A 53,537-nucleotide genomic window follows, 5' to 3' on the forward strand; every position below is an offset into this window, starting at 1 on the left:
TACAAAGCAGTTATTAACAAGAAGCATAAAATGACAATGAGTCTGCAAATTCCTCTTAAGATTATCTGCATTGATCTGCAGAATGTCTTGTATTGCGCACAGCCGTGTCACCAGCACTTCAAAATTCAGTGTTAAAAAGACACAAACACATCCAATTTTGTTTTTAATGTACTGGGAATTAAAAATGTAAAACTATTTATACACCCAATGTGTTGTTTGCAAAGTTTTCACAAATATTACTATGAAATGTTCTCCCTCGTCTTGTCATTGAGAAAACAATGCAACAATTATAAAAATAAGCCAGTTAATTTTTAAAGGACAATATGTGAGATTTCTAAACATTGGGCCATCAAATAGATTTATTAGTACCTTTGACACAGTAATGAGAGGTTAAATTGCAACCTGAATTTTAATATACATTCAGTCTCCAAGGATGAAACAATATATCATTTTAAAATTAATTCATCAAAAAAATATGCTTTTTCTTGAATTGTTACTTTAAAGTGAATAAAACATCTATGTCATTTCTATCTTGGTAAAATTAAGATGTAATATATCTTAGAGATAATAATATTTAAAGATTGTAAAGTATGAAGCCAAAGATATGATTTTAATAACATTGATACAAAAATATTTTGAAGTGAAAAAAATCACAAAACAGTGAAATTATTTGGAAAAACTTCTAAGAGGATATAAGGGATTATATATTATGATTAAAAGAGTTTGCAATAAAAAAGAAAAAGGCAAGAACCACTGCTTGGTAAGATCTGCACCAAATGCTCCCTCCTTGAATGTCCTTGTGCCACCCTTCCAGGTCTTGCCTTTGGGTCTGAAGATCTCTGAGGACGGCCTGCATGCCACGGCTGGTCGATTGATGCCGGTGATTCACAGCTGCTCCTTGGAGCTGGCCTTCTGGCCTTCTCAATGGCTGAGCAGACAACCCGTCCTCCTCAGAGATCCGGGAAGGATGTAGGGTGCACGTGGGGGCTGGGAGGTTCTGCTCGGCTTTGCGGGGAGTGTGCTTTGTGCCCTGATAAGCCGAAAGGTCAAGCAGGGCCATCAAGCTGCAAAATGGAATCAAGAAGGACTTTCTCTGCTGGTTAAAAACACCTCCCCAAATGAGTAGGGGTGACATACCTCTTTCAAAATGAATAAAGTGACACTAGTGAAAAAACTGGGGCAATCTGAATGAAGTCTATAGTTTAGTTACCAGGACCGTACTAACTTTAATGTCTTAGTTTTGAGAAATATGTCATAGTAATGTGAGATGTTAACATTCAGGGAGGGGACGGCCGGTGGCGCAGTGGTTAAGTTCACATGTTCCGCTTTGGCATCCTGGGGTTCGCCAGTTCAGATCCCAGGTGTGGACATGGCACCTCTTGGCAAGCCACACTGTGGTAGGCGTCCCACATATAAAGTGGAGGAAGATGGGCTCGGATGTTAGCTCAGCACCAGTCTTCCTCAGCAAAAAAAGGGGAGGAATGGCAGCAGATGTTAGCTCAGGGCTAATCTTCCTCAAAAAAAAACCAAAAAACACCATTCAGGGAAGGCAGGTGAAGGGTATACAGGGCTCTCTGTAGGACCTTTCTGTAAATTTAAAATTATTTTAAATTAAAAGGTTAATGAATTAAAGTGCTGCAAAGATCCCTTTTACAAGGAGGGCTAGAGAAGTTTGGCGAAGAGGTTCAATGCCGCATGAGAATGCCTGTTTGCCCAGCTCAAATACAGCGCCTAGCCTGATGAATATTTTGTAAAGAAGGGCCTTGAAAAACGCATTTCAGATGCTGAGCGAACACAGTTTACTCTTCCGGAACGTTCTCTGTCCTGTGGTCAGTCCGTGTGTCCTATTGGAGCCTGTTTGCACCCGGACCTGCGGAGGCCCAGCCCTGCCCCATCTCCTTTATATCCTAATAATGCCCCCTTTCTGGCCACCCATTGAATCAGGTCCCTCTGCATTTCACACTTGGATTAACTCAATCATGCAAATTATGTCAACCTGAAAAGAAATCAGGCTGTGGGCAAATAAGAAATGCTAATAAAACTGAAAATACGGCTCACAGCCACGATGCTCCCTTATGACGCTGTGCCCGAAGTCCTTAGATTTGCATGCTCTGGCCGAGTGAGAAAGGGAGAGTTAAGCAGGTTTGAGTTATAACATAAACACAAACCACAGGGTTAATTAGATTCCCAAATCTTGATTCACCTCTTTCGGTGGAATGAACTCGTTCCAACAAGATTAGCAGGATAAAGTTTCCCAAGCAAAGCATTCCTTGAAATACGCTTGTTTGTCTTTATCAAGCGGAGATTTCCGCAGATACTTTGCAGGTTTCCTAATATTCCTTCCTGTGTAAACACCATGCCATCTTGGCCCCAGGCCTCTGTGCTGCTGGTCCCTCTACTTGCAGGCCCTCTCATAGACACGTCTGTCGCACTTGCCAGATCCTAACTGTTGGCTTCCAGGGCCCAGTGAAAATAAAACCTCTTAACCCAGAAGGGTTTCCTGATGGCTGTCAATGGAGGGGCTCCCTCTCTGTTCTGAACTCTGTCCTGTTTGGCTGGCTCTTAGCGTGTGTCACGAACATCTATTTTACATCATACTCTTTTGTGTACAAGAAGCTCCTTTCTGCCTGGAATGGAGGTTCCCTGATGGAGAAGCCATGTCATCTGTGTATCTCCGGTCAGATCTGGCATCATGCTTTACACCTACCATTGCGGGTGTTCGGTAACTCTCTTCGGAAGAATTTACTTGGAGTTAGGTGGCAGATGAAGAAAGGACCACAATGGTAGATGTTGTCAGAGCTTCTAACTTCTATCTCAGACCTGCTCCATGCTCAGACAATTTGGTTTCAATTCTCCATTGGCAGAGAATATTCGGCAAAGAAAGGGACCCACCGTGTATGTTTCTAAACAAAACCCAAATTTAAAAAGAACCAGGAATTCACAAGGAGGCGCTGGGCCCTCCTGGAAAGCCTCGAGGGTGTGACTCCAGCTAATCCTTACCTCCTAGGGAGTGAACCCAAATGTGTAGCAGGTGCTGGGTTTGCTCGCCCGCTCCCTCCTGAATTCTCACTCTGCTCGGCACTGGTCTCCCTTCAGGGGCTTCGCTTACTTTGCTTTAAAGCTATTGCCTTAAGATTGCCTACACAGAAAACTTCCTGTATCCGCGAACATGGATTGGATTTAAGTTTATTGAATGCAGAAACTACATTTAAAACTTCTCTGTATCATTCACAGCGCCGAGCCCAGAATAGAGTTCAAAATTATTAGTTTAATAATCGCCCCCAACCAGCAGAGTGAGTTGACCTAGCAGGACCTGTCTCCCACCTCACTCTTCATCCTCCTCACACACTCCTGATGTGTGGCTTGAGGACGCAGCGTGGGGGGAGCACAGCTTAGAGCGAACAGTGCTGTCCGTAATAACGATGATGATGGGGCCGATAATAATACTTTCCAGAACAACTTGTACTGAGTGCTTCCTATGGGCCAGGTGCTGTGTTTACGTGATTTACACTCATTATCTCATTTAACCCTTCGGCCATCCTCCGGGGTAGATGCTAAATCATTGTCCTTACACGCCTTTTACACACAAGGAATCAGGGGCCTTGGGAGATTCGTGAATGTGACCTCAGAGCCCAAGCTCCAAGTCAGCAGGAGAAGCAGCATTTCTCCCAGCTCTGTGGTTTTTCTCAGCCCAAGGGTGCAGCAGGCACAGGGTGAAGGCTTGGAAAAACCATTGTCTTATAAATGCCCATTGTTCCCTACAGAGGGACTGGAATACTGCTGGTCCTTTCTCATGGCTTGGTGTAAACAGCCTGAGTTGACCAGAGTCTGGTCTCCATCTCCAGGGAGGAGGCCTGGGCATTATTGAACAGAGGCCTACACTTCAGTTAGCGTACACAGATATGAGGCGCCCGCACAGTTCCCCAGAGGATCTGTCTCCGAGAGCTGGGCTTATCATAAAAGAGCCATAATATTAGACTTTATTCCACATTCATCTTTACCTTTCTGCTTCTCCTGGAGAAAGCTCTATGACAAATATTGGTAATAAAATTCTTCACCATAGTCACTTTTATCTTAAACCAACTCACTTACATTTAATGTCCAAAGTAGGTGGGTTAAGAATAACCTACTCTTCTCTCCCCTTCAAGGTGATTGGCATCTCTTTTTCCATTCAAAATTAGAGAAAGCACCGAGGCTCGGCTGTGCTCGACTTCCAGGGGCTTGTTGGAACTCCACGCACATCCCCCTGACAGATACAACAGGGATTAATGAGCCATGACCAGAAGTTTGATTTTTCTGTCAAGTGCTCCCAGCCGTTTTTAATAAACAGAAGAACAACATAAACTCCATTGCCTGCTCTCTACAGCTGAAACCGAGCCCGTTGCTCCTGGTACCACGAGTGTGGAGCTGAGTTATGATTCTAAACGACTGACAAATGCTTTTACGAGCCCCTTTGGTCGGCTACTCTGGCGACTGGCTTTGCTCTCCCGGTTCCATCTCTTTGGCTCCATTCAATCTGGGCCGCTCAGCGCTTTGCCAGGGGAAACCGTCAAGTGTAATATCACATTTACAACTAAATGGCTTCAATTTACTGTCACTGGTGTAAAAATGCCAAAATACCCACTGTTTTCCCTTTAAGCCACGCTGTGTGCCCTTTTGCAGAAGCCTGTCTCCTGCAAGGAGTAGACGTGAAGCCAAGGTACAGAGGACGTACCAAGCAGATGGTGAGAACCAGGTACCATCGCAGAGCAAGGCCCGACATCATGGCACCCGTCCTCTGCTTTGATGAAGCTGTAGCTCGCTTCCATGAACTATCTCTCCTTACCAAAATACTCACTACCAGAATGTGCTTTGTCCGCATTCACCGAAAAATTGCGTTGCTCCAAAAGGGAGCTGTTCATATTGTAAAAATGATGAGAAATAAGAATGTACTTCTTTTTTTTTTGGTTTGGCAAAACCAAGTAGGATTGATGTGGGGCATTTACTTCTTTATTCCCTGAGATAGCTGCTGAGAAGGCCGGCTGCCTTAAACCCAACTGACCACAGGATGTCACCAGTGTTCCATGAGAAGTCCCCGGAAAGGGCATTTACCTGGTAATGCAAAACTTGCTTCTTAAAGAAAGGTCAGCTCACAGATATGTGGTCACACCTAGAATTTCAAATGAAATCTGGTTTTGCAGAGGCAGCCTCAGCTTCATCATGTCAAATCAAAGCAGATCTGAGCCCAAGTTGTCCTTGAAGAAGATGTGCCACCTACGAGTAAAGCCACTAAACTTAACAGCGCAGAGCTGCTATTTAATTGCCCCTGAAGAGAAGTCACCCTGAGGTGGAGTTAATAACCAATACCAGATCTTATTTTTTTCACTGTAATTTTCTTTGAAAGCTTCATGCTCAAGCAATGTGGTGACCAATAGCTGACGAAATTGTGTGCTCTTCAAATGGACTGGGATAGTTAGCAAAGCCCAAGGTGAGAGTCTAAAAGAGCCCAGAAGAGAAAAGTGTGAAAGGGACCCGAATAGACATCTACCCATACTGAGGGAGGACATTTAACAATAGAAATTAAACCCGGAGCCCAATCTCTCGCACTGTGGCAGGGTGACACGGCCGTCGTGCCAAAGGTGATCAGGGTAAGGTGTTCAAGGGGCCCAGGTGTCAGTTTTCTGACAAAATATTTTAAGCTCGTGTGGGTAAGTTTTGAATAGAAAGCACTAGGAAATACGTTGGTTACCAGAGACTCAAGCTTGATGTCCTCTCTTCTAATCAGGGGGTAACATTTTTTCCTTTTCTAGGGCACATTTATATCCACAGGTGGTACCTTGCAAGCCTAACACCACCGATCCCCCGGGTTTCCATAAAGCCCAGGCCGAGCCAACATTTAGTGAGCGGGGTCGGTGCCTGGACCGCTAACCAGAGGTCGGGCCTCCATGATCCCGGGGAGTCAGAGGTCTGCGAGCTGCGTGGGCCTCGGCGTCCTCTGGTCTGTTTCACTCGTGGCTCTGAGACAGCACTCACCACAGTCCAGACCCATCTAGCACGGGCTCTGGGTGTCGATGTGGGCCCCGGCCCCTCAGAGACCGGCTTTCGGGGCGAACTGTACACAGCGAACACTTGGTTTGCTGAGAGGGGTTGCGGGGGCCTCGTCTGCTGCGGTGGGAACCGGTGCGCGCGCTGCGCCTGAGTGCCACTCGGCCGGTTTACAGCTAGTGGGTGGACCAGCCCCGGGGCTGGCTTGTCTCGTAGTCCAGTGTTCTTTCCGCTAACACACCCTGCCTCCTGTAAATGTCTGGATTTGTTAAACAAACAAACAAACAAAAAAAGACAAGCTGATAGATAATTACTCTCACCACAAAGGAATTTGCTACTCTAAGAAAGGATCCGCTGTGAGGGTCCTTTAAATGGGAAGCGCCCTTGTGTCTCAGAAATAAGATTGGCCTCACGGAAATTGAATTTACAAATGGTTAAAACTCACCTATTTTGTAAAGTAAAAGGGAGCACACGAGGATTCAGAACATCCCAAGCGGGTTAAATACTCGCAACCCAGGAGGGCAAGGAAGGTGTGCCTGGCAAGGAAGTGCAGAAGGGCCACCATTCTGGGATCTGACGTGAGCTTTGTGCTCAGCTAGCATCGTGCTGAGGGCCCCACACGCACGATGCCTCTAAATCCTCATCTCAACTTCGTGAGGGAACAAAGACGATTATCCCCATTTCCCAGGTCAGGACACTGAGGCACGGCAAGGTTAGGTAAATTGGTTGAGGTCATATCCCTCACTGATCCCAACCACTATGAGCTTCACAAGAAAACAGGGACATTAGCTTGAATCCGAACTTGAAATCAAAAAATAAAAACGACAGGGTCCAGCCTGTGTTCGGTTCCCAGGTGCAGACCTACACCACTTGTCGGTGGCCATGCTGTGGCAGCAACCAATATACAAAATAGAGGAAGATTGGCACAAACGTTAGCTTGGGGCAAATCTTTCTCAGCAAAAAAATAAAGAAAAATAAAAAATAACAGCTAGATGTTCACTGACTCAAAAATAGAGAAAACATATTGACCTTCTGGTTTTGAAACTGTTTAATAACTGGAAACTAGTTTCAGACTTGCATTTGGCAGTTTTGTGGACTCAGTCGAGAAGAATACAAAGCTTATTTTTGAAAGACGGCTGCTGCATTTTCAAGGCAATGCCATCAGTCTGACATGGGAGAAAAAGATATGAAGGAGGTGTGATTTAAACGTTTATAACTAATTTATGTATTAAGTGACATATAAAGAAAATCCATATAGTTTTGACAATCATAGAGTGTTAAAAACATCTCTTTTTAGGGATTGGGAAAAGTATTCAGGTCATTATTTGTTCAACTCAACCATTTAATTACTTGAATGTCTTTTTCGAAATACCCTACGATGGTCTCAGAGGATGTATGTGAGTGTTCCATGCCATGCCTCCTCTATAATAATAATAAGCGAAAAGTAAATACATTTGATGTTTAAATAGCTTTCCTCTTTACTCCGGCCGCCCGGGCCTTCATTTCGTGTAATTAATCCATTTGTTGCTGGTCCGCACCATCTCTTTGCCAGGCTTTGGGGTGCTTAGGTTTCCTGGAATACAACAACACACTCCGTGCAGTTTGATACTGGATTGTGTGGTTGCAGGTGGGTCTGCTTGTGGTCATTCTGGAAAAGTTCTTCCTCATACCTGGGTGTGATAAGAGATTTGATAAGGTGTTAGTGGCTTCTGTCTCTTTTAAGCGTCCACAGTGTATTACTTTCTGCACTGGGTTCACCAGCTTAGAGAAAGTAAACGAATTAGAAAAATCACAAAGCACAGTGCAAGGCACCCCACCAGACATTTGGCTCCTTTCTGCAGTGACCTGCCACCGTGTTGGGTGGCACCTTCTGTAACTGAATCTGTAAGTCTGGTGACTTGCTTGGCTTCCATGTTGTTGTTAGTGCACAGAGCGGCTACCACTCGGTAGGTCCTTCCCTTCTGCCTTCAGCTGTGTGTGTGTGTGTGTGTGTGTGTGTGCGCGCGCGCGTGTCCACATTTCCTCCAGGGCCACCCTCCCCTCAGAGCGTTCCCTGACTGTCCCTGGTAGAACTGTGAGTCTGGGGCTTGGGTGGAGGATGAGGGGAGCGAAGGCAGGGGCGACTGCCTGCCTTTGATGCCTTTTCCAGTGCGATGCTCTGACTAATGAGCAGAGGCCACTAATGAAGAGGGAGCTGGGTCTCTCCTTTTCCAGAGACTGAGCCTATTACCCTCTTGGTCCCACTAGCCTCTGGGCACCCAGCCTGCTTCCCGAATGGATGACTTCTGGCTCACTGTGCCCTCCCAGTCCTGGTGCCAGTGGCCGTGAATAACCTTGCTTTTGTGTGTATTTATTTTATTTTGAGTTTCTCCACCCTGGTTCTTTCCACCTCCAAACCCCACCCCCGCTCACCGGCCCCATGTGGTGATGTTTCTTGAAATGTTAGATTCTTTCTTCCTCCGTCCCCCCTCCGGTTCTGGAAGCATTTTGTTTCTGTACTGCTTTGTGAAGCTGGTGCCGAGTCCAGATCCTTGGGGCTTTAAAGTTGAATTAATTATTAAACAGGAAGGGAGCAGTGCTTTCAGCAGGCGCCAAGTAACTATACTTAAACTGCAACCTGGCACTGTTTTTCCCACCCTTGTGCTGTGGTTTGCTGAAGGCAACTGGAGATTTTTATTCTAGTTTTAATCAAGCATTTCTGTAAGTTTTCAGAAAGTTAAGATTTGGCAGTGAAGGGCTGGGAAGTCAGTCTTCATCACCTCCTGACCATTTTAGGCAAAAAAAAAAAAATTAAAAAAAAAAAACAGAAGGATTTTCTCAGTTCATAAATCAGTCTGAAATTGCCCACTCTCGGCTGTTCACTTTTCCTAAGAAGGCGGTGGGCTTTCTCTCAAATAATGTATGTGTAATATATTTATATCGATTAGTTCCCACTTGTAGAGAACAGTACATTTCAAATAAAACTATCATAACATTGACTTTATTGCATTGTGACTGTTATATTCATTGCTTTAATTTAGGGGCTAAGTTGATGATATCAAACCCTGCACTGAAAAATACTAATGAAGACACATGGCAGAATTTCTTAATTTCCTGAGTCTAGGCGTTGGTACTTTTCAGAAATTCACAACTCATCGGAGTTGCCTAGGCCCCGTGGCCCAGACAAGGGGCATGGATGTTCTCTCAGAGCTACATGGAGGAGGCAGCGCCAGAGTCTTCTAGAGAAACCCAAGCCCGTATCAAAAGTATCAAAGCAATAGCCTGAAAGGGCCACTGCCCCCGTGCCCGGCTCCCCGTTTGATTTCCAGGGACTTCGAGCGTGTGGCGGCCTTTCTCAGTCTCAGCTGACTGGCTTTCCACAGGAAGCTTGATAGGAAGTGTGCTCAGCTCCATTAAGTCTGACCCTGTGGCTGAACGGTGGTGCCGGCTGGTGAGGTGGGAGGGAGGAAGATGTCTCTGGGTGCAGCTGGGTGCGTAGGCAGGAGCTTGAAGCATCCTCAAGAGGAAAGAGAAGAAAGATTTGGTTAAAAATTTAGATTCATGCGTATAAATTTGGAACAGGGCAAAAAACAGTAAGCCCAGCGCACAGGGCCCTCCTGCACGCCTCCCAGCCAGCTGGGATGAGGGGTGCGAACACTTGAGGACCAAGTCCTTTACCGGCCTTCTCGCCCCTTGAAACGCATTCAGAAACCTTCACCGTACACATCCTTTATATTCTTAGAACTTTGGAAAATGAGGGATGTTCTGTGAGCCTTGCTATCCAAATATTATTTTTAAACGCCTATTTTCCCTTTAGAGATAAAAAATATATGTATTTGGGCTGACAGTTTTTATTTTCAAAAATATTTTTAAAAAATATGTCTATATGTATATTATCTACATCTTGACTGTATGATTTCCGTCAGCCAATACATTTAATTAAAATAAGCAAAAAAGGGCAGTCCAATGGCTTATTTTAAAAGATTAGAAGCTAGATCAATTTACACTTCTAAGAATTTAACTAAATTTAAGATTTCAACAACCTCTCCTGTATTGTCCCTGAACTGCCACTTTTTCCAGGGACTGAGTATTTCTCCCCCTGTCCCCTCCGACCTCCGTCCGTGCTGAGGTCGTCGTGGGGCTCTCTCTCTCAAGGTGTCGCGTCCGGTCATATTAATTAGGATTCTGTAGTGGCCACACTGTAGTAGTTATGCTGTTAACTAGAGTAAACAATTTAAAACTCAGATTAAAAATGACATATTCCTCACCAACCCATATTTGGAAAATATGTTTATTAAATGGACAACTCGTGTACCATTTCGATCTGTTCTTGGTGTCCCATTTTCTTTCCAGAATATATATTATGAGCTGGTTTTAAAATTAAGTGATCAGATTTCTGGTCATTGTCTAAGCAAAGACCCTGGTCCTTTTTGTTTGAAACTCAGTTGATAGCCTCATCCCTCAGCCATGGAGAGTCTGCAAATAGAAAAATTTCAAAAATGCTTTATTTAAAATAAGCTCCCAGGAGCTGCCTCCGTATTCTGTGTTTAGATATTAGAGCACACTGGAGAAGGGCTTTCACTTAGCTGGAAAATAAACTGAGCCAATAAGAATAACAACACTGTAAACAAAAAAATGAGAAGAGGACAGAGAATCTCAAAACACGCATGCATGGCTTTTCCAACACCTTTTATTTTCTAGCTTTAAGGATAACTCGGAAAATATCGTGTACACCCACCTATAGTTTCCTGAAGACTTTCTCCCCTGACCGCTAAAAAGAAATAGTTAGGAAATGTGTGTTTCTGTCTGGTTTGTGTCAGATATGTTCCCAAAGAATAACGATGGCTTCCTGTCGTGATGAGGAATATTTACTTAATAAGTTGTCGCCTGAACAGTTGTCACCCTTCCTTACTTGACATTCCGAACCGCCAGTGCCAGGCCGTGCGGGCTCTCTGCTGGGTGAGAGGCTCCGCTCCTGGGGGGAGTCCAGCCGCCTGCCCAGACGACGGCGTCTCTGCAGGTGGATGGGCTGCAGCCCTAGGCAAGCCTGTCCCTGCCTTGCCCAAAGGTCTCGGAGCCCTTCTGCAGCCCAGATGGTTCCAATTTGAGGCCTACACTCAGCGCTGGAGCTGTATTGAGTTTCTTCCCTGAAACCAACAAAACCTGCTTCAGCATTTTGCTTGGATTAAAATATTTGTCCCTTTTTTCACAGGGCAGAAGGAGGACTCCCGAAGCCTCCGAAGGAAGGAAATCATTACAGGGCCGGCAGAAGTGGGGCATGTGCTGCAGCTGCTCGTGGTTTAAGAGGAAGAAACACGGGACCTCAAACCTGGAACACAACTCTTTCAAAATGCTTGTGAGCCGCCCAAGAAAAACATCCTCCGAGGCTTATCTAATAACCGTGGTCTCTAATCGTCTCAATGTGTGCTCAGCTTCCCTTCGGAGTTTGCACCTACTTCCCAGAGCTAACGAGATGCTGAGACTGAACACAGAGAAATTTAATGAAGGGGATTTAATAGTTTGTGTTAAAGCTAATATGGTCCATTAGGAGCTGTCTTTTTTATAAACAATGAAGATATGTTACCTTCTCCTTTGGTGTAAAGTCACCCCACGCAGGACCTGTAAACATTCAGTAATGATCTGTGGAACATGCATGACAGACAATTAAGGCGCCACTTCAAAAGTCTGTTTTCCTCACATATTTGGTTTCTCGCTGAATAAACTCACAAAGATCATACATGTGTAAGCATATGCTTACATTATAAAAAATAACATGCGTGTGCATGTCATTAAAAAAATCAAAGGCCGGGTTTCTATAAGCCTAGGAGATATCAGAAGTGATTAAATTAGGAGCACAGTTTCTATAGTAAAGCCTATATTATTTTAGACTATAATTTCAGACTGTAATAATAGAACAAGCACTATTTTGTGGTAGTTTAGAGAACATAAATTTGATAGTTCACAATGCCATTAAACGCGCAATAACAAACTTTAAAAGCTATTAATTAAAAAGTTTCTATAAAATCTATTTATTATAAAAATAGCATGTTCTGCTATGATTTGGGTATTTTTTGGACTTTAGTTTTTAATTGCAGCGGGCACCAGGCAGACAAGCCTTGAAGAGCTGGACACTTTCTGACACAAACTGAACGTACTTGAGAACATGAAATCCACTTGACTCTCTCTGACTTTGTAAATAGAATTTTCTCCCTTGCTCTCCCTTTTCTTTTAAAGACAAGTAACTCCTTTTTATAGGTTTTACATTTGGCAGAATTTGATGAACAATTCTGACACCCCCCCCCCCCAACAATTCCTTCTGCGTATAGAGAGAAAGGAGGGGAGAGAGGTCCGGATTAAAATTATTCTTGTTATTCACAGACTTGAAAGCTCCAGTGACGAGTTTTGAGAAGTAGCCTCAGGCAGAACTTGCTATCAATGAAGGCCAGGAACAAAAACATTTAAAAGCACATTACAAATCCCTCCTAACAAAGCAAAATCAAATCACTGATCGATCAGTGCAGCTGGCTTTAAATTGTTTCCGTAAAAAGGCTTTAAAAACTTTTTTTGAATCATCGGCTGGAGGCTGAACCTTTTATGCTTTGGAGCAAGCTCCTTCTGGAAAAGTCTTTCGCATCTCTTCCAGGGAGGCCTCTCTTGGGACCAGCCGGAATTGCTCTCTTCTTGCTTGCACGGGCCCCGTGGCTGGAAAAGGCTGGCAACGTGGTTTCCAAGAAAGGGCGAGTTCTTTGATGTATGTCAAGAGTGCTAAGATAGTTTAGCTGCTAGTCCCAAAAGCACAGTTGGATTCCCCACGGTCATCTATGAGCTATTTGTGAAATGCCCAAACTGGGGTGGCTATTATTGCTATAAGATCAACTGGGAAGCTAAAGAAAATCTTCACCAAAAAAAGACCCCAGACTCTAGGTCACTTAAGCCAAAAAATGTGCTGAGTAGAGTGTGGCTTGCCGCCTAGATGGGAGCCATGTGGAGGACTCGGAGGCGCACCTCCCGGCATCATACTTGACTCAGATACCCGGCTCTTTCGGTGACTGAATTCAAATGGGGATTTTAAGAACAAGGGGAGAGAGAACAGAAAGAAAACCAACGAGCAAGTGGTGTTCAATTTATGCACATATGTTCCAAATGGCACAGAGATAAGCAAAAGGGGTTCTGGTACATTTTTTAATGATTTCATTATCACCAGACAAGAATTGAAAGATTGTCCAGATGCTATTGGAAAGATTGAAAAATCTGATTAAATTAAAAAAAGAAGTAACAGCATGAATGATTCCCTGACCCTGTAAACAACCCGGCCCAGCCCAGCGAGACCTCTGAAGTTGGGCCTATTTACAAACCAGCTAATAAAAAAGAAAAGTTGATGGGCCGGCCCAGTGGTGCAGCGATTATGTTTGCTCCCTCTGCTTCGGTGGCCAGGGATTCGCTGGTTTGGATCCTGGGTGTGGACACGGCACCACTTGTCAAGCCATGCTGTGGCAGGCGTCCCACATATAAAGTAGAGGAAGATGGGCATGGATATTAGCTGAGGGCCAATCTTCCTTAGCAAAAAGAGGAGGATTGGCAGCGGATGTTAGCTCAGGGCTAAGCTTCCTCAAAAAAAAAAAAAAAAAGAAAGAAAGAAAAGTTGAGATTAGGTAGAAAAATTTGCTCTTGGCCGGCTCTCTGTTGCTCTCTGTGAGCATCATTTGACTGGGGCGGATTGTAATTTTAGCACAAGGATAAGTGGGGCAAGAAGGCTTTGCTCACAGGACCCCTCCAGGCTGAGCAGTGGGTGGACGGCTGCCCGGCTAGAGTCCCTCAGACAGCCCGTCACAGACACAAGCATGTGTGGAGGACGGGAAGCAGCCATCCCAAGACCCAGTGCTTGGTCACAGACCTGCTCCTTGCCTCCTCCCGCATTGAAGCCACCGTGCTGCAGCGTATCCTACACTACTGCCAAGTGTCCTGGCCACTCTCCTCTGAAGATTGCTGTCTTTCCTGAGGGCTCCTCTATGCGCACGTGGAGATGATGTGCTGCCTAGAAGAGGGAATTATTGTCTCTTTACGGATGTATGTGTCGTCTAAGTAAGCTTCCTGAAGGGGAAGGCTATAAAGTCTTTATATTCCTGCTCGGGGCTGTGATGTCCCTCAGAAAAAATTGGTCTACTGCTGGATGTTTGATAACAGAGCTGAAAATAGATGCCAAGTTGCCATGCCCAGGAAAGGCACACGAAGGTTACAGTCTTATCTAAGGACTCAAAGCCTGCTTAGTGATATGACTTTTGCAAGCATCACTCGAAGCAGCCTCTACTTAGGGGATAAAAGCAGCAAAACGCCTCTTCAGAAAAGACAGCATCACTTTCACAGCACCGCAGTTCCCCTCATGCCTTCCTCCAGAAATCCACTGGGTGTGAGAACTTCAACGACTCCATCCACTGAGCCAGGCAAGGCTGGCTGCCAGCCGCCCTTGTACTCCGTTGGTGAAGACCTTCCATTATCTGGCAAAAGTAGTAACCCTTTCATTTTGCTGAGAGTATTTGAGTTGCGCATGCTGAATGGAGCATTCGCATCTGCTCTTGGTATGACAGTTACTTTCAGCTGCTCAGCCTTTATTTTCTCTGCATGACAAGTGCTAAAGGACACACTTCTTTCATGGCCAAAGTGTTAACTAACCTACCTTGCAACCTCAAGAAAATTTCTCCAGCAATGGCATTGTTTCCTAACGTTGTAAATAATCTCTCGCCACAAAATTTTGCATCAACACAATAAAAGTCAATATGGATATCTCAGTTTTACAGTTGAAAATTTTTATTGGATACTTGTAAATTAGATTCCAAATTTCTAACAACATCCATTTATGTTTTTGCTTATAAATCTTTAATTTTTACGAAAGGGACCTATTGCTCATCTGTTTAGTCACTGCAGAATTACTCCTTTAAATGGAAATGGAAACAAACACAATAGATAGAGGTGTGTTTAAGCTAAGGGATGATCACTCGGCTGCCCTGCAACTCAAAACTTTTGCCTTTGCTCTTGATATGACTTGAAGGGGGAGTCTCGCGTCCATTAACTATCTGGGTTCATTGATGTGTCGCTGAGGTTCTTTTTGCACGTAGGACGAGTCGCATTGTAAAGAGGCAAATTAGTCTCTTTAGTTCACAAACTACTTACTGAGTCCCTAATAAGTGCAAATACAAGTGACAGAAAAGCTACACATAAAGCACATTCGTTGGGTACGTAGTCATGTTCAGCTTTTCTTGGTCACGTAAATAATTGGAAACAGAGTCCATGCTGGGTTCACTGTTCCCCTCAATGGTTTGCTGTGTGATTGATTGATGGGTTGATTGATTTACTTACTTATTTTTTAAAGATTGGCACCTGAGCTAACAACTGTTGCCAATCTTATTTTTTACTTTTCTTCTTTTCTTCTCCCCAAAGACCCCCAGGACATAGTTGTGTATTCTAGCTGTGAGTGCCTCTGGCTGTGCTGGGTGGGATGCCGCCTCAGCATGGCTTGATGAGTGGGGCCCTGTCCGCGCCCAGGATCCGAACCGGTGAAACCCTGGGCCGCTGGAAGTGGAGCATGGAAACCCAAGCACTCGGCCACAGGGCCTGCCTCTGCTGTGTGTTTAAAGGCAGAGTCGCCCTCAGATTACTGAAGTCTTAGACAATGCACTGACACTCACTAATAGGAGAATGAAAATTTAAAATGTAAATTAGTGCTTGGGTTTTTTTTCCTATATTATGTTATATAACTGCTTATTTTCTGCTAGATTGACGTGCTTTGAGATCCTGTAGGCAGAGGGTGAACACATAATATTACAGTACATGTTATTCTTATAAATCTTCGGTTTAGGTGACTGGTTTAAATTGATTTAAGCAAGAAATATGTAAAGTGAGAGTAATCACGATGTGAACACAGGCGAGAGCCATAATTCCCTACGGCCCGTTGGAGAAATTCTACCTGACTTTAAAAGTCCCTCCTTCCTCTGTCATTTATCCTCGAGGAATTAACTGCATTGCTCTTCACCAGTCCTGTGTAGACAGCACGTTCTCACGCGCTCCAACTTCCTTTTGCTCTTGACTTGCTGGTTCTGCTCTGGAAACCTCTTTTTGTCTTTCAGTTGCCCTGGAGACTCCACAACCTGTAACCTTTTACCTCTTCTAAAAACAACTTTTTAAGGTTTTAACTTAAGTAAATACTCTGGTAAAGTACCGGTAATCATTGGTTAAATAACCCTTGTGAAACAAAAATTGTTTAATCAGACTTGGGCCCCCCTTTATTTGGTGACAAGCAAAGTTATTCATTTCACTATGTTTCTAGAAGCTCTCCAGATTAACTCCGATGTAAATCTGGTCCCTCCACTTTCAGAGGTCCTCTTGGTCCTTAAATATTCGACTCTCCAGTTTTCACCATATTCCTCTGCTTACATGGAACAAGAGCTGTGTGCATACGTGCTTGCGTGCATGTGTTCATGTATGCACTTTATTTTGTGGATTATGAGTTCCTTCAGAAGGACAGGAATATCTCCTTTACCATGATCATCTTCTTCCTTTTATTTTCATCTTGAGTTCTATTCTCAGTGAATATCTATGATCACAGAAGTCCTTCAATAAATGTTAAATTACTGGTAGTTTTTTTAGGCAAAATTCCTATGACTTCAATAAAACCCTTCCTGGGGAAGAAAGATAGGCTAGAGTGTGCAAAGCAGTGCAGTTCTGGACTGGTTAGCTCTATCATGTGCACATTTAAGTAATCAGAAAGCTGAATAAAGGAGAATTAATGAAGAAAGTGAGTAGATTTAAATGTAAATTTTGTTCAATTTTTCTGATTTTGAATAGATTTTGAAATGGATAACAGCATAGTTTGTCATCAGATGACGTAGTCTCAAGTTTAATTGAAGCATTTTTTTTGCATGTTCTATGAAGGTTATTCAGCCAATGTTTACCAAAGATACCATTTGATTGCTTTATTTTTTTTATAAGTATGAGTAGGATTTAGAATTTCATTTTTTCATTTAAAACTCCCTTGTCTAGGAATTGGACTATCACACCTAAAAAACAAGTTAGAAAAAAAAGAAAGAGCATCACCATTTGTCTTACATTCAAGGAAACTTATTTTATTCAGGAAATAAAGAATTTTCTGCATGCATGCATGAGAGATCAGAAAAGAAAATAGTGGAGTTGTCCACAAGGAGGAGGTGGAGCTAATGTGCTTCCATCAGATGTCCTGGGAAGGCTTTTGATTTTGCGTTTTGAAGTTCACTCAGATATACAAAGACCCAGTGGAGAGTAAATAGTGTACTGGGATTTGTGATCCAGGCAACAGTTTTAGTGTCTAACTTGGGAGGAAAGAAACCTACAAATTCTGAATGAAGTCAGGGCTCCTATTAATCCACTAAGAGATTTCTGTAGGGGAATTTCTACAAGCTTCAGCTCATTATAATGAGGTAGCAAATATAGGGACCCGTAGTAAAATTCTCGATTAACTAGTAACAAACCCAGCTCATTGTACATTAGATGCCGTTGTATTTACCTAGTAGTCAGCAAAAGAAAAAACAATGTACTATTATTTTCCTAAGTGAAAGCAAATGAATTAAAATCTAAACCATCCAAATTGTGCCTTAAAAAGGCACACTTTGATAGAAAGTAACAGTGGGAACTGCCTAGTTTGTTGCCTGAATTAAATACAAATTTACACACCCAAATGACTGAAATAATGAAAGTGATAGATTAGTGTATTGATGCATAATCACTGTCTATAATGCAAAACTTATGAGCAGCCTGATTTTGAGAACAATTACTTGTAATTAAAGCTGTGCTGGTTACCAAAAAAAAAAAACAAAAACAAAAACAGAGAAGTCCTTTGTGTATAACATCAATTAATTACTTTTTTTTTCAGTGAGAATAGCTCTTAAATATCTGTGCTGCTATTTATATCCGGCCACATTCAGGAGTGATATGAAATATGTATGGCTTAGCAGCACTCTTAGAATCCGATCTGTGACTCACGCTTTCCAGTCAGTTTTCCTTAAAGACATTCAAAAAATAATAACATCCATAAAACTCTAATGTAAGAAGGCTATTAAGATTCCTGTTGTCTTCATAATTAATAAAAACAAATACCTAGACCCAGCAAGACAGTTTGTAAATCAATTTCTCTAGCTATTTTCCTCCACCTGAAGAGTGATTAAATTATAAATACAGTGACGTTCAGGTGTAGCATATTCTTTTCCTTATGAGGACCCAAAATATGATTGTATTTTATTGAGCCTCACAACAGTCCTGTGGTTCTGTGTCAATCTAAAATAAAAGATGACGGTGGTTGGCACCTGTGACATCCAGGCCTTCTTCCTTGCCTTTTGGTAACATGTAGTGTCAGTCAGCTGTCAGGGGCTGCTTAAGAGGCTCTGCCACTGGTGTCCAGCTGCCTTCCAGATGGCCAAGGGTCCCACCTCTTGCCTGCTCATCCACTGTCATCGTTTTGGATTTCCTTCTAGAACTGCCCTTATGGAAAGACTATGTGCAATTACATCACTCATTTTCCCCCTCTACCTTAGTTGCAGAGCAAGTTCTGGACTTTCTAGGACAGCCTTTCTTTCAGATGAGTTCATTATTTGTTGTATAATCAACAGCAACTGAATTCCTTTCCTGTTGTAGAACTTTCTGTGAGTGAATACACTCTCAGATCAGGTAACTAAATCAGTTGAGGGATTCCATGCCTAGATTTTAAGTTCAAGAAAGAAAGTCATAACAGGAAACACAATGAAATAAATGAAAATGTGGACTTTATTTGGACAGTAGTGTTTTTCTTATTTTTTCTATTTGTCCAAGATGTCTGTGACATTTCTGGAATGAGTAGTGATCTATTGTGTTTAACAATGCAAGATGGGAGGTCAAACTGTGCAGGTGCAACTCCTGGCTTCATCCCTCTATGCCGTAAGACTTTAAGAGACTTATCTTCTCCAAGGTCTCCATAGATCCTATCTGAAAATCTATAATAATATCTACTCCATAAGGCTGTTTTGAAATGATGTATATAAAGAAGGTTTGGAGGGGGCTTCAAGATAGCGGCATAGGAAGACCCTGAACTCACCTCCCTCCTCCCAGGGTTACACCGAATCTACACCTACATAGAGAGTAATTCCTCCTGAAAAAGAACTGAGGGCTAATTGAACAGTCTCTGCACAACAAACGATAGGGGGACCACACAGAGATGGGGTAGGGGAGAGGAGACATGGTATCAACGGGAACCGCACCCCTGCCACAGTGACCTGCAGCAGGGAGGGACATCACCAAGGGGCTTGCGTACAGTCTTCCCTGCCCTGGGGCATGGCAAAAAATAGTCATTTAAAGGGCATCTAGACTATATGGGAAGGAAATCCATTTACTAACTGTAGCGTGTCTGCCAAATGGCTGGGGAATGGCTGGAACTCTCTCTGGGGTTGTAGGTCACCAGCGGGCACCAATTTTTGCATTCCTTCTCCACCTTAATAGCGTGGGTGGGAGCAGAGACAAGACACTGGCATGCTAAGGCCACACCAGTACACCCCGAGCCCTGGCCCATACCACCTCCAGCCGTCCCTCCAAGGTTGCCCCAGCACAGCACATCCTGGGCCTCCTTGCCCATGCCTGCTCTAGCTCCATCCATCCCACTGAGGCACCCCCAACTCAATGTGCCCTGGTACCCCCTCAGCCTGCACTGCTCCAGCCGGCCTGTCGAAGTGGCCTGGACACGGAGTGTACACAGAGGATGTTCCTATGCAACGCCACTCCTTCAAAACTGGGAGAGGTAGTTGTTTCACCTAATTCGTAGAAACAAACACAGAACATCAAACAAAATGAGAAGACAAAGGAATATGTTCCAAATGAAAGAACAAGATGAAACTCCAGAAAAAAAAACCCTAATGAAATGGAGAGAAGTAATTTACCTGATAAAGAGTTCAAAGAAACGATCATAATTATGCTCCCCGAACTTGGGAGAAGAATGGGGGAACACAATGAGAACTTCAACAGAGTTAGAAAATATAAGAAAGAACCAATCAGAGCTGAAGAATGTAATGACTGAAATGAAAAATACACTAGAGGGAATCAACAGCAGATTAGATGATACAGAAGAATGAGTCAGTGATCTGTAAGACAAAATAGGAAAATCACCCAGAAAAAAAATTTTAAAAAGGAGGACAGTTTAAGGGACCTCTGGGATGACATCATGCATACTAACATTCACATTATCAGTGTCCCAGATGGAGGAGAAAGGGAGAAAAGTGCAGAAAACTTATTTAAAGAAATAACGGCTGAAAACTTTCCTAACCTGGGGAAGGAAACAGACATCCAGGTACAGGAAGCACAGAGAGTCTCAAGCGAGATGAACCCAAAGAGATCCACACCAAGACATATTATAATTAAGATGGTAAAAGTTAAAATAAAACGAATCTTAACGGCACTAAGAGAAAAACAATAAGGCGCATACAAGGGAACCCCCATAAGACTGTCAGCTGATTTTTCAGCAGGAACTTTGCAGGCTAGAAGGGAGTGGCATGATTTATTTAAAGTACTGGAAGGGAAAAAATTACATCCAAGAATACTCTACCCAGCAGGATAATTCAGAATTAAATGAGAAATAAACAATTTTCCAGACAAAAACCAAAGGAGTTCATCACCACTACAATGGCCTTACCAGAAATATTAGAGATTCTTCTGTAAGTCGAAAAGAAAAGGCCATAACTGGATAAGAAAATACATGAAAGAAAAAATTTCAATTGTGAAGGCAATTATTTAGTAAAAGCAGTGGATCATCCACTTAAAAAGCTAGTATGAAGGTTAAAAGACAAAAGCAGTAAAATCAACTATAACTACAATAAATAATTAAGGGATACACAAAATAAAAAGATGTAAAATGTGACATCACAAACATAAAACATGGAGGAGGAGTAAAAATATAGTGCGTTTAGAATGCATTAGAACTTAAGCAATTATCACCTTAAAATAGAATACTATATATATGGCTCAATATATATGAACCTCCTACTACCCACAAACCAAAAACCTGCAATAGATACACAAAAAATAAAGAGAAAGGAACCCAAACATAGCACCAAAGAAAACCATAAAAACACAAGGGAAGAGACTTAGGGAAAAAAAAAAAAAGGAACGGAGAAGAACTATAAAAAATCCAGAAAACAATCATTAAGATGGCAATAAGTACATACCTGTCAATAATTACTCTAAGTCTAAATGAACTAAACACTCCAATCAAAAGACATAAGGTGGCTAAATGGATTAAAAAAACAACACCCATCTATATGCTGCCTACAAAAGACTCACTTCAGATCTAAAGGCACTCATAGTCTGAAAAGTGAAGAGATGGAAGAAGATACTCCATGCAAATGGAAATGAAAAGAAAGCTGGGGTAGCAATACTCATATCAGACAAAATAGACTTTTAAAACAAAGACTGTAACAAAAGATGAAGAAGAGCATTGAGCAATGATAAAGGGGTCAATCCAAGAAGAGGATATAACATTTGTAAATATTTATGCACCTAACATAAGAGCACTCAAATATATAAAGCAAACATTAACAGACATAAAAGGAGAAATTAACAGTAACACAATAGTAGCAGGGAACTTTAATACCCTACTTACATCAATGGATAGATCATCCAGACATAAAATCAATAAGACAACACTGGCCTTTATCGACACATTAGAGCAGATGGACTTAATAGATATATACAGAACATTCTATCCAAAAACAGCAGAACACATATTCTTTTCAAGTGCACATGGAACATTCTCCAGGATAGATCACATGTTAGGCCATGAAACAAGTCTCAATAAATTAAGATGACTGAAATCACATTAAGCATCTTTCCCTATCACAACGGTATGAAACTAGAAATCAACTACAAGAAGAAAACTAGAAAAAACACAAACAAATGGAGACTAAAAAACATGCTAGTAAACAACGAATGGGTCAATGAAGAAGTTAAAGAAAAAATACCTGAGACAAATGAAAATGGAAATGCAACTTTCCAAAATCTGTGATGCAAAAAAACAGTTCTAAGGGAGAAGTTCATAGCAATACAGGCCTACCTCAAGAAACAAGAAAAATCTCGAATAAACGATCTAAAAATTTAAACCTACAGGAGATAGATAAAGAATAAACAAAGCCTAAACTTAGTAGAAGGAAAGAAATAATAAAGGTCCGAGTGGAAATAAGAGAAATAGAGACCAAAAAAATGATAGAAAAAGATCAATGAAACTAGAAGCTGGTTCTTTGAAAAGATAAACAAAATTGATAAACCTTTAGCCAGACCATCAAGAAAAAAAGAGAGAAGGCCCAAATAAATAAAATCAGAAATGAAAGAGGAGAAGTTGCAACTGACACCACAGAAATAAAAAGGATCGTAAGAGACTACTACAAACAACTAAATGCCAACAAATTGGAAAACCTAGAAGAAATTGATAAATTCCTAGAAACACACAACCTTCCAAGACTGAATCATGAAGAAATAGAAAATCTGAATAGGCTGATTGCAAGTAATAAAATTGAATCAGTAGTTAAAAAACTCCAAAAAAAACAAAAGTCTGGGACCAGACAGCTTCACAGGTGAATTCTATGAGACATTTAAAGAAGAGTTAATACCTCTCCTTCTCAATTTGTTCCAAAAAATTGAAGAGGAAAGAACACTTCCAACTCACTTTATGAGGCCAGAATTATCCTGATACCAAAACCAGGCAAAGACACCACACACAGAAAAGAAAATTACAGGTCAACGTCCCTGATGAACAGATGCAAAAATCCTAAACAAAATATTAGAAACCAAGTTCAGTGGTACATTAAAAGGATCATACATCATGATCAGGTGGTATTTATTCCAGGGATGCAAGGATGGTTCAACATCCACCAATCAACCAACATGATATACCACATTAGCAAAACAAAGGATAAAAATCATATGATCATCTCAATAGATGCAGAAAAAGCATTTGACAAAATTGAACATCCATTTATGAGAAAAACTCTCAACAAAGTGGGTATAGAAGGAACATACCACAACATAATAAAGGCCATATATGACAAACCCACAACTAACACCATTCCCAATGTTGAAAAGCTGAAAGATTTTCCTCTAAGATCAGGAACAAGATAGAGATGCCCACTCTCACCACTTTTACTCAACATAGTACTAGAAGTACTATCCAGAGCAATTATGTAAGAAAAAGAAGTAAAATTCATCCAAATTGGAAAGGAAGAAGTAAAACTCACTATTTGCAGGTAACATGATACTATATATATAGAAAACCCTAAAACTCCACCAAAAAACTGTTAGAATTAATAAATGAGTTTAGTAAGTTTGCAGGATAAAAAATTAATGTTCAGAAATTGTTTGCATTTCTATACACTAATAACAAGCTATCAGAAAGAAAAATTAAGAAAACAATCCCACTCACAATTGCATCAAAAAGAATAAAATACCTAGAAATAAATTTAACCCCAGGAGGTGAAAAACTTTTACTCTGAAAACTATAAGACACTGATGAAAGAAATTGAAGAAGACACAGATAAATGGAAGGATATACCATGTTCATGGATTGGAAGAATTAATATTGTTAAAATGTCCATGCTACCCAAAGCAATCTACAGATTTAATGCAATCTCCATCAAAATACCAATGGCATTTTCTACAGAACTAGAAGACAGAATCCTAAAAGTTGAATAGAATCACAAAAGACCCTGAATACCCAAAGCAATCTTGAGAAGAAAGAACAAATCTGGAGGTATCATGCTTTCTGATTGCAAACTATACTACAAAGCTATAGTAATCAAAATAGTACAGTACTGGCACTAAAACAGACACATAGATTAATAGAACATAATAGAGAGCCCAGAAATAAACCCATGCATATATGGTCAATTAATCTATGACAAAGGAGGCAAGAATATACAATGGGGAAAAGACAGTCTCTTCAATAAGTGGTGCTGGGAAAACTGGATGGCTACATGCAAAAGAATAAAACTGGACCACTTTCTCACACCATATACAAAAACAAACTCAAAATGGATTAAAGACTTGAATGTAAGAACTGAAACAATAAAACTCCTAGATGAAAACAAAGGCAGTCAGCTCTTTGACATCAATCTCAGCAATATTTTTTTGGACCAGTCTCCTCAGGGAAGGGCAACAAAAGAAAAAATAAATAAATGGGATTACAACAAATTTAAAAGCTTTTGGACAGCCAAAGGAAACCGTAAACAAAATGAAAAGGCAACGTACCAAATGGGAGAAGATGTTTGTAAATCACATATCTTATAAAGGATTAATGTCCAACACAACTTAACATCAGAAAACCCCCAACAACCCAGTTAAAAAATGGGCTTGAATAGACACTTTTCTAAAGAAGGCATACAGATGGCCAACAGGCACGTGAAACGATGCTCAACATCACCAATCATCAGGGAAATGAAACACAAATCAAAACAATGAGATACCACCTCAGACCTGTCAGAATGGCTATTATCAAAAAGAGAAAAAATAACAGGTGTTGGCCAGGATATGGAGAAAAGGGAACCCTCATGCTCTGTTCATGGGGATGTAAATTGGTGCAGTCACTATGGAAAACATTGTGGAAGTTCCTCAAAAAGTTAAAAATAGAACTATCGTGTGATCCAGCAATTCCACTTTCGGGTATTTATTAGAAGAAAATGATAACACTAATCCAAAGAGATACATGTACCCCTATGTTCATTGCAGCACTATTCACAGTAGCCAAGACTTGGAAACAACCTAAGGGCCCATCAATGGATGAATGGAGAAAGAAGATGTGGTGTATATATACAATGGAATATTACTCAGCTATAAAAAAAGAATGAGATCTTGCCATTTGTGACAACATGAATGGACCTAGAGGGCATTATGCTAAATGAAATAAGTCAGACAGAGAAAGACAAATACTGTATCATCTCCTTACATGTGAAATCTAAAAAACAAAACAAATGAACAAACAAAACAGAAACAGACATAGATACAGGAAACAATCTGGTGGTGGGTAGAGGGAGGAGGGATTGGGGGCAGGCAAAATAGGTGAAGGGGATTAAGAGGTACAAATTTCAGGTTATAAAATAAGTCAGTCATGAGGATGTAAGGTACAGCATAGGGAATATAGTCAATAACACTGTAATGACTCTTATGTGATAGATGGTAACTAGACGTATCATGTTGACCATTTCGTAACGTGTATACACACTGAGTCACTATGAGGTACCCCTGAAACTGATAAACACATCAGTTAAAAAAAAAGGAGTCTCTACAGCACCAGATCCAAAAGAATTACCAGCAAGCCTAGCTATTGTCATCAATTAGTTCTATTTCAAAAAGTAATAAAAACACAAAAATAAATTATTGCCTCATTATTATTGTACCTCAAACTCTCATAATATGGATCACTCCTTTGGGTTAGGACATTATGACAGAAGGTCCTCATTAAATATGGACCCAGTTATATGCTTAGACGTTTTTCTGGAAGCACATCCACAAAACTGTCAATAGCGATTTCCTCTGCAGAAAGGGGTCAGCCAGGAGAAGGAAGGAAAACTTTTCTTTATCTCTTGCATTTTTCTGCAGCATTTGAATTTTTACTGTGTGCAGGTATGTATTCTGCTTCACTATAAGGGACATTAACACAGAAGTGGAAATGCACTTTTCATATTAACTAGCAGAGCACAGGATTCTAAGAGACAAGAATGGTATGAGTGAAAGGGCACCTTGGGAACATGGAGGAGCCCCTGGCCCATCTAGGGGTCACCGTGGGGACCCCTTGGGCCACTGGAGCAGTTCTGGGCTGCAGAGCCCTTGCTGACCTCAACATGCCCTGATGCCCAATTATAATGTGTGTGATTTGGGCTCAGACACACCTGACGTGGAACATTGGTTCTGACACCAGTGAGCTGGGTGCCCTCGGGGAAGTTACTTAATCGCTCTGTGCAGCAGTTTCCTCACCTGACATTTTTTTGAAAGGCGGATCATATCATCTACTCCATTTTTCCACTTCTTCATATGTTGTGAATATTATATAAGCTCAGGCTTAGGGTGGGGTGGGGGAAAGTTGGTAAATCTCAGCTTCTTCCTCCCCTCTCCTGACTGCTCGTCCAGTCAACTCATGAAAACTTTTTTAAACATTTAAAAACGTGCTATATTTGCCAGGTGGCCAGCCCTGGTGGTCTAGTGGTTAAGATTCTGCACCACCGCCGCCTGGGGTCATGTCTCCATCAGGGAACCACACCCCACTCGTCTGTTGGTCGTCCTACTGTGGCGGCTGCATGTTGCTGTGACACTGAAAGCTCTGCCACTGGAATTTCAAATACTAGCGGGGTCACCCATCGTGGACAGGTTTCAGCGGAGCTCCCAGAACAGACAGACTAGGAAGAAGGACCTGCCTGAAAAATCGGCTACAAGAACCCTGTGAACAGCAGCAGAGCATTGTCTGATGTAGCGCGGGAAGGTGAGAGGACGGTGCAAAAACACTGGGTGGTGCTCCCCTCTGCTGTCCACAGGGTCGCTAGGAGTCGGAACCCCCTCCACGGCACGAACAGCAAACATTTGCCAGTGTTCAAGCCCTTTTCTTTCTCTCTCCCTGCATCTTCTTGTTCTTTTTTCCTCCCTGCCTTCTCATCTCTGTATTTGTGCATCTTTAAAAAGCTGCCAAAAGGAAGCCTTCTCAATCAAGTCCAAAATGGTTTTATAAACAAACAAACGAAGGAACTCCTCACCAAGGATTTCTCCCTCCAAGCCTAAACCCTTTGTGGCTGAGTGAGTTTTTTCTGATTCTGTCAGAGTGGAGGTTCAGAAATGCTGCCAGAAGCTACTCTTGTCTCTAACTTGAAGGAAAATTAATAGTCTTTTCTCTTTAACCTTAATTCTAGGCTAAATCATCACTAATCATTTAGCTTTCCTTTGTGGCCTTACTTTTTGCAATTTTTGGATTTGAGGGCTTTTCTCTGTGTTCTGCAGTGTGCACGATGTAGCACCCAATTCTGCGTATGCTAGGGAGAGTCTGGTTGGTTGGTACCCTGGAGTCCTTCCTGCCCTCTTTTGCTTCTGTTTTGAAGGTTAGAGTGAGGGGCTCAAGTTCAGGGGGCCAGAGGAAACTGTGGGCATTTCCACTCGCCCCTTTCCCTTCTTCTCTAATTTCCAATCTCTCCAGCACATCCTCGCAACATCCAGGATCAATTCTGTGTCTATTCCCATTGCAAACTCTTCTCAAGTTATCATCACACAGTGATCTGCTATGCGAATCACGAAGAGGTCCTCTCATACAGACACGAAGGCCCCCCTGTCCCAGCTCTGCTGATGTCCGAAACCACTCAACAAAATGAAGACTGCATCGGCTGGCACAGAAGTCGGGGTCCCAGTTCCTCCCGTCACTCATAGGCATGAGTACAAATCCCAGAGCAGGAAAACCCAGATTGCTCTGAGGTAGAGCAGGGGTGAATAGTCACCTCTTCAGGAATTACCTTTGTATCAAAGGGTTTCATGGTGGAACCGAAACAGCAAGTTCCCTTCATGCACTTGAAGTTGCTGGATTAAAATATCTTTGCAGTGCAAGTGTTGCCATATCTGTAATGTTCCATACTTTAGAAAAAGTGTGCTGCACTCAACAGATACACAGGGGTACATTCACAATACCCTAGATTTATGGAGGAAGATGGATAGAACTAACTATCTTTTGCAAACTGTCAACATTTGGGTATGGTTTATGGAACTAGTGAGTAGCACGGACAGCAGACGCTACATTTCATAGCTAAACAAGTAGAGTTATGTGCAGCTCAAAAGTTGGACCAGAGATTTCAGGACACTGGCACGTCAGTTCAGAAAAAGAGATGGATGGATCAAAAGAGAAGGATGGATCAAAAGTTGGAGGGATGAGGGGCCAGCTCGGTGGCGCAGCGGTTAAGTTCGCATGTTCTGCTTCAGCGTCCCGGGGTTCGCTGGTTCGGATCCCGGGTGCGGACATGGCACCGCTTGGCAAGCTATGCTGTGGTAGGCGTCCCACATATAAAGTAGAGGATGATGGGCATGGATGTTAGCTCAGGGCCAGTCTTCCTCAGCAAAACGAGGAGGATTGGCAGCAGTTAGCTTAGGGCTAATCTTCTTCAAAAACAAAAATAGTTGGGGAGATGAGGTTATGAAGAATCAGAAGTGAGAAATGAATTGGAAAACTGTTTTGGCTAAAGAGTGTAAAGGAGAAGGATCAATAATTACTTCTCATTGTTGAAAATCCTGTTAATGTAAGTATAGACAAAATTGTGACGTGACACTTCTTGGAGATGAATCTTACTCTTAACCCAAAGTGATGAGAACAAAGGCAATGCAGGAGGCTGAAGGGAGGGCTAAGTGGAAACAAATGAGCCTTTCTATATCCTTTAAATAACCTATTGTGTTTGGAGACAGGCGATAGGGGTTTGAATTTACTTCCCAATCAATTTTCTGCATAGCAGCCAAAATGCATCTCTAAAAACTCAATTCTGATCATGTCCCTAACCTAGTTAGAGTTGTTCAGTAGCTTCTCATTGTTCTAAAAATCCCCCATCCATAACATATCTACACATAGAAGACCTATGTCCAGGCTCTCCTCGGACAGTCTCCTGGGCACAAGTTTGCGCCTCTTATCCTCGTGTGATTTTTGAAAGCACCACCTTCACGCACACATGCATCCAGTTTGGACACTTCCTGTCGAGGCTGCACCATCAGCCTCCCCTCATGGCCTCTTCTGTCTATCACTGCTGTCCAGCTTCACGCTGTGGCAGAACCTGCTGGTCGTCTCCGTTTGTGTTCTCTTCTTTCTCTGAGTAACAGATCGCCCCAGTTGTTAGCTGGGCCCATGACCTCATACAGTAAAGACTGTTTCTACTCCCTAGCAACCACTGATTAAGTGCTAGGCAAAAGGATGTGCACAAAAGTGATCGTGCACGTTCCAGAGAAAGTCCTTAGAAGGAGGAAGCATGCCTGTCTTCTTCCCTCTTTCTTCCCCTGCTGCTTGGCACTCGGAAGTGAAAATGAGCCTTCTTGGACCATAGAGCTGAGATGATGAGACAACTGGGAACGACCAAATGGAGCAGGGCCACCTACCAGCCCCAGGTCAGCCACCTATGAACAGTTAGATAAGTGAAAATAAATGTCCATTTAGTTTAAGTAGCTTTGATTTTGGATTCCTTTTATATACAGCTATGCATACAGCATATCCAAATAAAACAGAACTTGGGGGCCGGCCCAGTGGCACAGCGGTTAAGTTCGCATGTTCTGCTTTGGTGGCCTGGGCTTCGCCGGTTCGGATCCTGGGTGTGGATCTACGCATCGCTTATCAAGCCATGCTGTGGTAGGTGTTTCACATATAAAATAGAGGAGGATGGGCACGGATGTTAGCTCAGGGCCAGTCTTCCTCAGCAAAAAGAGGAGGATTGGCAGCAGATGTTAGCTCAGAGCTAATCTTCCTCAAAAGAAAAAAAAAAGATTACAAAAAACCCCCGAAAAAACCAGAACTTGGAACTAGAAGTTTCTAAAATATGTGCATTGGCTTTGTGTGGAAGGGAGTTTCGAGAACTCAGAAATTGCAGGCTGGAGGGTCAGTGACTCTTTTCATGGATGGGAAAGGCCTGGTAAAGTCATCTCCTGCAACAAGCTGGGAGTCGGATCACATACTGATCAAGGCTTAGCTCTCGGGGGAAATGGCTGGGGAAACTGAGAATTCTGATTGGTACTACTGGCTGCTTCTTGCTGCCTCGGGCTGAGGTCTAAAACAGAGAGAGATGAACTCAGGCTATGGGTCGTCAGGTGGCGAGCAGTGTTGGAGGCGGATTTTGTCCTGCAAGGCGCAGGGCTCAATGTCTGCAGTGCAAAATCTGGTTGATTGAGAGACTGAGCTAAAAGGCCAGCTGTTCTGTGCCCCTAGATGAAGCTACAGGCTTAGGAAGAAATAAGATTGTGATCCAAACTTTTTTACAGGAACCTCCTGTTATTTTTATTTATTTATTTTTTCACCAGACAATGAGAGAGAGAAAAAAAAAAGAAGAGAGAGGTAAAAGAAGAAGAAGAAAGAAGAAGAGACAAGAAGAGAGCACAAATGCCAGTCCAGTGTCACACACTAGATGGAGAGGGCATAGCCTCCCTCTCAAGCCTATTGTTTCAGAAGGTCTCAAATTGCTGTCATTAAGTTGAGAGAAGGAGGAGCGGTTAGAACACAGGCGAGTAAGTTTGGTCTTTTAACCAAAGTCTTGAGGTTTAGAAACTATTGGTAATTGGCTGAGGTTACTTGCACACAGCACTGACCAGAAGCAAATAGACCAGGAAACGACTGGGTTTTTGAGGTAACTATATTGCGAAAGAAGTCAGATGTTTGACTTGCCAAAACCTGTGACCACTCAAGCCAAAGAGGCTCCTGGGCCTCGAAATGGCACTGGCAGGGAGGGAGCTGTGAAAGTCCAACGGCTGCCATGAAGGACACATCACCAACACTCATCTCGTGTTGCCATGGAAGAGAAAGGACGAGCTGTGGAGGGCAGAGCCCGGGCACAGCACCCAGGGTGCTCCTCCCAGAGAACGGGATTGGGCTGCCGGAGGGACACACACACTTTACTCCACGGGAAGGGCGGGTCGTTTGTACATTTTTTATGAATGAGTGACTATCGTAAATTTCCCATCTTTCTCTTTTCAAATTCGGAGGAAGGGGTGGTGTTCTTACGGTTACTCTGTGTGTCAGTCTGCTAGGGCTGCCTGAAAATGGCTTAACCAACAGATTTATTGCCTCGCAGTTCTGGAGACCCGGAGTCCGAGATCAAGCTGTCAGCAGCGTTGGTCCCTCCTGAGCACCCCGAGCGAAGGACCTGTTCCAGGCCCCTCCCCTAGCTTTTGTGGTTTTCTGGCGATCTGTGCTGTTCCTTGGCTTGTGGACTCATCTTTCCAGCTCTGCCTTCATGTTCACGTGGCTTTCACCTTGTTCGTGTGTGTGTCTGTGTCGTGTCCAAATGTCTCCATTTTATAAGGATATCAGTCATATTGGATTAGAGCCACGCTAAGCCAGCATGACCTCATTTTAACTAATTACATCTGCATCATCCCTCTTTCCAAATAAGGTCACATCCTGAGGTACTGAGGGTTAGGACTTCAGCATATGAGTTTTGGGGAGACGCAATTCACCCCACATGACTCTGCTCCTTTTCCTCCATTGTATAAGGGATGCTTCAAGGATAGATAATTTGTCTTTTAGTTCTTGGGTGACCAGAAATGGAGTTCCACATCTCAACATGCTGGAGGGAACTTAGCGCCGCTGAGAGATTCTGGGCTTCGAACTGGATGTAGCATCCAGATAAGGCTTGGGGCAGTGGAGGATGCACAGCTCTTCGTGTGGTCAAAGGAACAGACTGCAGCAGAGATTCTTATTATGTTCTCAGAAGAACAGAATCTCTATATTTTACCCAGACACATGGCTGCCCAGAATAAAGACCATCTTTCTAGCCTACCTTACAGCTAGATGTGACTATGTACCTAAATTCCGGCCAGTGTGCAATTTCTAGGTCATGTCTTGAAAGGGAGAGGGTGGGTCTTTCTTTCTTCTCTCACCTCGTTCCCCAATCCTGCGGCTTAGGATGCAGATGTGGGGCTGGCTGTCGTGATTCTGAGAACAAGGGCAACACCCTAGCAAGGGGGGAACAGGACAGGAGCAGCCCAGCTCCTTGCACGTGGGCACCACCATCACAGCAGCCCTGGACTGCTCAACATGTCGTGTTCCAAGAGAGGGAAATAATTTCCGTGCTGCCCAGAGCCAAGTGTACAGTTGTATAAAAACAGTGATGCTCCCTTAGTTCCTTACAAAGCTAGGTTTCTTCTCACCTTGGAGCCTTTGCACAGACTGCGCCTTTTCCTCTGCCTCCCTGACATCCCTTTCCCCGACTCCCCCAAATTTCATTCAAATATCGCTTCTCAGAGAAACCTTTCCATTACTCTCCAGGCTAGTTCAAGCCTCTGTCTTATGCACTCTTGTAACAGCCTATGCCTCTCCTTTATGGCACATAAATCGATTATGACTAAAAAAAGTGGAATTGTCAGTGGGATTATTTGAGTAATAGCTGTCTCTATGACCATATTGTAAGCTCCCGGAAGGAGGGCAGTGTATGACTTGTCCAGTGGACAGGGTCTATGGTTTCACCAATGATCCCTGCTACCTAGGACTCAGATTCCTGTGGAATCCCCCTCCTTGAGTGTGGGCTGAACTTCTTGACTAGCTCTAACAGAATATGGTAGAAGGAATCAGAGGTCATGGAAAGGCTGTGGCATCCATCTGGGGAGCTCTCTCTTGGATCACTCCTTCTGGAGGAAGCCGACCGCCATGTTATGAGGCAGCCCTGTGAGAACGGCCCACAGGAGTGAGCGGGGCCTTCAGGTCCCTTTGTGATTTGCGATGTCACAGCCTCAGGGGACAGCTGGACTGCAGCCTCGCGAGGTTTTGAGCCAGAGGCACTGAGGTGAGCCATGCCTAGACTCCTGAGGTGCAGGAACTGTGGGAAAGTAAATGTTTCTTGTGAGAGCTGCTAAGTTTTAGGTGAATGATTATCCATCAAAAAGCAATACACTTGCTCACCACCATGTCCCCGGCACTTGTGCCGATGTTTGGCACAGAGGAGGCTGTCAACAAACACTAGGCGAACGCAGGATGTATAAATTAATGGAGTCCCTAATAGGGAGCTTGTGTAGAATGCTCAAGCTCTCTAAATCTTGAGCTCTTTGTTATTAAAACGAGTTATTCATCTTAAAATGAAGATTAAATAAAGTCTTCTGCATGGGAATGTCTTATGAACTGTAAGAGATGGCACAAATGTTGAATTTAGTTCATTATTTGTGTTTCCTATATGTTCTAGAAATGGTCTGGGGACCGATGGTTGTATTTCACGTGAAGGGCCACTTCGCTGTAGGCGCACACTCTATCATGCGGCATACTGTATTGCCCATGTGGTAATTTACTTTAAATACTTCACTATCAAGGGTGTGCTGTATGGTACGTATGCACATTTGCTTTAAATGAAAACCCTAGGAGTGGCTATTTAGCATTTAAAAGACCCTAATCAGAAGTCCACACCACAGGGGCGATTAGTTACAAAGTGGAGGGCTTTCCTCAAGAACCTACACTGCAGAGGCAAATGCTTCCAATTTCATTCTCTATATCTGCTCTCGAGGGTCTGCCAATTAGCACAATAGACATTAGAAATAAGTTTTTATTGGCTGTTTCTAATGAACAGCGTAGAAGTTTGTGGTTGAATTGAAGGATCTGGGGAATCTCCCTCACCCTTATGTCAATAAGGATCTGGAGTGGTTTGGGCCCCAGGCCCCTCAAAAGGAGAACTCTGTCCACTGAGCTGCCTCAGAGGACAGTGGGGCTGCCACGAACACCACGTGTCGGCCACAAAGTGAACCTCTCAGAGTTGAGGAGAGAGAGTAGGGACTTCCTAACCTTATCAGAATGGGCCTGTATGACTGTTTTCATCCTGTGTTTTAATAAATGTTTGCATGTCATAATTTTGCCTGAGACTTGCTTTCTGTGTAACAAAGTGTTGTGGGACAGGAGACAAATAGCCTTTGTCTACCTTCAATCACTGGACACTGCTCTAACTCACCCAAAGGACCTGGCATTGTGGGACCACTGAATTGTCTTAGGTTGGTTCACAACAATGAGCATCGACTTGGCCTGCCTGAACTGCGGGTGTCGCCTCGGCCGCACAGTCTGCTACCTGAAGCAGGGTACTCTGTCAAAACTTGTAGAGACTAATACCATTTGGAAAATGAATGAATTATTATTTAGTTAAGCCCACTCGCCCTGGGTCTCCTCAGATGCTGAATCCTGGCGGGAATTTATTTGCTAGAAATAACTCAGATTTCCACGGCTTTTGCCTCTGCCTTTATGCAAGACCTTAGCTTGCTGCAAATCGTCCCCCTTGGCCCACTGACCTCCTGGGTGACCCTGCCACTCAGTCACGCCCACCACACACCTCACATCTACTGGCCGTGGGGCCGTGTCTGCTGCTCCCTGTGGGCGCCTCCCCAGGCCTGAGGGATTCAGGGCTCCTCAGAGGTTGGCAAGCTCTCTCTCTCCCCAATTCTGTGTCACCCTGTCACCAGAGGCCTGAACCAGCACTGTTTCCACCACGTCTCAGGGAGTCTCTCCCAGTGTGTAGCTCGTGCCAATAGCGAAACTCCTGTCAGGTGTTAGCACTCGTCCTGGGTGGGAGAAAGGGCAGGAGAGGGACATGTCCCCCCCACACCCCACCCTGTTCTCCAGACTTGACACTACAATCCTCTCCCTCCTCCTTCAGCTGCAGCTATATCCACGTCCACGTGCAGCTTGCTTCTGGTTCAGCCTGTCTTCCCTCCCATCGCCTCATGCATCCAGAGGCACTTGAGCCCTCGTCACGGACACAGCCCGGGCTCAGCTGGGCCTCTGCTCTTTAATTAATGTGATTTGACAGACAATACTTTTAAAAACATCAGGAGGGTCCTTGGTTATGCAAAGATAGAGAATTTTTGCCCTAGTTTTTCCTCATAAAAAAGAAGTTTTACTCCTCAGTTGCTTCTCCTTTTAACTTTCACAATATAGGCTTCTGAAACTTGGGAAGAAATGATCAGCTGCTATTATAAATCAACCCAGCAGAGGACGAGGACACGGAGTAAAGGAAGTTTCCTTGGAAATGCAAATAACATACAGAAAAGCGGTGCTACAATTTGACATCAATAATTAGCCCTCTGTTAAGTTAACAAGTGGATTAATACCATTTATAAGTATGAACCCAAGAATGTGCTGGGAAACAGCCTCTCCAAGACGTATTGGGACAGAGCCGTAATAACAGATTAACAAATTCTGGCCAACAGACCAGATACTCTGTTGTTTGACAAACTTAATAAAACAGAGATGCTTACTGATATTGCTTTCCTACTAAATAGAAATATCCCAAGAACATATGCCGAGAGGATAAATAAGTATGTGGCTTTGACAGAAGAGTTGGAATGAAAGCAGAATGTGAGGGACAATAGAAAATCTAGCTAGCATTTCTGTACCACATATGGGTTTCCTAGCTTAAAACACCAGACGTTCACTGTAAATAAGACTCCATTCAAAGAGGTTCCATATATATGTATGTGTCTATACATATCCATGTATGTATATATATGTATGTGTGTGTATATATATATAGGTGTTTTTCTCCATTTTAATGATGGATAATCAAAACGTGCTTAGCTTCTGTTTATTTTTGAAGTACATAAAGCCCTATTAATCCAAACAACAAGAATAAAATAATGTTGTGACAATGTATCAGGCTATGCGCTTAGGATCCATGTGTATGTATGTTTTCTGTGTGTATATTATACTTCAATTAAAAGTTTTAAACAAAGCCAACACTGAAGATCACAGCTTTCACTTAGGTCTGGGTAAATCAACATAATTCACATGTAATTTTATAACGCCGTCCTTCCGGGACTCCATCCTGCGGCAGAGCTCCTGACTGTTTAACTCCTGGACCAAGCGACTATTTCCGGGCTGGCAGCCTAAATGTTCTGAGGGTGCATGCTTTCCAAGCTCTAGTGGGCATGGAGAAAAGTGACAGTGACATTAACAGCAGCAGGAGACTCCATCCTTTAAAAAACCCAACAAGTCCACTGATGCTCTGCTTGTCACAGAGTCACAAAGCTCTACCTCCGGCCTGTGCGAACAAGGCTGAATAAGGCCCTATTGGAATTGCATAGCATCTGGGTTGTTCAAATTCCTTTGGAAGGCTACTCATTAAGCTCCACTACGTTTTTCCTCTTCAATTTAGGTAAATGAAATAAAACCATGAATCTTGGGGGTAATAATTCAAGTATTAAAATTTATTGGGTGAAAAAAGGCTGAAGATGAGTAATGCTTGAACACATTCCAGAATCTTCTGCCCAAAGAAAATCCAGACTAGTCTGCAAGGTGATGGTGGCATTGACACAGTGAATGTCACACGCCTGAGAATCAGCAGAGACGCTGACATCATTGCATTTCTGTCCTGTGGAGCAGCAGGACGATTCTTCACTGCAGCGTGGACTCACTCGGGCTGGTAATGATCATCTTCAGCACACTGGGTGGGCCCCACATTTATGCCCAATCCTGTCATATTGTAGATATGACCCCGGTCACAGTTCGGTGTTCAGGCCTGGAGTGCCTTTACACCAAAATTAAATCGGATAAGATAAGATAAAATAATAAAAGAAATAAAATACGCATCTTGTCTTCTTCTCAAATCCTAAAGAATGGGGAGAAACATGATCCTTCGGAATCAGGAGAGGAAGAGGAAGAGTCGTCAAGCTGCCAAGTACTTGATTTGAGCAGAGGATCCCTCTCCACTGACTAGTGAGCCCTGTGGGTCACCCACACCAGACGGTTTTTTAAATCATTCTTTTAAACGGCACTCAATGGCTTTGGAGTGGGAATACAAAGACTGATCAAGAGTGGATGCAGGGCCAGCCTCCCACGAGACAGAGTGGTCAGGGACACACGTGGGGAGATCTGAGCTCTGGGAAAGGTTTCCCAGCCCCCGACCCTTTCCTTGGTTCAAAAAGCACACTTTGAGCAGCTTCAGCACGCTATGTCCCCTGCCCTGTGTTTGTCCTGCCAACCTGAGCAAACTCGGTCCCTCCTTTGTGCAGTGAGGATGATCAAACACACCAGCGCAGCACCCTAGAAGGGACAGCTTCCACGGCAGGGCACATCCTGGGTGCTGGGGCTTAGGAGCTGAAGCTGAGGACATGCAGAGAGGACTCAGGAGCCTCCAGACTTGAGCAGTGGGCAGTGTGAACACCCCAAAGGCCTGAAAACAGGAGTTTCTCAATCACACGCACTCTTTCATTGATTGGTTTGCTTGCAGGGTGAAGACTTTACCCCTTAATCCTGAATGTACTAATATGACCTTACAGCTTGTACTTATGTGTTACTTTAAACAAAGTCCTGTCTCTACTTTTCTGATACATTGATTACAGCGTCTTTCTTCCTCCCTCCCTGCCTTCCTTCCTTCCTTCCTTCCTTCCTTCCTACCCTCCTTTCTTTCTTCATTCCTTTCTTTGCCAAAAGTAGAAGAGACAATATGCACCAAGTGTAGGCCTGAGCACTTTGCTTGTCTGGGCCCCTGACGAGGTTGGGTTTCCTGAATCACTTGTCATACATCCAAGCTTGGAGTGGTGCCTCTCTCTGTAGTTGTCTTCTCCCTTCTCTTCCACTTTTTCCCCTCCATTCCTCCTCACTTTTTGTTTTTAATCTGGCTTGAAACACTTGGGGAGAGGTTGGGCTTTCCAAGTCACCATAAGCCGGCCACGAACCTGCTGGGAAAGGCTCTTCCCACAGCTTTCAGGACTCAGTTAGTCCTGATTCTCATCGCAGTGGCTCAGCTTCCCCATCCACTCTGTCCCCACCCTGATTATCATACCCCCCGGGCAGCGGCTGCCACCTTGCAGGCTGTCACAGGCAGCAGCTCCCTTTCACCGCATCCGTTGCAATTTTTTATGACTGTGAGTGACCAAGCAGCACCTTTTAAACATGTACAGTTGTATTCTTTCTTAAAGTCAACTGGATCCCATTTTCAAACAAACAATTTACTAAACTCTGAATAAACTCAAAACCATCCGTCCATCTGGAGAGCTTTACTCCCTCCCTCAGGTACAACAGTAGTAACATTTTGGGAATCCTGACTGCGTCTTTGTCAGTCTACTAAGCACTTTCCTGTCGCCATAGTTGATAAATAATCTCTCATTTAATTCTGACAGCAGTCCTATGAGGCAGGCACTATAATTTTAAAGGTGAATGAATAAGACCCGGAAAGTTTAAGTGACTTACCCACCTTGTCACATGGCTGTGGGTGGAGGAGGGAGCATATAAGGCAAGGACCCACTGAGCAGAGGGGAAGGGCACTCTGAATGTATTTTCTGTTCCTCCCACTGAATTCATACAATAAAGAAGAGACTACGTGTAGATATTTTGCTCTTCTAAGTCTTAGGGAAGGCAGAGAGAGCTAGAACAGTCACCATTGCCCAACCTTGACCTTGACTTAACCCCTGAAGACAGCAGAGCAGCCCAAGGAAGACGAGAGTTTCAACTCCATAAAGAGCCTCCAAGCCTCTCAATTATACCACATTTTTTGGCGTTTAATTCATTATAAGGACCATCATATTTTCCTCTGATACTTTATTATTACCAAAACCAAGTTTTTTGTTGCTAATAATGTTATTTTTAGACTATCCATACAATAACAAAAATTAATTGTGAAAAATTCAGTCAAGCACTTGGTTGGACCTTTTTTTCTTGTTTACATAATGTCAACTAAAGTCAAATCTAATTTTTACAGAACAAGTTGGGCCCAAGTTCTTCCATAAAAATAGATTTTCAGGGAAAATGGGAAATTGACAATTTCCCTAAGAATTTTATACGAAGTACTCTCTTCTATTTGAATAATGACATGAGATTAAGCACTCCTGTATTCTTTCTTTTTCCCTTTATTAATGAATTAGAATACACAATTGATTTAAAATTAAATAAAATTCTCATAAGCATCATTCATGTCTTCATTACCAGTCACTTGTGCTTTGTAAAACTGGATTTCCATTTAAGTAGTTTCATGTCAAAATGGGAGTTGACTGTGGCTGCTGGGGGCCCAGCTGGGAAGCAGCTTGACCTGGCCCAGCCTGTGGCCAGGGCAACCAGTGCAGGTGGTGGCCACAGGGAAGCCTGCTCGGGCAGCTGCAACGGGGAGCAGCCAGTCAGTAGCAGTGGCTGAAGGCAAGCACAGATACGGAGGGTCATGGCCGGCTGGATGAGGGAGACGGTCAGCCACTCAGGTGACTCCTAGATCAAGGGCTCCTGGCTGATTTCACCTCATGACACCAGCTTCTCACATTGTCTCACACAGCACTCAGCTGATCTCCCTTTTATATTCCAGCCTAATGTCTGTGGGTCATCTCCTGAACATCTTCTGGGCTCCCATCCAGATTCTCAGAGGATCTTTGGGTCAGCTGGGACCATGGACACAGTTTTCCCCTCATCAGGCAATTTGGGCATTGTTTCTCAGGTGGAAGCGGGGGCCTGGCTCAAACTAGGGCTCTGGGCTAACCATTTTAAAGGATTTTTGCCACGTGATTTACTAGTTGTACTGAAAATGTGAGAAGACAGTGTTGTACGATTAATTCTTTCTTTTCTAATTCTGATGCTGTTTTCAAAAAGTGACAGATTTCAGAATAACTAAATAATTTCCAGTGTCACTTTTTTCCTCCTAATATTAGTATCATATGTGAAACCTGGTAGTTCGAGACTTTTCATCACCCATCTGGTTCTGTAGGAATCTTTAAAAAAGTGTAAATACTTAAAAAAGAAAGAGAAAAGAATCTTTTAAAGGATATACTTACGGCCATTTTACGAAAGTTTTTCTAGTGTTATCCGCAGGCCATAATGACCTAAGCATCGTTATCTAGTCTTAAACACCTAGGAAATAAGTTAAATATTTTAGCATAATTGATGTCCCCATGCATTGCTTACATTAAGGATTGATTCTTTCATTCTTTGCTGTAAACCTTCAGAAAATCTCTAGTGAAACCACATTTAAAGTATATTTAAGTAAACCTGGGAGGTTACACTGCTGGGAGAAAGGGAAATCCTCACCTTATTTGATTTAGAGCCCATCTTAGCTTCCACTCTGATTGCGCACCACTATCAGTTCATAGAGGATCCTGTCATCACAGTGGACCCAGGTCATCACTGGGGACAGCTGTTCCAGACAGAGACTCCTTTGCTGCTCCTTTCTCTCCAGACAGAGAGATCACATCCTTGTGAAAGGTCGCTCTAGCCTCTCTTCTGCAATTCTGTACTTTTTTACTGTTAAAGACTGGTTGTACCCTTTCTTCTGATTCAGAGCCATGTTCTGAATGAGCACACTAATTCCACGGGGAGTTTTACCAGCTACGATTGGGCTTTAGGTATTTTTACAAAATTATCAAATTTTGCCATATTATAAACCTGTATGACGATATGAGTTCTGAATCCTGTCTTCTTTTCCTTCTCTATGTCAACTTCACTTCTAGAGACGTTCTTGTTCTCAAGTGTATTCACCAGTGACAGCCCTGGATGGTGAACCATCTACCAGTAACCACCCACCTATGTGGGTACTCATGCAGATTGCTGCAAAGATCCTGAATAGACTGCTGGTGAATAGAAACGGCAGTGTATATATAAAAAAAGACTAAATGGAGTTCACGCCAGAATGCAATAATAGTTTAATATTAAGAAATCTATTAATAGAATTCATTACTTTAGTAAATTAATCACCAATTATTCATTGATCTGAATAAACACTAAAACATGTCTGACAAATAATACTCAGTCCTGATTTTTTTTAAAAAACCTTCCTACAATAGGCCTAGATCCATACTTCCTTAACCTGATAAAACTACACACACACACATTCATTCCAGCATTATTATCATGCGATCATGTTTTGCATGTAGAACCCTATAAGAGAAGCGTTTCTATTAAAGTCAACAGCAGGTCAAGGGTCCCTGTTACCACCACCATTATATCAAATTGTTCCAGAAGTGCTTTGTCACAGGAATTAAAATAACACCCTAAGAGGCATAAATAGGGGAAGGAAGGAGGTAACGTTTATTATTTCAGATGATGCACCGTGTTGTACACCTGGGAAATCCCATGAGAATTAAATAGAATCTTATTTAAAAGCAAGAGAAATAGGTGCCCACTTACTTTACAAAAAGAAAAAAAATCAACTAATAGCTTTTTACCATAAAACACAAGACAAAGGATAAAGAGGTGAGACAAAACTATTTATTTGTTGGGACACACTGGGACACAGCTCCCATCAGACAGAGTCCTCATTCTCCAATAACTTGCCTTGAAATTAGAGGAGATAAACAATACATAAACAGACTAACACATAAGTAGACAGATAAGACTTCTCAGGCAGTGGTAAGTGCTGGGAAGGAATTCAGGAGAATAAGGTAATTGGATAATGGAATCAGACAGGCCGAGGGCAGGTTGTTGGCCGCGTCCTACATCATACGTGGTGGCCTGGGCAGGCCTCTCCTAGGAGATGAAACAGGGGCTGAGACACGAAGGATGAGAAGAAGCCACTATGCAAAGAGCTACCGGAAGGAAAGAAGGAAGGAAGCGCAAGAGGGGAAAAGGGGAGGAGCTGCAGGAAGGGAGTTTGGCGTGTGGAGAGCGGCGGCGAGTCAGCGCAGCTGCAGGCGGGGCTGGGCAGAGGCCCGGGGCGGGCGCTTTCAGGAGACCCGAGCTTGTTGGAAGAGCAAAAGGATGCCATGCAGAAGCCTTAGGGTGGGGCGCGCCGGTATGACTTAATGTACCCGTGAAAAAGTTAACTCTGGCAGAAAGGAAGAGAATGGATGGTAGGAAATACGGGTGCAAACAGACTAATCTTCGACCTAGGTGAGAGGAGATGGCGGTGGGGCGGGACAGGGACCACATTAGGTTTGACATACATTTCAGATGCGGGAAGAACTGCCAGTACTTGCTAACAGATTGATGTGGAGAATGGGTAGGAGGAGAAATCAGGGTGTAATTCAAAGATTCATTCACAATAGAAAACAAACACAAACATGAAGTGTCTAAAAATAAACTACACGAGGAGTGTCCAAAACCTATGTGAAGAAAACTATAAAAATCAGCTGAGGGATTATTGCGAAAAGGAAAGATCTGCATAATGGAGAAAGGACTTCCCTGTTACAGAAAAAAATGTGACAGTTTGGAGAGATCAGCCTCCCCAGGGCAATCCCAGCACATTCTTTCTGTTTTTAACAGGACGAAATGATACTGAAGTTCATCTGGAGGAATAAGCATTTGTTTGGGAACAGCCAGGACAATTACAGAAGAAAAAGAAAAGAGCAATGACAGAAAACAGTCTCTCCCAGCCACAAAATGTAAAAGCTACAACCATGAAAACAGGGAGAGTCTGTCCAGGTACAGAAAGGGACAAGCAGATTAAAGGATCAAACGGACAATCAAGAAATAGACTCACATATGTTTGGCATATTCTGTATCATAGATGTGGCATAGCCACGCAGGAAAGTTGGCTTATTAAATAGTTGATTAGCCCCTTGGACCAATAAAGCTGGATCACTGTTTTACTCCTCACCAGGATGAATTCAAATGGAACAAAGATAAAAAGGGAAAAAATGAATGTTTTTGTAATCTTGGGGTGAGGAGGACCTTCCTATGCATAATACAATGTTTGGAACCATATGAGAAATGATTGCCAACTCAAACTACATTAATATAAAAAATAGTTTGTATGCCAAAGAAGCAGCAAGCAAACAAAACCCTCAAAGTTAAAACATAATTGAACTCATTCAGTTCTGTGGGTTTAAATCCTATTTATTTGCTCATGACTTTCAAAGGCTGTCTCCCGCCACGTATTTTCAGGTTGTTGTGGGTTGAACTGTGTCCCTCCAAGAGATATGTTCCAGTCCTAACCCCAGGAACCTGTGAATGTGACCATGTTTGGAAACAGGGTCTTGGCAGAAGTAATCAAGTTAGGATGAGGTCAGACTTGATTAGGATGGGCCCTAATTCAATGACTGGTGTCCTTATAAGAAGAAGGAAATTTAGACAGAGACACATGCGGAGGGAGACAGCCATGTGAAGGCAGAGGCAGAAATTGGAGTGATGAAGCTACCAGCTAAGGAATGCCAAGGATTGTTGGAAGCCACCAGAAGCCAGGAGAAAGACATGGAACAAATTCTTCCCCAGAACCTCAGGGGGCGCACGGCCCTGCCGACACCCTGATTTTGAACTTCTGGCCTCCAGAACTGTGAGAGAATAAATTTCTGTTGTTTTAAACCACGCAGTTTGTGGTAATTTGCAACAGCAGCCCTGGGAAACTAATATACACATTATTGTCTAATATTAAGGCATATTGAACTTAGCTTTGTTAAAACAAAACTCTTCTTCAGTTACATATTAATATATAAATAAATAAATACACTGAAATAACATGCATCAAACAGTAACAGTGGTTAACTCTGGAGAGTAAGAATAAAGAGGCCTTTCACTTTAGACATATTTGTATGGTCTATTTTATAGACTGCATGTACTGCTTTTATAATACGATGAAATTTTCAAAGGCAGAAAATGTACAGTATAAGCCTGCCATAATGCCATGAGTGGAATCCAAAATTTCGATTGTGCGAAATGAAAGGTCATGTTCCTGAGAGATTAATAGACCAGGATGAGTATGAGCAGCTAGCCGGATAAGAGTTCCAGGTGTCCAGCTGCTCATTGCCAAGCCCATCTTGGTCCCAGCTGGGTCCTGTTGCTGTGATGGTGATTGTCTGTGCAGGTTAAATATCCACGGGGTTGATTCTAAGGTCTTGGGGCTGGCCAGGATTCCTGGGATAATGGCTCCATTCCTGGAATCTCCTAGTCGGTTGGCGCTTGCTTTGCAGGTCCAGCTGGGGACACTGGGCCCGAGGAATTCAGCGGACGCAGAGACCCAGCCTTCTTCTCTCTCCTTCCCAAACTGCCTTGCTTGCTGTTGCCCATCTGCTTGGCTCCCCAATGCCTCCATGCCCCTCTCACGCTACGGTGCTGCCGCCTTGAAAGCTCTAGCCCACCCGCCTTGGGAACTTGGAATGTATTAAAGTCAGGAGCCCACAGCCAATCTCAGTGCACGTCTGAGTTCATATTTCCACAGGTGTACTAAGGGGGCCATGGGTGCTGTGTTATATACTGTATCATGACTTGGATAAGTAATAACATAAAAGAATAATAAATGATTATACCCCACATGATTCTAAGCCTAAGTCCACTATCCTAATATTTCAGCATTCTTGTTTCAGACTCACTTTTTACTGTTGTTGGTTATTAACTGGATTACTTCCACTGTATTGCCATTTGCCCTATCTGCTCATTAATCCTTTACCATTCCATCTTTTGGTCAATTTTGTGTATAAATACAGATCCACGTTCCAGAATCTTGAGCTTTATCTATTTCAGTTCTTCTTTATTTACACCTTTCGTTGGGCCCGTCAGCGGCATCTGACAGACTCTGCTCCAGGAGGTTCAGACCATTGTTCAGCCTGTGATAACAAGCCCTGCGCAACGGGCCCTCCAAGGGCCCCTCAAAAGCAGCAGAATAAAGGGTGTTCCTTCAATGAGCCTAAAACATGAGGAATTCTCAGTGCTGACAACTCAGTCTTCTGACAGAAACATCCATTTTGTAAAGCTCTGTAAATGCCTTATTGCCACAGAGCTCATCACATCCTATTTCACACACCAGGCCCTCTGGAATCTTCCCCTTCCCAGAAAAGTAAAGTCATTTGTGAAGGATAATTTTTTGTGTCAGTTTGACGGGGCTAAGGGATGACCAGATAGCTGGTAAAGAGTTATTTTGGGGTGTGTCCGTGAGGCTGTTTCTGGATGAGATCAGCATTTGAATCAGTAGACTGAAGAAAGTAGATGGCCCTCCCCAACGTGGTGGCCGTCATCCAATCCATGGAGGGCAGGAATAGAAGAAAAAGGTGGGGGAACGGAGAACTCAGTTCTCTCTCTGCCTGACAGCTTGAACTGGGGCATCAGTCTCCTCCTGCCCTAGGCCTGGGACTTACACCACTGGCTTCCTTGATTCTTAGGCCTTCGGACGTGGAGTGGAACTTCACCACTGGCTCTCCCGTGGATCTAGCTTGCAGATGGCAGATGGTGGGACTTCTTGGCCTTCGTAATTGCATGAGCCAACTCCTTATAAGAAATATATATATACATCCCATTGGTTCTGTTTCTCTGAAGAACCCTGACTAACACACCAGTATTACCTCCGAGGCCAAATCTTCCCTAAGCCTGTCAGTCATTCTAACCTTCCTCAGCCTTTCCATGTTGTCCTTGAGCAAGAGGGACCCAGAAATACTGGTTCTGCCATTCACCAGGCCAACTCGAGTATCTCAGCAAAATCAGAACCACCAAATCATCCTAGGGTAGCTGACCTAGGAGCAAGGCAAAGAAGGGAACCCACAGAGCCTCCCACAGACAACTGTTTTTCTGACAGAGAGGTTATAGAAAGGAGAGGCTGAATTTATTAACTGTCTCCTTGGCCTGCTGCTGCCTCTCTTCCTTTGGACTCACCAGACGTTGTTTAGGCGCCAGACACATATGCACGCTGCCATTTGCGTGTCTGTGTTAAAGTTGACTTAATTAGGAGAATTTACCTCAAATAAATGCTTAAATGAATTCTCTTAGTGGTGTAACATTTTTGTCTACTGCCTATTGCTGTGCCTTGTGGCTGAAAAAGGACAGGACATAGGAGGTATGCAGCCGCTATGAAGTCATGTTTACACGCATTGAAGTGCGGTAGGGAAAGAAAATGGGACGGGGTGGAGTGAACCCCTGTAGGATAAATAGAGATAAATAATTCAGAGTCTCATTATAATAGAGGCATACGTGCCGGTGCTCGGGAGCACCCTGCCTTTGTGCGAATTGGTATGCGGTGGCTGTTCAGAAGCCATAGCATGTAATCTAGCATTAATATTAACATAAATCAGGGGCAGGAATTAGCAATATTTCCAAAGTCTTATAGGATAACTGAATTCACACTATATTGTTTAGTCCTCCTGGGCATTTTAGTAATCGTGTAATAGAAATGTTGAGGTAGTTGAGATATTCTTTATATTACTCTATGAAAGGATCTTTAACACAATGTCTTTAGTAGACTGTTTTGATAGAATGCATTGAACAAAAAGAAATATGCCTATTTTGGTAATATGGGTATGTTTCATTAGCTCAGGCTGCAGCAATATGACATTACATTCTAAAAGGAATACAATTAATAACAATGAGAGATTTTTAGCTTTCAGAGCGTAGCTGGAGGAACGGAGCGCCGTGTCAGGGCAATTAAGCGGAGGCCTCACATTACCTTTGTCTGCACACCCCTAACATCACCCTGTCTCAATGTGTTGAATAGTTATTTCTTTAGCGTAGAATTTGTAATTTATTTTGATGTTTCCTATAATTCAGAGCACCGATATAAAAAATGATTTTTTTCTTTCTTTTTTTTTTTTCAGGTAAGAAAAAAATCTTTTTAAATAACCAGCTAGCAGAAATTAATACTTCTTTGGATTGGCATAGCTTCCATTTTTCTCTAAGTGAATAGTGACTGTGAGGGAGACGCACACAGTAAGTGTTGTGGACTTACCCAGATGGAACTGTCCTATTGGGACAACAGAAAAGTATAAAAAGACCTCAGAAGCATGTCTAGTCCGTGCCTTATGTAATAGCAATCCAGGGGAAAAAGTTGTACTTTGAGACTATTAAAATAATCAGCCTGGATATTATTTTATTCAGTGTTAACCTTTGTGTTTTATGTTAAATGACAGTGAAGGTTCTGGAACACGGTGATTCCCCAGAGTCTCGGTAGCCGAGATTTCTTTTATCTCCAAAGAGGTTTCATTTCACTCTGCCGTGCTAAAACTGCTGTTGGCTCCCTTCACTGGTCAGTTTTAACAGGCATAGCAAAAGATAAAATGGTTTGAAACATGAAAACTCTGGTTTTTAGAAACAGATGACGAAGAGGCCGGTGTAAAATCCCATTTCCGTGTGTCCTCTCTGCTTCAAGCTTCTGGAGTCACGGTTCTGTGTGAGCAACGGGGAGGCTGCAGGTAATAGGTGGGGAGGAGAGGGTGGGAGGAGAGGAAGAGAGAGGTCCCCGCCAATCATTCCTGCTGCCCCAAATTTATCCTGATGGACTTTTCTTGGCGAGCATCAACAGTCTGTAAGCAGGTGTCTAGAAATGCTGCTGCTGAGTCTAAGCCTTGGGGGGATTAATACGCAACTCCATTTCCACTCATAAGTAATGTATTAAAATTTTGTAGCTAATAAATTCTTAATCTGAGAGGCTCCAGGTTATTTCTTACTTACACAGTGACTTGGTTAATGTAACACCAACCTGGCCATCGTTCCGGCTGCCTGCTATTTTCTGCGCTGTTTTCCCAAGGCTTCCGAACGCAGTCGGCCGGACTGCCAACTCCCTCTTCCTGTGACCAACTGCTTAGTTCCTGCATATATGCAGAAGCACACACCTCTTCAGACAATTAAATCACACCAAACTGCTCAGGGACTGGAAAGCTGCGAGGGTTATGTGAGCAGCCCCCTCCCCTGCTAAGTATTATTGACAAATCCATCAAGGGCAGTGATGCATCGGTTTCCACCTTACCTAGAAGGACACTAGGGCAACAGTGACATGCTGTCACCGTGGTAACTGCGGCTGAAGTGAACAGTCTGTTAGGATAGGTGACCTCTGTTGGCAGTGCGCCTAGAGATGTAGCACTCGCCTGGCTGCCATGTCATGGGGACCCCAAGGAGCGGCCCAGTGCCCTCAAATTGATTCATTAGGCCCTAAACGTATCGATCGCTCCAATTTGCAGGAATTTATTATATTGATATTGGACTGATTAACATTTTGTGCCAGACTGGTTCGATATGTGCTTGTAACAGCTTTTAATGATTAATTGACTTTTATGATTCCATCTCAGGGCTGTCAGTGAGCTGTGAACTGTGGGCAGGCTCGCTTCTGGGCTGTCTCTCAAGTGGCACAGGGCAGTGATTGAATACCTAGGAAATTAGTGTCCTTGCTGTCTCATTTTATGAAAGATAAATGCTATGACATTTAATGCAGGCCTTAATTTAGAACAGAACTAAGCAGATCATTTTGCAATTTAATCATAAACAGGTAAATATCAAAACTTGTTTAACATTTTACAAGTTAAGCACACAGAAAACAGAGGCAGAGTGGAGGAGGCAGCAGGGGAGCCGGCAAAAGGGAAAATAAAATAATATGGGCTGCGAGGACGCAGCATTTTAATAATCACGTAATTTATTAGGGCCAACATCCGAGCCCATTTTGCAGCCCCGAATATACTGCTCTCATTCACTCAGTGGTGAGCCCAGGGTGTGCCGTTTGGCACAAGCTGAAAAGTTAGCATTTACCTTCCCGGCCGCAGGCAGCCCTGCAATATTGCCTGGTGAGTCGAGGAAAATACATTGACTGATTTGCCCCAAAAGTAAATAGCAGAAGAAGGGAAGGGCTCTGGTTTAATACGTGCCCCTGACATGTAATAAGGGGAATATCACACTCAGCATGGTTTATGTGTTACCTAAAACAACCATAAACATTATGAAAAGACAGCCCGAGAAGATGGGGTTTTATTGTGCTCTCTAACAACAGAGAGAGAGGAGCAGGCAGGCTGGGGGCTGCCAGCTCACACCTTCTCGCATTCATATTTAAAGCATATTTCCTTCCTTTCATTTTAATTAAAAGACTTAAGTTAGGGAGAAACTGTCTAAACATCATGTCAAATTATTCATGTTTGTACATATAAGGAATAAAATGAAATGGTTCTCCTGCGCACGCTTCTTCTTTCTTCTTTACCCACTTCACATTTTGCTATCAAGTTGTGCGGAAAGTAAGGACACCTTTATTTGATGCGCAGTTGTCAGTTGCTAATGTGTAACCTAACATATGCAGTATACATATTTTATGGCCCTAGTCTGAGATAGGCTCAAACCAGAACAGTTTTATTTCATCCAGCCCTCCGCTGGTGACAAGAATAGGGGTCACCGAGTCAGGTACCATAAGGACGCCAGAAACTCCATCTTGCCGCTCTGCTCCTTCCTGACAAAGGCCTAGGCTGCCCTCTTGCTCAGCTGCAGACAAACCTCCTAACATCATTTCCACTTGTGTGCCGACTAATGGCTTTGTTTTTCTGATTCTCTCATCTAATGGAAAGCAGAGCTTAATTGGGCTTCTTGATATGTGTGTATCGACATATACTCAGCATACGGGCAATCTTTGAATCTAGGCATTTCACCTGCGTGGTCTGGAGCACCTTCGCCTCGCTGTCCGTCCCAAGTCCTGAGCCTTGCTTGACACCGGTTGCTGTCGGCTCTGCGTGGCTTCGTGAACCCCTGTTCAGCGCAAAAAGTGTAGACAGGGCGAGGGCATCGGAAACCCTCCGAATGCCTCTCTCCCATGTAGAAGTCGAGACAGCAGAAACATAACTGCCTTTGTTGGATCACAATCTCGAACAGCAAAAGACGTTTCAACGTCTGCCCTGCCTTTGATTGGCTTCACGTCTTCTCTCTTTTTGGCTACTGTTTATTATTCTGCATTATATTCATTACCGAGAAATCTTTTCTAAGCCAATATTTTTACATGCTGAAGGATGACTTGGACGCAGGGTATTCAGTCTGATCCAGCCCCACAGAAACCCGCAATAGACTATGACACACCACATATAGATAAATTCTATAGACAGAGTTGTGTTTTATGCTTAAGGATCTGATTCTTTCCATTGTGCCAGAAATATCATATCCCCAGGCACAGAGCGGGGAATGGGTCTCTTTCCAGTTTCTCCCTTTTGTTGGAAAGGATGAGGGGAAGTATCTGGCGCCGTCCCGAAGCTCTGCTCTGGATTCACGCTGCTGTGAGGCAAGCGGAATTTCTTCCACGTGTGTGTTCACACCTGAATACACTCACCAGTACCTCTGATCCATCAACTGTGTGTTGGTTCAGCAGTTCTCCTCCATCAGGGAAGGGTTCATCCTTTTGGTGTCTCATCCGCATCACGTGCTCACGATGCTTCTCAAATTAGAATTCAGACTTTTTAACTTGGTCAAAAACCATTGGCTCATCTCACCTGCATTCATTCTGCAAGGAGAATTTTTCAGGAGTCACTGAATACTCTCTTGCCTCTTTCCTTCCAATCGCTAATCGAATGACTTTCTGTACCTATTTTATCTTCTGGTGCTGCCGTCAGATACCTGTCATACTATTAGCAAGAGTTTCATGAAAAATTTAACGGGAAAAAAATATTGACTTCCCCAAGTGGACTACTGGAATACACCCTCTGCATAGCCTGTGGTGATTAGCCTTCAAAATGCTTCCCTCTTAGTGAGCATTTTAACTCAGACAAGGAAAGGTACAAAAAGTGTGGGAAATGATCTTATTCTAAATTGAACACCTTAGGAAAATATTCAAAATTTCAAGTACAAAACATTCAAAGTTTCTCCCTTTTAAAAACTATTTTTTCTCCATACATTTTATTAGTAAGATCCACCAAAGAACCACTGTGGTATGCTTTACTTCATAGTCATAAAATATGCCAACAATCTCTGTTAGACTACTTATACGTAAGAACAGTTCTAGCACCAAATATTTTACATTTTTGATACTAGAATTCCTACTGTATGTTGAAATTTTACTTTACAATTATTGCCTTTAAAATCGATGGCATAATGCATTGCAGTGGTATGAAGATCTTTTATGTTGTAATCATATTTGTATGTCTCTCATGTAAACAACAATATCCCCAGTAAAAGGGGCACATTCCTATGGATACATCTTCACTTGGTGTCTCAGTCAATCTGCGCTGCTCTAACAAAGCACCACAGCCTGGGGGGCTTCTCAGCAGCAGCAGTTTATTTCTCACACTTCCGGAGGCTGGAAGCCTTCCGACAGGGTGACAGCATGGTCGGCCTCTGGTGAGAGTCCTCTCCAGGGTTGCAGATGGCCAACTTCTGGCTGTGTCCTCCCATGGCGGAAAGCGTGAGTGAGCTCTCCTCTCTCCTCTGCTTATAAGGGCACTAATCCCATTTGGGAAGGCTCCACCCTCATGACCTATTTGCTTCCCAGAGGCCCCACCTCCAAATACCATCATATTGGGGATTAGATTTCAATATATGAATTTAGAGGTGGAGAGATAAACATTTAGTCCATAACACTTAGGGAAACACTTTTTGTCAGATATTTCACTAGCCACAGGAGTTGGAGTTTTGACCCTAGCCGAGTTCATCTCTTCGTCTATCTTCATAAGGCCTCAGAATGGAAGCCTTTATTAGCTTCCGTGTTTTGGCCTTTGAAGGGAGAGTGAAATGTCAGTCTAGACCCAGTGTTTCCAAATAGCTAAACATTGGCTGAAATGCATACGGAACATCTGGTTCGAGGTGATGTTTCAGTTTTTATCTAAATGTTTTGGCAGTGTGCAGACAAGAAGACCAACTTCTGAGTCATCACTGCCTGATCCTCTTTTCCTTTCCCGTGTTCATAATTTCTGGATTTCTTTGCCTGAGAGCACAGACACCTGTGTTACCTCCGTCATCCTCATATGCAGGGCCAGGCCGCTCTGGCTCTGGGTCACTTCAGGCCTTTCGGGGGGAGTTTGCATTGCTCACCACCAGGTGGGGCTGTGGGCTGAGGGGTAGCGCTCTGGGGATGGGTTGGGGGCCACGCGGTGCCTGGCTGCCCTCGGCCTCTCCCTGCTCTCTTCTCCCTGTTCCAGGTGGGAAGGTAGAAATGGGGGAGCAAAGGGAGAGATGAAAAGCTGCTTTTTTTTTTTTGACTCTCCCAGGTGTGGCTCTACAAAAATAAATAATTCCTCAGCACCTGCCAGGTTTGGGGAGCAGAGGCTCAGGTCCCCAGTTCTGGGTGGAGGAAGTCCTAGCAGTTTCCGTGGGAATAAAGGCTCAGTATGATAGAGGATTGGGGTTTTCATTCTGACTCTTAACAGCAGTATGATCTTAGGCAGCTCACTTCACCTTGCTGGCTTCCTTTTCTTCAACCATAGAGTGAAGTCCTTTCAGCTCTAAAATGCTCTGGCAGCCTTGTTGACCCACTCTTGCTCTGCAGGTTAACCGCCCCCCCCCCCCCCCCCAGTCTACTTCCACTTCAGTATCATCTGGGATTTAAACGGTAAGTTTGTGAGGAGAGAAGAGGAAATAGGGATAGTTAGGGCAGGGAGTCAGAAGTCCAACATAGATATAAGGCTGGCCCTAAAGCTGGGTGGCCAACAGTCAGAGCCCAAGGTACCTGATACTCCTAGGTCCACTCCGTTCTTGTACCCTTGGGAAGAAGCCTAGCCCGGTGAGCCAGGCACCGGGATCCCATGGGTGAAGGCAATGCCCATAGTCAGGTGGGAAGCCATCATAACTCCAACCACATCCATCTTAGTCGAAACAGCCTCCTCCCAGGAGATTCTGGGCACAGCCCAATGTATAGGCGTCACCCAGTTTCGAGGAGGGAGTGAGATGGAGAGCAGGAAAAGCAGAGCAGGTTACTGCGAGGAAACGGAGCAGAGGGGCGGGGAGGAATCTGACACTTAGTCAGTCTCGACTGTAAGCCAGGCTCTGTGCCAGGTGTTTCACTGACATAATCTCAGTGTTTCCCAAATGTGCTTCTTGTGTCACCGATGGATGAGGTTATGAGATGATTAAGAAAATTAAGTGAAATATATTTAATACAAAGGTATGGAGAGGACAACGCAGGTGACTGAACTTTGAGAGACACTGCATTGTCTCATGTAATCTTCATCAAAGCTGCCGGGGTCATGGGGTCCTTGAGCATCATACAGGGCTCTTTAGTCCAGCTGGAATCTGACCTGGTCTGGCCTCAAGCCCACATCCTTTGGACTGTGCCACGCTGTGCCATGCTGCCTGGGCGGTACCCCAGAGTTGCAAGGGCATCTAAGTGTGGTGGGTGTGCAGGTGACAGGGACCATCATTCCCAGCGGCTGCAGGGCTGAAGAAGCAGGATGAATTCAGGGAGCCAAATCCAGTCTGATTTGGGTTTAACCGGCATGAGAATGCAGGAGGGCTGAACCACATACAGCCAGAAAATCCTGAGTTCTTAGGTCACTGATGTTCTGCCTGCCTCCCTGGCACAGCACCTTATTACTTGTCCCTGCCTCACTCTTGGACACTTGACTCTGGCCTCCACTTTGAGTTCTTGCTCCCTGCTGCCCAGGCTTCCCAGTGCCGACCATCCATCTCCAAAGCCCCTGTGTGCCGAAAGCCAGCGTCCCTGACATCTGCCCCAGCTAACTACCTGCCAGAATACACTCAGCGGCCCACCTGCAAATCAGAGCTGGCCCCCAGAGACCATTCCGTAAGCTTCCTAGCGAAGCATCCATACTCCCCGCGACTGCTTGACCTTCAGCCCCATGTCCTGGGTCAGAGGCTTCATTGCCCGGCAATCCCCATTTCTAACACAGCAAACTCCATGTGGTTATGAAAATGCCTCAAACCCACAAATGGACAAGCTTTCTCTCCAATGTGTTTATCCAACAGACCCAACCTTTACCTCTGAGGTTGAAAGGAACACTGGGGCGTAGGGAGTGGACAGTAGCATAGATAGCGGCAGGAGGAGGTGATAGAATTCCTCATTCGAGTTTGTCTGTCTCCCATGGCTCTGCTGTTTTTCCCTGTGTTTGGAAATGTGGGAACAAATTCTTCAAATTGCATGTTAATTACTGCATTTGTGGCTTCCGTAGTATCAGACGTTTTCAGGAAATATTATACTTATAATTTCCAGATTAATAAAACTGGAGACAAAGTTGACCCAGTGTACATAATTTACTGTGCTTTTCAGAAAGCTTCTGATAAGTCCCCTCGTAAAAGGCTATTAAGGAAAATAAACAAC

At 43.4% G+C, this 53,537-nt stretch overlaps 1 long non-coding RNA gene across 1 annotated transcript; it reads right to left on the bottom strand.

Moving 5' to 3' along the window:
* Nucleotides 1–7,060: 7,060 nt before the first annotated feature.
* Nucleotides 7,061–51,730, bottom strand: LOC123286742 (uncharacterized). Its single transcript, XR_006529532.2, has 3 exons — nucleotides 39,460–51,730; nucleotides 8,437–9,520; nucleotides 7,061–7,694 (listed from the first exon to the last, which is right to left on the bottom strand). It is a non-coding gene; the product is annotated as an uncharacterized lncRNA (long non-coding RNA).
* Nucleotides 51,731–53,537: the final 1,807 nt, after the last annotated feature.

Source organism: Equus asinus, chromosome 6, assembly GCF_041296235.1.
Source record: "Equus asinus isolate D_3611 breed Donkey chromosome 6, EquAss-T2T_v2, whole genome shotgun sequence".
Classification (NCBI taxonomy): domain Eukaryota; kingdom Metazoa; phylum Chordata; class Mammalia; order Perissodactyla; family Equidae; genus Equus; species Equus asinus.